This window comes from Castanea sativa, chromosome 12 (assembly GCF_040712315.1).
Source record: "Castanea sativa cultivar Marrone di Chiusa Pesio chromosome 12, ASM4071231v1".
In the NCBI taxonomy this organism is placed as follows: domain Eukaryota; kingdom Viridiplantae; phylum Streptophyta; class Magnoliopsida; order Fagales; family Fagaceae; genus Castanea; species Castanea sativa.
This window is the reverse complement of record NC_134024.1, coordinates 19,784,505-19,856,593: the sequence shown is the minus strand read 5'-3', so window position 1 is coordinate 19,856,593 and position 72,089 is coordinate 19,784,505. Positions and strand designations below refer to the sequence as shown.

At 36.5% G+C, this 72,089-nt stretch overlaps 3 protein-coding genes and 4 pseudogenes across 8 annotated transcripts; all 7 read right to left on the bottom strand.

Annotated features, from left to right (window-relative positions):
* Positions 1-20,616: 20,616 nt before the first annotated feature.
* On the bottom strand, positions 20,617-21,298 carry LOC142620330 (F-box/kelch-repeat protein At3g06240-like; annotated as a pseudogene).
* A 1,723-nt stretch (positions 21,299-23,021) lies between these two features.
* Positions 23,022-26,916, bottom strand: LOC142618457 (F-box/kelch-repeat protein At3g23880-like). Of its 6 annotated transcripts, none has more exons than XR_012841293.1 (3): positions 25,339-26,916; positions 25,019-25,177; positions 23,022-24,901 (listed from the first exon to the last, which is right to left on the bottom strand). XR_012841293.1 is itself a non-coding variant. In XM_075791395.1 (2 exons), exon 1 carries the CDS (start codon positions 26,558-26,560, stop codon positions 25,379-25,381), a length of 1,182 nt encoding a protein of 393 aa, XP_075647510.1. In that variant the 5' UTR covers positions 26,561-26,916; the 3' UTR covers positions 23,022-25,177; positions 25,339-25,378. The 6 variants fall into 6 exon arrangements, 4 of the variants coding, with proteins under 4 accessions (XP_075647510.1, XP_075647511.1, XP_075647512.1 ...); XR_012841294.1 differs by lacking the exon at positions 25,019-25,177 and having other exon boundaries at positions 23,022-23,603; positions 24,826-24,901; XM_075791395.1 differs by having other exon boundaries at positions 23,022-25,177.
* Positions 26,917-36,017: 9,101 nt separating this feature from the next.
* Positions 36,018-39,355, bottom strand: LOC142619607 (F-box/kelch-repeat protein At3g23880-like; annotated as a pseudogene).
* Positions 39,356-41,480: 2,125 nt separating this feature from the next.
* On the bottom strand, positions 41,481-44,395 carry LOC142619606 (F-box/kelch-repeat protein At3g23880-like; annotated as a pseudogene).
* Positions 44,396-58,186: 13,791 nt separating this feature from the next.
* LOC142619603 (F-box/kelch-repeat protein At3g23880-like) lies at positions 58,187-59,498 on the bottom strand. Its single transcript, XM_075792763.1, has one exon. It carries the CDS (start codon positions 59,451-59,453, stop codon positions 58,191-58,193), a length of 1,263 nt encoding a protein of 420 aa, XP_075648878.1. The 5' UTR covers positions 59,454-59,498; the 3' UTR covers positions 58,187-58,190.
* A 1,096-nt stretch (positions 59,499-60,594) lies between these two features.
* LOC142619604 (F-box/kelch-repeat protein At3g23880-like) lies at positions 60,595-64,745 on the bottom strand (annotated as a pseudogene).
* Positions 64,746-64,996: 251 nt separating this feature from the next.
* Positions 64,997-69,356, bottom strand: LOC142619605 (F-box/kelch-repeat protein At3g23880-like). Its single transcript, XM_075792764.1, has 2 exons — positions 68,013-69,356; positions 64,997-65,198 (listed from the first exon to the last, which is right to left on the bottom strand). The coding sequence occupies exon 1, from the start codon at positions 69,293-69,295 to the stop codon at positions 68,054-68,056; it is 1,242 nt and encodes a 413-aa protein (XP_075648879.1). The 5' UTR covers positions 69,296-69,356; the 3' UTR covers positions 64,997-65,198; positions 68,013-68,053.
* Positions 69,357-72,089: the final 2,733 nt, after the last annotated feature.

The window sequence follows — 72,089 nt, the reverse complement described above, 5'->3', positions numbered from 1 at the left end:
GGGACCCTGCGAGAAGAAATCAAAATCTCTTTTGTCAGTACCATCAGGATGTGGGCCACGCTACCGAGAACTGTCGGACCCTGTGGAACCATCTAGAGCAGTTCGTCAGTGAGGGAAAGTTAAAGCAGCACTTGTGTCAGCCCACTGGGCAGGTTGGTCAAGTTGGTTCAAACAACCAGAGGAACAATTCATCCCGGCCAGCATTGGGAACAATTAATGTTATCTTCGCTGCACCTGGTAGGACCGGCTCAGGTCCCACTAGGGTGATGGCGGTTTCCCATCCTCAGGCCGAGGATGTGGGTAGCAGGCCGAAGAGATTAAAGGGCACTTTACCCGTCTTAGGTTTCTCCGAGGAGGATAAAGTAGGGACTATCCAGCCCCATGATGATGCTCTTGTGGTTACCCTCAGGATAGGGAATTATGATGTGAGAAGGGTGATGATAGATCAGGGCAGTGGTGCAGATATCATATACCCTGATCTATTTAAAGGGCTAAGGTTGGAATTGAAAGATCTAACTCCTTACGACTCCCCACTTATAAGCTTTGAAGGGAGAGCCGTTGTGCCGAAGGGACAGATCCGTTTACCCGTTCAATCCGGCATCGAAACGGTTGAGGTGGATTTCATTGTGGTTGACGCGTATTCTCCATATACAGCCATCCTCGCTAGGCCATGGCTGCACGCTCTGGGAGCCGTCTCCTCTACCTTACATGTTAAGGTGAAATTCCCCTCGGGGGAGCATGTTGAGGAAATCTCCGTTTTCCAGGTGGTGGCTAGGCAATGCATATCGGCTGCGGTGCTTCGTCAGTCAGAAATTGAGTCATCAACTTTGCCCATCCAGGAGTCATAGCAATTAACAGCTCCGGAGGCACCTGGAGCGATGACAGGAGATGAGGCTGTTTGTGAGGAGTTAGAGAAGTTTGTAATAACAGATGATCCAGAGAGGTTCTTCCAAGTTGGCATACGTTTGCCACACCAAGAGAAGATGGAGTTGTTGAAATTCCTAAAGGATAATTTAGATGTCTTTGCGTGGGACCCCTACGAGGCTCCAGGTGTAGATCCGAACTTCATTTGTCATCGTTTAAACGTCAATCCTGCCATTGTTCCGAGGAGGCAGCCACCTCGGCGATCTTCCCGAGAACATTCTGAGGCTGTGAAGGAAGAGGTTCTTAAACTCAAAAGGGCGGGGGCTATCAAAGAAGTTTTCTACCCTGAATGGTTGGCTCACACCGTTGTTTTTAAAAAGAAGAACGGCAAGTGGAGAGTATGTGTGGACTTTACTGATCTGAACAAGGCCTGTCCGAAAGATTCGTTCCCAATGCCACGGATTGATCAACTGGTAGATGCTACTGTCGGACATCCTCGGATGAGTTTCTTGGACGCCTTCCAGGGTTACCACCAAATTCCCTTGGCATTAGAGGATCAGGAGAAGACTGCTTTCATTACTCCAACAGGGAACTATCATTATAAGGTCATGCCATTTGGGTTAAAAAATGCTGGGGCTACTTACCAAAGAATGATGACCCGAATGTTTGAACAGCAACTGGGGAAAACCATAGAAGTATACGTGGATGATATGGTGGTGAAGAGTAAGACAGTACCTTCGCACATGACAGATTTGGCCGACACCTTCCAGATGCTAAGGAAGTATAAGTTGCGCCTTAACGCCTCCAAGTGTTCTTTTGGCGTGGGATCTGGAAAATTCTTGGGATATATGATTACTCATAGGGGCATAGAGGTAAACCCAGTGCAGGTTAAGACTATTCAGAATTTGCAGCCGCCTAGGAACCCAAAAGAGATTCAGAAATTGACTGGAATGATTGCTGCGTTGAATAGATTTATTTCTCGGTCAGCTGACCGGTGCCGTCCTTTCTTTCAGTTGTTGAACAAGTGGAAAGGGTTTCAATGGACCGAGGACTGCGAGTTAGCTTTCCAACAGCTTAAGCAATATCTTTCTCGGCCACCCATTTTATCTCGCCCTGAGGTGGACGAGGTTTTATTCGCTTATCTGGCCGTGGCTATTCACGCAGTGAGCTTAGTCCTTATAAGGAATGAAAGCGGAGTGCAGAGACCGATCTACTACGTTAGTAAGTCCTTGAATGAGGCCGAGGTGCGCTATCTGCCCTTGGAAAAAGCGCTTCTGGCTGTAGTCCACGCCACGCGCAAACTTCCTCATTATTTCCAATCTCATACCGTGGTTGTTTTGACCCAGTTGCCTCTCAAGGCTGTGTTGCGTAGTGCTGATTATTCTGGCAGGGTGGCAAAATGGGGAACCATTTTGGGAGCCTTTGATGTTAAGTACAATCCTCGCACTTCGGTAAAGGGACAGGTCCTCGCTGATTTGGTGGCAGAGTTTACTGAACCATTGTTAGAAGAAACTTCAAAAGAAGTACACATGGGTGAAAAATCAGTTGGTGTGATCACCGCCGTATCGCCCTCGGCTTGGAGAGTTTATGTGGATGGGGCTGCGAATCAAAAAGGGTCTGGTGTTGGACTTGTTTTAATGTCCCCTGAAGGAATTGTCTTCGAAAAATCTTTGAGATTGGCCTTCTCGGCTACTAACAATGAGGCCGAGTATGAAGCAGTCTTAGTGGGCATGCAGATGGTACATAAGATGGGTGGCAAGGAAATCCATGTGTTCTCAGACTCTCAATTAGTGGTCGGCCAGGTCATGGGGACCATGGAGGCTAGAGACCCCTGCACGTGTGAATATTTGGCCTGTGTCAAACGCCAAGAGCTAAGTTCGACTTCTTTGCCCTAGCTCACGTTTCTAGGAGTGGAAACACTCATGCAGATTCCTTGGCTACGTTGGCAACATCCTCGGCTCAAGGTTTACCAAGGGTTATCCTCGTTCAGGATTTGGTAGAACCTTCTCTTGTAACTGCTAACGCGCCTCGCATCCATCTAATAAGGCCTGGTCCTAGCTGGATGGATTCGATTATATCTTTTCTTAAAAATGACATTCTTCCCGAAGACAGGGCTGAAGCAGAAAAGGTACGTTGAAAGGCGCCGCGTTTCTGGTTGTCCGAGGACCAGAAGCTATACAAACGATCCTTTTCAGGACCGTATTTGTTGTGTGTGCACCCTGAATCAACAGAAATATTATTGGAGGAACTGCATGAGGGAATTTGTGGGAGCCATACTGGGGGAAGATCCTTAGCCCATAGAGCCCTGACTCAGGGTTATTGGTGGCCTAATATGCAGAGGGAGGCTCAGGATTATGCCAGAAAATGCGATCAATGCCAGAGGTTCGCCCCTAATATCCACCAACCTAGAGGGGTTCTTAACCCTCTCTCCAGCCCTTGGCCTTTCGCACAATGGGGCTTGGACATTGTAGGGCCATTTCTGAGAGCTGCTGGCAACAAAAGATGGTTGCTCGTGGGAACAGACTACTTTACTAAATGGGTTGAGGCTGAGCCCTTAGCTAATATCCGAGATGTTGATTCTAAGAAATTTGTATGGAAAAATATTGTTACTAGATTTGGTATACCGCATACACTTATCTCAGACAATGGCGTTCAATTTGACAGCAACGCCTTTAGGCAATATTGTGGTGACATGGGTATCACAAATAGATATTCTACCCCAGCTTATCCTCGAGGAAATGGGCAAGCCGAGGCCGTTAACAAGGTCATAGTCAACGGGCTCAAGAAGAGGTTGGATGATGCGAAAGGCAGATGGGTAGAAGAGCTCCCTCATGTCCTGTGGACGTATCGGACCACTCCACGCAGGTCCACTGGAGAAACGCCATTCTCTATGACTTATGGAGCCGAGGCGGTGATACCACTGGAATCTGGTTTTCCTACTCTAAAGACAAGTTCTTTTAGTCCAGAGAATAACAAGGGACTTCTAGAGAAAGATCTTGATTTACTTGAGGAACGGCGTGAGGCAGCTATGGTCCAAATGGCTTATTATCAGCAGAAGCTAAAACGAGGATATGACGCCCACGTGAAGCTAAGGCCACTTGCGCTTGGTGACCTTGTATTAAGGAAAGTTGTAGGCACATCTAAGAACCCAGCTTGGGGTAAGCTGGGACCTAACTGGGAAGGCCCCTATCGCATTGTTTCAATAGCAGGCATAGGGTCCTATAGGCTAGCTGACCTAGACGAACGAATTGTACCACGTCCATGGAATGTAAATAATCTTAGAAGATATTATTATTAATGAAATGAGCTTTTGTCAATTAATATTTCAAAGTTATGGGTAGCTCTGATGCTCGCAGTTATTATTTTTAAAGAATCAAACAGAAACTTGGTTAAGTGTTGTCCTCGGACCATAAACCTTGTGGAAATTGATGTCTTGTCACTTGTTAAACAGAACCTTAGTTATGCCGGGTCTTCGGACCTCCTACTTTGGGAAAATTAACATTTGAAGTTACAAGTTTTAAGAATCAAACAGAAACTTGGTTAAGTGTTGTCCTCGGACCATAAACTTTGTGGAAATTGATGTCTTGTCACTTGTTAAACAGAACCTTAGTTATGCCGGGTCTTCGGACCTCCTACTTTGGGAAAATTAACATTTGAAGTTACCAGTTTTAAGAATCAAACAGAAACTTGGTTAAGTGTTGTCCTCGGACCATAAACCTTGTGGAAATTGATGTCTTGTCACTTGTTAAACAGAACCTTAGTTATGCCGGGTCTTCGAACCTCCTACTTTGGGAAAATTAACATTTGAAGTTACAAGTTTTAAGAATCAAACAGAAACTTGGTTAAGTGTTGTCCTCAGACCATAAACCTTGTGGAAATTGATGTCTTGTCACTTGTTAAACAGAACCTTAGTTATGCCGGGTCTTCGGACCTCCTACTTTGGGAAAATTAACATTTGAAGTTACAAGTTTTAAGAATCAAACAGAAACTTGGTTAAGTGTTGTCCTCGGACCATAAACCTTGTGGAAATTGATGTCTTGTCACTTGTTAAACAGAACCTTAGTTATGCCGGGTCTTCGGACCTCCTACTTTGGGAAAATTAACATTTGAAGTTACCAGTTTTAAGAATCAAACAGAAACTTGGTTAAGTGTTGTCCTCGGACCATAAACCTTGTGAAAATTGATGTCTTGTCACTTGTTAAACAGAACCTTAGTTATGCCGGGTCTTCGGACCTCCTTCTTTGGGAAAATTAACATTTGAAGTTACAAGTTTTAAGAATCAAACAGAAACTTGGTTAAGTGTTGTCCTCGGACCATAAACCTTGTGGAAATTGATGTCTTGTCACTTGTTAAACAGAACCTTAGTTATGCTGGGTCTTCGGACCTCCTACTTTGGGAAAATTAACATTTGAAGTTACAAGTTTTAAGAATCAAACAGAAACTTGGTTAAGTGCAGTCCTCGGACCACAAACCTTGTGGAAATTGATGTATTGTCACTTGTTAAACAGAACCTTAGTTATGCCGGGTTTTCGGACCTCCTACTTTGGGGAAATTAACATTTGAAGTTACAATTTTTAAGAATTAAACGAAAGATTGGTTAAGACTTATCTTCGGACCACGACTTTGATTAAAGTTAACTTCTGATTATGCCTGGGTGTTAATGCGTTGCTGTTTATTAACTTGGATCTTAAGTCTTATATCCTTAAATGTCAAGCAAATTTGTATAAGGAATGGCCCTCGGACCTTACATCCTACTAGAAAGGATGCTGTACATTACAAGGGTTTAATCGTTTTACAGGATCTTCTCTCCTTTTTTAATCAAAGGCACTGTTTAAATATCTCAACCATACCACCTTTTGTTAAACCTTAATAATGTGCATATGATTATGTGGAAGTTATGATTGTGTAATCCTTGGAGTTAGATTTGTTTACTCTAAGAAATTTTTGTTATGTGCTAATGGCAATCTTTATAACAAATACAAAAAAAAAAAGGAGTAAAGTAAAACAGATACAACCCAAGTGAAAAGCAAAATGAAATTGTTCTTCATTAATTAGTCAAATATACATTACATATATATAATTCAAACATAGAAAAAGAGAAGTCCTAAAGATAGGTCCTAAGCTTCAGTAGGGGGGTCTTGCTGAGAGGTACTAGTGCCCTCGGTCTCCTTCAACTCCAGCTCAAAGGGGGTCAAAACTTCCTTTCCCTTATCTGCTTTCTTTGGTGGAAGGACGTTGGGTTCCACTGTCTGGTTCAGGTCCTTCTCTGCATCCCCTCTTTCTTCCTTCTCTTTGTTGGAACCAGAAGGTTCTGTAGGATCAGGAATTTGCTGTGGGACCACCGGAGGTAGAGCAGGAAGAGTTGTCTCAGGGGTAGGAGTGGTAGCAAGAGCCTCTTCAATCTCCTGTATTTCCAGGGGAAGCCAAACGTTCTCAGACTTCCTCAGATCCGAAGATAGAGGAACTCCTGCCACGTTTAAAGCTTCCCCCCATACTTTTTGACAGTATTCGCGGCATAAAGCCGCGAACTCCTCTGTCAGCTGCTCCTCTGTGGTTGCTACCCCTTCCTCGAAACTCGCCTGCTTGGCAGCTTGAAGAGAGAGTTGGAAGGAGCTGGCTTCTTTCTTCATCAACGCCAGTTCCTTCTTCAGATCCGAGCACTCCCTTTGAGCTTGGGAGAGCTCTTCATCTCTTTCGCGAAGGAGCTTGCGCTGTCCTTCTATCTGGGTCTTCATGGTCTTCAAGTTTGACTCGACCCCATTTTTCTCTCTCCTCAGATCAGCTACCTCGGAGGTCAACTTCTCATTCTCAACAAGGGCTATGCCCAAGGACTTCTCAGTTTCCAGCCTGATTTCGAGCTCAGTTCTGGCTACCTTCCGAGTGTCTTCTATAAACTTCTCGGCTACAAAGACCTCCTGAATAGCCTGTAACAAAGGATGATGGAGTTAAGAATATTAAAAAACAAACTTACTTATAAGTATTGTTAAAAGTGGAATCTTCCTAAAAAAGGGAAAAACTTACCAGCGCTAAGTCTCTTTTTAGTGAGAGAAATAATTGTGGTTGGCCCATTTTTTCCAAGGTCTCCATGTCCTTGGGCAGCAGGAGAGGGCGTTCTAAAACCTCAGCCAGGTGGTGGGCATGACCTTGTTGAACCGCCCTTATACTGGATTGGCAGGAGATGGGTGCGCCGTCCAGTCTTAGATCGGGGGACCAGGTGGTCGGTGCTCGGCGCACTTCAGCCTCGTCCCTGAATTCCCCGATTTCAACCGAGCGGGCCCTGCCCTTGCCTTTGTCCAGCTTCTGCTGCTGGGCCGGTGGGAGTTGTTGTCGTGGTTTCTTGGGGTCCTTATTAGTCGTCCCCTCGTTATCCCCCTTCCTCTTCTTCTTGGGATCCTCGGCTGGAAGTTTTGGCTCAGCTGGAGGAGGGGGAGGTGGTAAAGATGGGGGAACTTGAGACGTCCCCCTCTTTTTCTCTACAACCTTAGCAGCCCTATTGGTGAGGAGACCCTCCATTCTTCCCATGTCTTCTTCAGATTCGTCCTCGGGAAGGGCAACCACAAACCCTGCAATTCCAGAGGCCTCGGTGGCTTCTTCCTCCTCGTCGGAAAGTACCACAAACTGGTTCCCGCGAGGTCTCTCGGTGTCTTTGAGATGGAATTGATCTATCTCGTCGTCAAGTGTGTGCGAAGAAGACACCTGCTCTTCTGGAACGACAGTTGCTTATGAGTGCACAGCAAGGGGAATTGCTGCTATAGGCTGGTTGTATAAAAAGGTGTTAGGAGCGTCCGGGAGGTCGCGGTCGTCCAGAAAGTGAGGCCGAGCTACGTTTATCCTCCTTCATCTTCGGTCACCCGCAATTATGGCGTTTTCTATCTCCTGGAAGTCCGAGGAAAGGGGAGTGTACCCTAGAATGAGATGAGCAGCCCGGAGTTGTAAGTCTTCGCTAACGAACACCTCGGAGCGAAGTACTCGGTTTAGGTTTGCGACGTTACAGTGACTTAGACAAGGACGTACGTGCTGCTTATCTGCAAAAAAGACATCAAAACAAACAAACCTGGTCAGATTCACACAGATATTTAACAAGTTTAAGTAAGTATGAATACGCATTTCTGTGTGTGTTAGAAGAAGTTGTGTTGTGGGGAGATTAATCCTACGGCATCGCACCTGGATCCCCCCACTCAACTAGGCAGTGGAGGCCGTCATGCCAGTTCCCAGACACGATCAAGTAGTCGTCCTTCATGCCTTTGTTGGATTTGGGCAGACAGGAGATTAGCCTAACGGTGCTGGACCGAGACTTAATATAATAACCTACTTTAGAAAGTTTATGGGACTCATATAGGAACACGACATCGTGCCATGTGAGGTTTAAATCCATCTGCTCGTTTAGAGCATCTACACTACCCAAAACTCTAAAAACGTTTGGGAGGCATTGATCGGGACACAACCGGTGGTTGCGAAGGTACTCCCTAGTTACAGGTTTCATTGGAAGGGTCATCCCACCCTCTATAAAGGCTATCATAGGGATGATAACCTCTCCCTCTTTCCTAGAACCGGCCACGGCTTCTACCGGGCAATATTTTAATCCTACATCGCTGGGAATATGATATTTGGCCCTAAAGCCTTCCATCCTAGCGGCGGTATCAACTAGACACTTAAACCTACCCATTATAAAAGAACGAAAGGCTAAACTCTAAAAGGGAGAATATTTACGAAGACAGCCGAGGACTGTATCCGAGGAGAAAAGGTTAAGAATAGAGAGAGCAAGAACTTACAAAGTTGAAGGTACAGGTTTCCACGGTTTTCTGCTGGTAAAGAATGATTATTGGTGTTTTGATGGGATTGATCCCTGATGAATTAAATGAAGGCGCAGGTTCCCGAAGCGTCACGACGTGCGAAAAAGGCGGCCTCGAAATTATATTTGTCCCGCCTAAAATTTCGTGGAGTAACGAGGATCGTTGGATGCCCATCTCACCGTTGAACATGGGAGACAAAGAGTAACTTACAGTAATAAATGCGCGCGTTTTTGAAAATAAAACCGCCAAATGGCATCTTCTGGGACGCGAAACGATTTCCACACGTGCCATCACTTATAAAGTGTGTGGAGTGGATCCTCTTCAAATCAAAACCCTATTTTTCTCCTCGGATGTCGAAAATTAGAGTTTTGAGGGGCTATTGTGGGGAGTAAAAAGACCTTGATGGGAATATGGGCCGTTGGGTCTTGCTAAGGAGGGCCGACCTGCTCTTGGGTTTAGGGTTTGTTGGTACTACGGGTCGGCCCATACGCCGAGGATCCGAAGATCCAGCCGAGGATGTTTTTCCCCTCAGAATGACGCCGGAGAACCCAGGACTTCATGGTAAAGGTTAGGGAATGACACGGTCAAGACCAGTGGTTAAAGGGAGTGAACCCTTGAATGTCCTAGAAGCACCGATGTTGGAAAAATGTCAAAGATAAAGGCTGCTACCTCCACATTAAAGACCCTGCACCTACCACTCTGGCCGCATTAATGGGGAAGTGACACTTGAACAGTGGAAGGGAAACTTCTGGTTACTATTCAAAGGCACTAAGAAAAGAAATATCTAGGCTAAGGGGGCGTTGGGGCAACACGTGTACAAAGTATTAAAAAGAGGAGTATTTAAGGAGAAATAGAAAACAGAAAAGGGGATGGACTTTTTGTAACCTAAAAAGAAAAAAGACAAAGAGAAAAACATAATACAAGAACAGCTCTCGGCTTACATCCGAGGAGGCCGATTTACAATATTCCTTGTCGTTTCCAAGCACTTGTAATCTTTAATTTGTCATTCAATCCCCACACACTTCTAACCTGGGTTTCAAGCCCACACTCTACAAATTCATATTGTTTAAGGCTCATTGGGCCTGGGCCCATAACTGTTCTTGGGGCCAGGAGCACTTGTGCACTTACAGGTGTAATATTGATTTGAGTTACATCAGGTGTAATTTGATTATATTGCAATATATAACTTTAGTGTTAACCCTGAAACAGTGCACTTGAATAGACCCGTGCTTAAATATTTGTTTCAATGGATAAACAAAGAATGACCATCAAAATGGAATTGACAACTTTACCCTCAAAATAATGCGTTGAAAATTATGGAATAGACCAATACCGAAATATTTTGTTTCAATGGATAAGTCAGAATGACAATCAAAATGGAATTGACAACTTTAGTCCCAACTTTTGGCTAGACTATTCAACTCCTTACCCATGAGACACTTTGAAAACCACATGGAATGATAATATGGTGGATTGTATCTAGAAATTCAAGATTTACTTCATGTTCCTAACCAATGATCCCACCACCCAGATACCCACGTAAACATCTAAAATATGCTTTTAGTACTTAACATAGGGTTTTTTCTTGTTATATAAAAAATAAAGATAAATAAAGAAGAATAGAAAAGAGTGAAGAAAAAAGAGAGGGAGGTTGAAAAGGAAAGGAAAGAAAATTTATAATTGATTTATTTTTTTGATATTTGATCTCATCTTGAATTTCTTTCAAACTATTTGGTTATCAAGACTCAAGGGAATGGAGATTTTATTTTTTGAGTAAATCTTTTTTAGTTGACGTGGTTTTTATTTTCCAAACACATGAAATTGTTTATTGTAATTAAGCTAACAAATAAATATTTTATTAGCTACACCAACATTTTTTATTAGTAGATAACGGTAATGTTATAATTGAAACATGTTAGTAGGTGCCAAATTGACATAATTTAAAAAAAAAAAAATTTAATTTAAGATGAAAAAGAATATGTTTTTCTCTATTTAAGGTAGAATGTAAACCTTTCTGCCTGACACTTTTATCTAGCTTACTTTTAAATAGAAAAATAAAAATAAAAACATTGAAACAAACCCCATTAATCCAAACTTGTATTGTTCATGGAATTGTTCCACGGCAAATCACGTCCACCATGTCCACTAATCCCACAAAAATTGTTTTGACATCATATATTAATCAAGAAATCAACAATCTAATAACCCAATTAATCTTTGATAATACCATTAGCTCCCAAAGAATCATGGATTTCTTTGGAGCTGCAATCTATTTTCAACTTACAACTTACAATAGCCAATAGGTAAGGGAACCATGAAATCTAGCTTGGTTGTTTAGCGAGTGAAACTATTGTGTTATAAGCATAAATGCATAATAGTAAAATTCTTTTCAAGAACGAGTTTAGAGATTGAGTTTTCTTATTGCTGGAAAATCAATTATTGTGAACAACCCAAATGTTCCAAAAAGCCAAAATAAATGATAAGAGTTCAGGAAGAGCATATATGATGCATAATCATGTTAAAATGACATCAGACAAAAATGTACCTTTATTTCATACCAAATGAACTAGTCACTACTCATCTTCTTCTTTTTTCCTATTTACAATGTAAAGAGCAAAATAGTAATTTTTTTTTCCCATTTACAATGTAAAGAGCAATATAGTAAAGAGGATGACTTGACAATGTCCTCTTCTATCATTAATATATTTCACATATTTTTTTTAACTCCTATTTTTTTCCTTCCATAAAACAAGTGAGACAGGGAGATCACACCCAGATTTTTTGTTATGAGAGAATTAGATAGCATCATTGAACCACAAGATTCTTGCACCTAATATTCTTGTTAAAAATTGTCTGCCCTAGTGTACATTTGAAAATGTATTTCACCTTACCTGGCCTCTTCATTTTATTTTCTTAACTGAAAAGACTACAAGAAAAAGAAAAAAAAAAAAAAAAAACAAACAAACCACCACAAACAAAAAAATAAAATAAAAACAAACAAACAAACCACCACAAACAATAGTCAAGTAGGCCTACAGTCATATTCATATGATATACAGGCTTCCAAATTTAATTGTGCTTCAACAATTTCTGAGACAATCAAATGTTTGAAGAGCACCTGGCAAACTTGTGTATGTTTGGGACGAACGGAAAAGCAGGGATTTCCCTCCATCCAAACATTGGATTAATTGTGATGCACCAGTTAAGGAAAAACAAACCTGCATAATTGCAGTGTTAGAGAATGCAGATGAGCAGCTAAATGAAGCATGTAATAGGATTCTTTCCCATTTGCAAACCAGAAGAACAGCCAAGGCCCTCTTTTTGACCCCAGGTACTTCTATACACTTGGGATTGTTCAAAGCTTAAAAGCTTCTTTCAATTTAACCATTAGTCAATTTTAAACAAGCCCCACAACTAAATTTCGCCTACCATTTAACAACAAACTGAGGCATCTGATCCATGTAACAACAAACTGTAAATGCATTGAGGCATGTAACAAGAAACGGCTACAAATATGCATTGAGGCATCCGATCCATGTAACAACAAACTATAAATGCAACATTCACAAGGTTGCAAGCTCTTGGAATCACCACAATTTATGAAATAAGCCGTTTGATACACCAATACATAGGCAATCAGCAATTTCAATACATGGAAATGCTGACACAAGACTAAGTCCGAGGATTATCTCATACAAGTTGGGAACAAAGGAAGCACTTATGGTAGTTTCGTGCTCAACAACTAACAGAGAGATTCTCTTCAAATTTCTATTAAAAGAAATCCTTTCCATATGTGCAAAACAGAAGAACAAATGAAGTTTCCTTGCATTTGGGTCTGACATGCAACTAGGCTATCATCTAAACTCAAGTCAGTCCTGATCTTAATATTTCACTTGCAAGGTAAGTGGGTGTTCCCTACCATGTGATAATATTAACCAGTTGCATATGGAGGCAGCTATTTCCCTACGATTTAAGGTATGCATGGCACATCAGAACTTGGAAACATAAAAAAACATGAAATGGTAAAGTTGGCTAGATTTATAAGACTGTTTCCAAATCAGATGAAATTCAATTCCAGCAGAAGACATCAACTTGTGTGGTTCCCTTTGCAAACAGTTTTCCCAGGCAATAATGATGTTTAAACTCTACAACAATTGACAGTGATGTGTATATATCCATTTAATAGACTACTACACATCAAGATAGAATTTTGCAGCCCTTTGCAACAACTAACATATCCATTTAGAATAGAGAATGGGAAGCAGCACAACAAAATACAAATGGAAATTACCACTCTTTTTCATAAAATTTAAGATAAGAAGAGCAACAAACACAAAATGAAAATTGTACATTTTTAGACCCCTCAAAGCAACAGATTAACCTAGTTATTTAGCCAAGTTATTAACTTAGGTAAATTATGCAGATCTAGGTTAACACAAAACAATCATATTATAAAGCAGCGGAAATATAAAGAACACAATGATATGATGACCTAGGAAAACCAAACTGGTAAAAAACCTAGGGAGGATTTAACCTAACTATTTTCAAGGTAAAACTGAATCCACTATGAAGAAATTGAAGTTTACACAATAGCGACTTAGACCACTAACATTTTATTACTATCTCGAGTAGGAAACTTACTACCACGACCACGTGACAGCTCCGAGTCCACAGACTACTTCCTTCTTGGATTCCCAGCAAGCACAAGCACTCTCGCTTGTATATTGTTAAGCTCTTAATGCAGCAACTGAATGATCACCAAGTTCTTGACATAATCTCGATCCTTGATAACCCTAAGTATGTGTGAAGGCAAACACCTCTAGATCTCATAGAAGATTCACACACACAACATCAACAATTTCTAAAAACGTGGCTAGGGTTTTCCCTTTTATACCTAGGGCAAAACATATAACCCTACACGCAAAACGGGCTTAGGTTGAGTTGGAAATTTCTGCAGAAAAATAATATGCACGACTTTCGATCAGTCGAGTCTAATTCTCGATCAATCGAGCCAAGCAGAATTGCACAATAAATTCTGCAGCAACTCGATTCCAACTTTACATTAAAGACACATACTTTGAGCAATCTAAACAAGACTAAAACATTTTGATCATGGTTTGCCAACATTACAAATTAGAGTTCTAATATATTTAAACCTAAAGGTCTTAGAATCTAACAAACTCCCCCTTTGGCAATCCGTGACAAAACACAAACATAACAAAATGCTCAAAGTTTACATATAAATAGCCCATTACAAAAACAAAGCCCATCATAATAAATTTAACTTAACTACTATCCATCAATTGCAAGTGTAGACAGCAGCACGACTGAATCAACCTATATATTCCTGTAACACTTAACAAACACATAAACGCATGTGTGGAAAATACAAGTAAAACAAAATAACTTCTTGATTTCACATAAACATAAACTACAAGACATATATCATGAATAAACTCATCAATATAAATCAAAGACAATGTAGCACAATGTGAAACAAGAAACAGATAAGCAAAACAAAATATCTCCCTCTATCATGGATAACCCAACATAAACATCATGAGCCAAAAAGATACATACAAAGTGAAGCACCTAGATACAATATAAAAACTCCAAGAGCTTCCTGCTTAGTTGGTTTAGAAGCACCTAGTTATTTAGCTAAGTTATTAACTTAGGTAAATTATGCAGATCTAGGTTAACACAAAACAATCATATCATGCAAAGCAGCGGAAATATAAAGAACACAATGATTTGATGACCTAGGAAAACCAAACCGGTAAAAAACTTGGGGAGAATTTAACTTAGTTATTCTCAAGGTAAAACTGAATCCACTATGAAGAAATTGAAGTTTATATAATAGCGACTTAGACCACTAACATCCTATTGCTATCTCGAGTAGGAAACTTACTACCACGACCACGTGACAGCTCCGAGTCTACGGACTACTTTCTTCTTGAATTCCCAGCAAGCACAAGCACTCCCGCTTGTATATTGTTAAGCTCTTAATGTAGCAACTGAATGATCACCAAGTTCTTGACATAATCTCGATCCTTGATAACCCTAAGTATGTGTGAAGGCAAACACCTCTAAATCTCACAAAAGATTCACACACACACACACACACAGCATCAACAACTTATAAAAACGTGGCTAGGGTTTTCCCTTTTATACCTAGGGAAAAACATAAAATCCTGCACACAAAACGGGCTTGGGCTGAGTTGGAAATTTCTGTAGAAAAAAAATCTACACGACTTTCGATCGGTTGAGTCTAATTCTCGATCGATCGAGCTAGGCAGAATTGCACAGTAAATTCTGCAGCAACTCGATTCCAACTTTACATTAAAGACACATACTTTGAGCAGTCTAAACAAGACTAAAACATTTTGATCATGGTTTGCCAACATTACAAATTAGAGTTCTAATACATTTAAACCTAAAGGTCTTAGAACCTAACAAAAATGAAGGCAAAAAAAAAAAAAAATCCATCACATACAAGATACTGTCCCACATGAGAAATCACATTAAAAAAAAAACAAAAAACAAAGGTGATAGAAGGAAAAACTAAAAAAATAATACAATCCTCTTTACTTCTTTAGCCTATTCTGCTTTCAGGAAGCATAAACAATATAGCAAACACATTTAGGTGCAAATTAATACCATATATACCTTTCTGCTAGTAGGAAACAAGTTAAGCCAAATAGGTCTATTTCTCTACTTATGGTTGCTAGTGACCATCATCTTGAGTAGGCTTCCAAACTTTCTGAGCAAAGGCTTCTCCTTCTAATGTTTCTGCTGCTTTCATTGTGGGCTTCCACCATCGTCAATGTCTTCTGTAGAAAATACCCCATTCATCTTTTTAAAGTTCTCACCACCTTCCATCTTTGTCCACTTCCTCTTCAATGCATTCCTGCTCTGCTTTTGTCTCTAGCAAAAATTCTTTCTTTTCAATTGTGCTGCTCTCCTACATTTTAAATTGAATTTCTACCCCCTGTCTTCATCTTTTTCTTTGAAATCATCTTCCTTCAAAAAAAAAAAAAAATACGGCAACAAACATTTTATTATTTATTTTACATTATTTTAATAGGCTTATTTTACATATTATTTTATTAGTACACAACCAAATTAATTATTTATCAATTATGGTTGTAACACGGGCGATGCAATAAAGTTCCAATTCATATAATAAATTTTAGCAGCTCACATTTAATTTTTCTTTTCAAGTTTGAAAAAATAATGGAGATTCTTATTTTAAGCTCTATGAAGGTTTTCCTTAGTGAGAGCCTTACAGTAGGACCTAACTTCAAAAATACTGCTCCTAGCAGAAATCCAACAAATTTGGTCATTCCTAGCCCTTACAATTTTATGGGATTAGCGAAAAGTCCAAGAAAATATTGTAAAATCTCCATCTCCTAATCATGGACTGATTTGGTAAAGAGAATGTCCCAACGAATAACTCCATTAGTCCAACACATAGTGTGCCACATGTGTCCTTATTTAGGGCAATTCAGAAAGCCCCCCCCCCCCCCTGAACGATCACCTCCCCACAGGCCCACACCATTGATAAAGCCGAAAGCAAATACGACAAACACACCCCACCTCAAACTTTATGAGTTTACCTCTCATATTCATTCTGATTATGTTTCCTCAAAGACACACCATAGGTATCAGTTTTGAGTTTCTCTTATTCTCTCTCTCTCTCTCTCTCTCTCTCTCTCTCTCTCTCTCTCTCTCTCTCTCTCTCACATATATATATACACACACACACACACACACTAGCTATCAAAAACTTCTCCAAATCTTCATACATGGTCTCCTCCGACGTCACCTCTTCGGCCGCATCCGGAGTCGTTAATTGCTATAAGTCATCTCGGCCTAGGACTGATGCAGTACTGCAGTAGATATGCATTGCCTTGCCACTGATTGGCTACCAAGAATTTCTTCGATGAATTCCCCCGAAGGGAACTTTACCTTAACATGCAAGGTGGAGGAAACAGCACCCAAAGCGTGCAACCAAGGCCTGGAGAGGATGGCCGTGTATGGGGAATACGCATCAACCACGATAAAATACACCTCGACCGTTTCCGAGCCAGACTGCACAGGCAATCGAATCTGTCCCTTTGGTATGACAGCTTTACCTTCAAAGCTTATCAGTGGCGAGTCATAAGGAGTGAGATCCTCCAGTTTCAACCTCAGCCCCTTGAACAAGTTAGGGTACATGATATCCGCGCCGCTGCCTTGATCGATCATCACCCTTTTTACATCATAATTCCCTATCCTCAGAGGGACCACCAGGGCGTCATCATGGGGTTGGATGGTCCCCACGTTATCCTCCTCCGAGAACCCCAGGACTGGCACATTCCCTTTAATCCTTTTCGGCTTCGAGCCCGACTCCTCGGCTTGGGAGTGTGAAACTGCCATCACCTTGGTAGGACAAGAACCGGTCCTGCCAAGTGCTGTGAAGATAACGTTAATCGTTCCCAAGGACGGCCGAGATGAGTTGTTCTTCTAATTATTCGAGCCAGACTGACTGCCTTGCCCGTTAGGCTGGTACAGATGCTGTTTCAATTTTCCCTCACCAACAAGCTGTTCTAGATGGTTCTAGAGGGTCCGGCAGTTCTCCGTAGTATGACCCACATCTTGATGGTATTGACAAAAAAGCTTCTGATTTCGCTTCGTAGAGTCCCCCGCCATCTTACTAGGCCATCTAAAGTAGGGTTCCTTACGGACTTTCTCCAGTAGTTGGTGCACCGGCTCTCGGAATACCGTATTAACTGTTTGAGGAGTGGCTAAGCCAGACTGCCCAGAGTAATTTCTCCTCGGCTTATTGTTGTGATACCGGTCCGACCTGAAATCCCTTCTCTCCTGAGGGATAACCTTCATCTTACCCTTACCCTGCTGTTGATCTTCCTTAACCCTTTTGTACTCGTCTACACGGTCCATGAGGCGATGTACACTCCGTACAGGCTTTTTGGTCAAAGATTTCCTCAAGTCATGATCAGTGGGAAGGCCCACCTTAAAAGTATTGATCGCCACCTCGTCAAAATCTCCATCTATCTCGTTAAACATCTCCCAATATCTATCGGAGTATGCTTTTAGCGTCTCCCCCTCCCTCATGGCCATAGACAACAGCGAGTCCAACGGTCGAGGAACTCTGTTGCATGTAATGAACCGAGATGCGAATGCCCTAGTAAGTTCCCCGAACAAACTGACAGAACCGGACTTTAGCCCATTGAACCATCTCATAGCGACAGGTCCCAAGCTAGAAGGGAAGACTTTGCACATCAAGGTTTCGTTATGAGAATGCACCGCCATCCTCTGATTAAAGTGGCTCACGTGCTCTACCGGGTCTGTGCGGCCGTTATAAATGGTGAAGGTGGGCTACGTGAACCGCCTGGGGAGCCTTCCATTCTCAATCCTGCGTGAGAATGGCGACTTGGAGAGTTGGTGCAACGCTCGGCTCATAGCGTCATTCCCCAAGCCCCTGGAGGGGAGCTTCCTACGCCTGCGATCCGGTAGGTCATCCTCTTCGTAAGAGGAGGCTTTGCTGGGGGACATCCAGGATCTTGAACTGTAACTGCTTCCCCGGGATTCATCTGAAGAAGGATTGGATGGAGGTGAAGTCCGCCTTCGTCTGACATGGCGCAGCTTCTTTTTGAGGTGATTAATCTCCCTCTGCATGGCCTTGGCATCATCCTCATGGGTGGGACTGCCTCCGCCGCGCGTGTGACTTGCGCCATAGTATACAGTATGAACACTTCCCTCTCGATCTCTCCGGCGCTCAAAAAGATCTTCGGGCTGTGAACCCTGAGATTCTGCATGGTGTGAACCTAAACCTGCCATGATGTTCCAACTCCTTCAACGCTGGATTTCCCATAGACGGCACCAATTGTAAGTGCACAATTGTACCCGAACCCAAAAACGAATGTTAGGCTCAAGCCCAATGAGCCTTATACAATAAAATTTGTAGAGTATGGGTTTGAAATCTAGGTTTGGGATGTTGGAAGTTCGACTAACAGGTTGGAATGTTACAATTCATACAAATGATGAATGAATATAGCAAATAGATCTCCTCAGACGTAATTGTGTATTGATGAACCTATTTTTAAGTTGCTAGGTTCTAAATCTACAGATTTGTTGTGATTCAAGGGAGGTTGATTTCCTTTATTTTTGCAATTAAGATGTAAGTGGTGTTTACTAATTTTGGGGGTTTTCCCAAACAATGTTGATTAATTAAACTATTTTATATCAAGAAAATATGTCGTTATTCTATATATATAAATGGATATTTTATAATTGTTTGATGTGCACATTAATTATTCACTTTATGAAAAACTTGTGGGAAAACCTAAATTTATTTAAATTTGTATGTGTGAATATATCCTTATATTTTTTAGAATTATGAATGGGATATTTTTATGTGAGCATCTTGAATGGATCACTTATGTGAGCATCTTGAATATGTTTTGAAAACCTATGGCAATTCGTGATTAAAAAGCTTAGTATTGTGTTAGTGCTTAGCAAGGGACAATTATACTGCAGCTAGTCCTTAGTAAGGGACGGTCCCAGAAAAGGGGACAGTGCACATTTGGTAGCTCCTTAGCAAGGGAGTATACTATTGAGGATCCAAAAAGGAAGCTCCTTAGCAAGGGAGTGCACATTTAGGTTCCAAATGAACCATTCTTAAGAAAGGGGATGAAAATGAGGTTTCAGTCCCAGAAAAGGGATAGCACAACTCTGTCAACGGGGCGTAAACGTTGACCACAAGTACAGCCTAGGAAATTGTGTTGGTGATGGTATTTATATATATATACACTATGATGGCTCACTATATAAATATTATTATATCTTTTATATGAAATATTTTATGATAAAATATTGATGAGGTATGAGTAATGAACTGTTTGTAAGAATTATTTTTTTAAAGGTTGTTCCCACACCCCAATATTAGTGAATTACACTTATTGAGTTATCTCACCCTCCCCCCCCCCCTTTATTTCCCCTTACAGATACATTAGATGGATTATTGGAATAGAGATTCTTAGAAGTCAACAGTTACAAATTATTTTGTGGGACTGAAGATTTTTTTTTTTTTATGGTATTAAACATTGTACTGGAGAATTATTTTGAGGATGTTTTAATTTTTGGTGGACTAGAGTTCTGACATTTGTGATGAAATTTTTAAGTTGCTGAATTCTTTTATTTAATATTTTTATGAATTTTTCAGATTAAATAGAATTTTATTTCTAAGGATTTTGGGGCGTTACAGAAATGCTGACACAAGACAAAGTCCAGATTATAACATACATGTTGGGAAAAAAGGAAGCACTTATGCTAGTTTCATGCTCAACAACTAACAGAAAGATTCTCTTCAAATTTCTATTAAAAAAAATAATTTCCATCTGTGCAAAACAGAAGAACAAATGAAGTTTCCTTGCATTTGAGTCTGACGTGCAACTAGGCAATCATCTAAACTCAAGTCAGTCCTAGTCGTAATATTGCACTTGCAAGGTAAGTGGGTGTTTTGTGCAATGTGATACAACAATGGGAATGCCTCCTTGTTTCCTAAACCATTTCTTTTCTTTTTCCATTTTTTTATTATTGAATTTCGCTCTATCTATTTTGTCATTTCTTTTTCTGTTTTCTTTTTTGGCCAGGAAAAAAAAAAGCTGCAGAGCTTTAATGAGTTCTTTTTATCACCACAACAGAGACACAAAAGCAAAAAAAAGGTTATTTTGACCAATTACGGTTTTATTTGTTGACTGAGTGCAACAATCATAGACAAACAATATCAAATTCTAATATATAACAGCCCCAACCACAAAAGGATGATATAGTCCAGGGGAAAAAATATGGTTTCAACAATGTTACCATGCCTACTACAATAAGTAAAAGCAAAAGGGGTTTCAATTCATCCATACCTGTAATGACATCACTACTTATACCACATAGCAGCATCTTCTTAGTAAGATACCACATTTGCGCCATCAAGTAAAGCAAGGCTCTCCATGTAAATGTAAGTAGTTACATCTAAATGATATTTAACTTGAATACTAATCTCATTCTCATGTAAAGTTTCGGGGTCAATTAAAACAGACTTATATTTACTCTCTAATTCACAGTTGGTGGAGAACAGCCAGGGCATGTTTTGAATTAGAAGTACACCATAGTTGGTGAAACCAGCGAAACCAATAAAATCATCAACCAGTACAACATAGAGTTTATTCCAAGAATCAAGCACACCATACTCCTTCATCACCCAAATGGAGGATAGCATGCTATGTGGTTGTACACCATCTCCATATTTAATCAAAGCCAGTTTCCCCTTGAATGATGAAACACATTTCGTCACAATAAAACTTCCTTCATCATCAGGCAGTGGTAGCTGTTTGAATTTCTCACTATTGACATCAGATGACAAAAGCATATCAGCAGAATGCCTCTCCTGTCCACCTACATGTTCTACGATTATTAACATCCAATGTAAATGTCCACTAACAAGATTGTAGTAAAAAAACATTGGGTCTAAACGAGATTCCAAGTTCAACTCTTTTCCATGAATCCGAATTTAATGAGTACATCCCAACCTCAGGGGGAGGCTTAGACTTGGCAAAAGTCCATGTTATCAGGAATGTGTATGACATAACCGTTATGATGATTGTGATTAAGGAGGTGGGTAGGGATGAAATTGGGGAGGCTTAGACTTGGCAAAAGTCCATGTTATCAGGAATGTGTATGACATAACCGTTATGATGATTGTGATTAAGGAGGTGGGTAGATATGAAATTGGGGTTTTCAAACGCACCTGAATCTAAGGAGAGATTTCACAGGTAGCTTGGTTAAAATGTCCAACACGATTTTGTCTGGGAGATCCTCATCGTCGCAAGATTGTTCCTCGTTCTTCTTTCCTTTGGGACATTTTCCAACGGAAGAAGAGACACAGGAGTGTGTGTGTTTTAAATAGTGAGCAACACTAATTTTGGGTTTAATATATATTGTTGAAATTGGATGAATCAAATAAATACAAAGATTATTGTACTTATCTCAAGACATATATACGGTAAATGTTTTCACTTTTCATACGAATTTTTATAAAATAATGTTTTGTGCCAGTGTTTTTGTATTTTTATGCCGAAAATTTTAAACATACTTTATTAAAAGATACCGAATTGTCATATACAATGAGAACAAATTAGACACTCAATAAGAAAATTAGACAGTGTCTTTTAAGGCACAAAATTCTTAACTCCAAATCTTCTTGTTAAAATTTTTTAGCCCTAGGTATTAATATGTTTTAGGCCTCTTGTCTGTTTGAAACGAATTGGTGATGGCAACATTCTTTATTCATTAAAGAGTTTGGTACTTACTAGTAAGAGTTTATCAACTCATCCCGAGGGGAATTTCCAAAACATTTCCCATTCTTTTTGACCCCCAGGTATTTCAATACTTTTGGGATTGTTCAAAGCAAAGCTTTATTTCAAAATTAAACATTAGTTAAAAATTTGACCTTCGAGGTGCCTCATGTTACAAATGATAATTGTGTTGGGTAAATGAAACTGGCTCAGCACCTATAATATGTCTGCCAAATTAAGCTTCAACTGCCTACAAGTATGCATGCATATAAAATTATATATGCTAACACATAACACTTACTGTGAGTATACATTTTATACAGCTGACCACAATAACAACAATCTGTATATATAACATTAGCAATGAAGCAGAACGCTGAGATTCACCACAACTTATGAAATAAGCCATCTGATACACAAATACTTAGGCAATCAGCATTTCCAATACATGACACAAGACAGTTTGTGGATTATCTCATATACAATGAGAACAAATTAAGGAAGCACTCATGCAGTCTTTCTTGTTTCATGGTCAACTAACAGAGAAATTCTCTTCAAATTTCCAAAAAAAAAAAAAAAACTCTTCCATATGTGGATAACAGAAAATTCCTGACTTACCCAAATAAACAAATAACTTCCCTTGCATTTTGAGTCTGACATGCAACTAGGCTACCATTGCACTTGCAAGTGCAAGCTAAGGGGGTGTTCCCTACCATGTGATAATGTTAGTCAGTTGGAGATGGAGGCAATTTCCCAACTATTAAACATATGCATTATACATATCAGAACTTGGCGACATAGAAAAATTCACTTCCTAAATCAGTTGGCATACTTCAATCAAATACAAAATTGCAAAGTTGGCTAGATTCATAAGACTAGATTCTTGCGTGATTCCCTTTGCAAACAGCAATTCTATATGCAGTAATAATGCTTAAGCTCTGCAACAATTAACAGTGATACTGATAACTGATATGTGATTTATCCATTTAATAGACTACTGCACATCAAGATAAAATTATGCAGCTCTTTGCAACAACTAACAAATCCATTTAGAATAAACAATGGGCAGCAGTACATCAATACAAATTCAAATTACCACTCCTATTCATACAATCTAGATAAGAAGGGCAATGTAAACAATAAAAATGAAGGGAAAAAAAATACATCACATACAAGATACTGTCCCACACGAGGAATCACATTTCAAAAATCAAAAGAGACAGAAGGAACAACTAAATAGATAATACAAGCCTCTCATTTCTATAACCTATTCTGCTTTCTGGAAGCATAAACAATGAAGCAAACACATTTAGGTGCAAATTGATACCAAATATAACTGCCTGCTATTAAGGAACAAATTAGGCCAAACTGGTCAATCTCTATCCTTGTGGTTGCTAGTGCCATCTTTCTTATGTTGCTGCTGCTTTGAAGGTGGGCTTCCACCATCATCAATGTTTTTGGTAAAAGATACCCTAATTATCTGATCAGAGCTCTCACCACCATTCTTCTTTGAGTCCACTTCCTCTTTGAAGCATTCCTTCTCTACTTCTCTGTCTGGAAAAAATTCTCTCTCTTCAACCTTGCAGCTCTCCTACATCTTAAATTCAACTTCTACCAATTAAATTCAACTTCTACCAAGTCCTCTCCCTTTCCTTACTCCCATCTTCCATCAGAAAAGTATACGACAAAAATCATTTTATTATTTATTTTATATAATAATAATAGGATAATGTTTTTATTATACAACCAAGAGTTTCTAGAAATTTAAAAGTTTTATCATGTATTCTATATTATAATAACTACCATATTTTTCAAATATTACTAATTTGAAATTTATATTATTATATTAAAATTTATTAAATTAATTTTTTTTTTTTGATAAGTAAAATTAATAAAATTTTATATTATTTTGAATTTCTTTTAATAGGTTTCCTTTTCTTCTTTTTCCAGGTTTAAACTGATTGTGAGCAAAATATACTTAGGACTAGCACATACAGAATTGTATATATTATTTATATTAATCAGACATTTATAAAATTATAATAACTATATATAGTTACTTATCCTAACAATTATTTCAAAGAGAGAGAGAGAGAGTAAAAATGGTTTTTATTTTTTGGCTCCCTAATCACAAAAAATCCCCTCTTGCATACTATGTGGTTGACAACAACTATGAACAACGGCATCTGGCGATGAGCCAATGAAGTAAGGCACATAATCCACCCCTTGGAAATATCCCACCAAGGCAATTGCACAAGTAAACCTTCCTCACACTTTTTCGACTTTCCCTTCATGCTATTCCCAAATTCTCCAAATTCTTCTAAGTTCTCTCATTGTCACCAACTACATCAAACTCTAAAAGAGCAACTTATTTGTCAATTATGGTTGTAACACACATGCGATGTGCAGAAATGTTTCAATTCAGATAATAAATTTTAGCAACTCACATTTATTTATTTTTTCTTTTTCAAGTTTGAAAAAATAATGCAGATTCTCATTTGAAGCTATATGAAGGTTTTCATTAGTGAGGGCCTTATAGTAGGACTTAACTTCAAAAATACTACTCCTAGCAGGAATCCAACAAATCTAGTCATTCCTAGCACTACCAATTTTATGGGAAAAAGAAGGCCAAGAAAATATTGTAAAATCTCCATCTCTCAATCATGGACTGATCTGGTAAAGAGAACATCCCAATGATAGCTCCATTAAATAAATGTCCTTATTTAGGGCAATTTGAAATGGTGCCAGAAAGGTCCCCTTAAGGATGACCTCCCCACACCATGGATCAAGCCAAAAGCAATTACGAAAAAAAAACCCACCTCAAACTTGATAAGTTTAGAAAACCTCTTACATTCATTCCAATTATGTTTCCACGAAGACACACATAGGGCATAGCTACAAAATGAAAAACGAAAGATTTTAGAAAAATAGGAAATAAAGACTATTACAAACGATTAATGTAGACTTAGAGAATTTAACAATAAATATTTCAACTTCACCACTGACTCCTACCCCTCAAAACAACGACCATTCTTTTCTCTCCATAAACACACATGAGACAGCAGGGGATTGTGTTCCAAGTCACCTGCTGCTTGTCCCACCAAACCTCCCCCTCAAAGAACACAACATTTCATGCACCGTTTCTCTCCATTATTTTTATTGGTTCACAATCTGTGCAACAATTATTCACAAACATTATCAAATACTAAAATATAACAGCCACAACCACAAAAGGATCATATAAATCCATGGCGCAAAATAATGGTTTTAACAATACTAGCATGTCTACCACAACCAGTAAGCGCATGACAAAAGTTTCAATTCATCCATACCTGTGATGACATCAGTTGTTATACACATAGCACCATCTTCTCAGTAAGATAGTACATTTGCTCCATCAAGTAAAGCAAGGTTTTCCATGTAAGCAGCTACATCTAAACGATAATCAACTTGAATCTCCTTCTCATGTAGAGTTTCAGGGTCAATTAAAACAGACTTATTCCTCTTTAATTCACTGTTGCTAGAGACCAGCGGAGACCTTTTTTGAACTAGAAGTAAACCACAGTTGGTGAAACCAATGAAATCAGTAAGATTTTCAATTGGGAGAACACGAAGTTTATTCCAGGAATCACCCATCACCCAAATTGAGCATAGCAAGCTATGTGGTTGTACACCATATCCAAATTTAATCAAAGCCAGTTTTTCCTTGAATGACGTAAGACATTTCGTAATACAACTTCCTTCATCATCAGGCAGTGGTAGCTCTTCGAATTTCTCACTATTGACATCAAATGACAAAATCATAGAAGTAAAGAGCCTCTCTTGCCCGCCTCCTTCTATCATTTCTATCATCCAATGCAAACGCCCACTCACAAACGGGAATGTCAAAGTACAATTAAATTTGTGGAACACAATATTGGGTCTCCAGGAGATTCCAAGTCCAACTCTTTTCCATGAGTCCGAACTTAAGGAGTACACCTCAACGTCAGGGGGAGGCATGGGTTTGGCAGTAGACACTGAAATCCTGACAACCTTGTAGTTATTATTCTGGGAATCAAACCCAAATCCTAGACTCACATTAAATAACTTGGACAAGCAAGTATCGGGCAATCTCTTAAATTTTCTAATACTGGGGTTCCACAAGTATACATCCTTAAACTCAAAAGACGTATAATCAGAGAAACACAATATGCCATTACATGAACCCACAAAATGGGGATACCCAGATTGAAAAGTGAAGGGAATTCTTAGCTCGGATATAGCTTCAAACGTGTGCTGGGAAGCTACCGTACAGATTTGACCGTGAGGACGACTAGAAGAAACCATGGAACCAGTAGTCTTGGGCATGTGTATGAAAAAACCACGACTGTGGTCATTGCAGTACGGTAAGCTATTATTGATGAAATTGGGGGTGGCTACGTAACAGAACCAAGATTTGCAAACGCACCTGAATCTTAGGAGTGATTTCACGGGTAGCCTTACTAGGATTTCCGACACGATTTCTTCTGGGAGACGATTGTTCGTCCTACGTAGGAGAATCGTTGGTTCTGACATTTTTCTAATGGAAGAGAAGAGAAAGAGACTGTGGGCGTGTTTTGAAGGTTTAAGCAATGTTTGGGTCAATGACACTGCGTGTGTTTCTCTTAAATATGCTTTTAGGAATTAGCTGAACCAAAATTGAAATAGAAGTCTTAAAACAGGAAATATCTGAATCGTATCTTTTAAATGGGGAGATAAGAGTGAAATAGTGTTTGGGTTGCAGCGGCGGGTTTTTCACTCTGTAGGATTGTTCGTCCGTCCTACGTAGGAGAATCGTTGGTTGTGACATTTTCTAATGGAAGAGAAGAGAAGAGAAGACAAGAGAAAGATACTGTGGGCGTGTTTTTGAGGTTTGAGCCCAATGGTTTGGGTCAATGACGCGGCGTGTGTTTTTCTGTTAAATATCCTTTTTTACTCTTAAATATCCTTTTAGGAATTAGCTGAAACAAAATTGAAATAGAAGACTTATTCAACTAAATCACTAAAACAGTAATTATCTAAACGCATATTTAAACAAAATTGAAATACAAGTCTTATTTAACTAAATCACTAAAACAGTAAATATCTAAACGCGTATTTAAACAAAATTGATATAGATGTCTTATTTAACTAAATCACTAAAACAATAAATATCTAAAACGCATATTTAAATTGAGAGATAGGAGTAAAATAGTGTCTGAATTGCAGGGGATTTTTCACTCTGTAGGATTTTTGTGTGGTTATCTTATTTAAAGATTTCAAGTGGGATATCTAAAGATTCACAAAATTTGCCAACGTTCATTTCAGTTCCTACAAATTAGGACATGAATATTAAAATTTCTAACGTTTATTTAAATGTCAAAATCAAATCTCTTATCCATCTCATTGCCCTCACTTACAACTAATTATCCCTGATAAATCTCAACTACATATTTGACCATGTCAAACCCTACACAGCCAATCATGGCCAAAACATGCAATTCCATTATTCAAACAATTTTATTAATAATAATCATCTCATATACAATATTATGTAAGGTAATTTATTTTGAGAATTACACACATATAATTCAAAAAAGAAAAGAAAAAAGAATTAAACACATACACATTGTGGGGCTATTTAACCACACAGTTCAACATCCATATTGTGGGCTATTTGGCTACACAATCCAACATCTCCCACTTGGCCAAATAATTTAAAATGTACAATAATTATTCAATAACTCCCATAGTAAGGACATGTCCCTTGAAACTTTCTGTAGCAGCTACCTTTGTCAATGGATCCACCACCATCTCCTTTGATGATACATATTCTACAAGAATTTCATTTTTCAATACCACATCAAAAATATAATAATAATGACTTTCAATATGTTAACCTCTTGTACTAAGCTCACCACTTTTTAAGGTGCATATTGCAGCTTGGTTATCACACATAACTTTTATAGGCTCATCTAGTATTAATTCTTTTATATTTAAACTTTTAAGAAAGCCTTTTATCCAAACAACTTCTGATATAGCACTACTACATGCTATATATTCGGCTTCCATAGTGCTTTTAGCTACACAACTTTGTTTTTTACTACACTAAGAAATAGCTCCTCCTCCAAGGAGGAATATGTAACCTGATGTGCGTTTCCCATCATCTGTGTCACTAGAGAAATCAGAATCTAAATATCCAATAACTTTCAAATGTTTCCCACTATAAGTCATTTTATGACTTTTTGTACCTTTAATATATCTTAAAATTCTTTTAACAGCTTCCCAATGGGCCTCACCTGGATTACTTTGAAATCTACTCACAAGGCTTATAGCAAAGCTTAGGTCAGGTCTAATACATAACATAGCATACATTATGCTACCAACAAATTGAGCATAAGGTCTATGCTCTATTTTTCTTTTCTCTTCATCATTTATAGGACACATTTTCTTAGACAATTTGGTTTGTTTATAGATAGGAGTATCAATTGGATTTGAACTATCCATATAAAATCCTTTTAAAATTTTATCAATGTATTGTTCTTGAGATAATTGAAGTATTCTTGATTTTCTATCTCTAATAATTTGAATTCCTAACACATAGGAAGCTTCACCCAAATCTCTCATTTCAAATTGAGATGATAGAAAATCTTTAACTTCACATATAGATTCAACATGATTACCTGCAATCAAAATATCATCAACATGCAAAGATAAAATTATAAAATCGCTCCCACTATTCCAATGATACACACAATGATCATAATCATTAGCTCTAAAACCAAATTTAACAATTGCATTATGAAAAGTGTAATACCATTGTCTTGATGCTTGTTTCAAACCATACAATGATTTCTTAAGCTTATACACTTTATTTTCTTGACCCTTAACTTTATAACCATCAGGTTGTTGCATAAAAATTTCTTTCTTTAGGTCTCCATTTAGAAATGCAGTTTTAACATCCATTTGATATAATTCTAAATCTAAGGCAGCAACAATGGACATTAAAATTCTAATGGAAGTGAATTTAGCAACAGGAGAATATGTTTCCTCATAGTCTATACCAGGTTTTTGTGTGAATCTTTTTGCCACTAATCTAGCTTTATATTTTTCAATACTACCATCACACTTAAACTTTCTCTTTAATATCCATTTACTACCAATTGCTTTCCTATTTTTAGGCAATTCCACTAATTCCCACACATCATTTTTAATTATTGAATCTAATTCTTCCTTAATAGCTTCTTTTCATTTCAATGAATCTAGGGCAGACAAAGCTTCTTCAATAGTTAAAGGGTCTTCAACATCCCCTTCACTTATAAAAGTGAAATAATATTTTAATTTAGTAGGGGGATTTCTTTCTCTTTGAATCCTACTAAGTGTATCGTGAGGATTTTCACTATTAGGAACAATAACATATTCATTATTAACCACTTCCTTCTCCTTAGAAATTTCAAATAATTCTACTAATTTATTGGGATCTCTTGTATCAATTTCTTCTTCTAAGAATCTTGCATCTCTACTTTCAGTTACACTAATAGTTTCATCACTATGGTGAATAACAAATCTATACCCCTTAGAATTTTCAAGATATCCAATAAATGTACCTTTGATAGTTTTACTATCTAACTTACTTCTTAAATGTGATGAAATTAATATATGAGCTAAAGAACCCCAAACCTTTAAATTTTGTAGATTGGGTTTTCTTCCGGTCTATAATTCATGTAGTGATCTACTATGAATTTTTGTAGGAACTAGATTAAGCAAGAACATAGCAGTTACAATAGCTTCTCTCCGAAAAACAGATCCTAATGAAGAATGGCTTAACATAGATCTTACCATGTCCAACAAGGTTCTATTACGTCTTTTAGCAACACCATTTTGTTGTGGTGTATAACTCATATTAAGTTGATGTATTATTCCATTTTCTTTCAAAAAATCACTAAATGGATCTGACATATACTCTCCCCCATGATCTGATCTTAGTATATTAATATTCCTTCCTAATTGATTTTCAACTTCCTTTTTGTACTCTTGAAATTTTTCAAAAACTTCAGGTTTTTTATGCATCAAGTATATGTGTCCATATCGAGAAGAATCATCTATGAATGTGTTAAAATATAACATACCCCTATGAGTTTTAATATTTAATGGACCACATACATCAGAATGTACAATAGCTAATAATTCATTGGATCTTTGTCCCTTAGGAAAAAGAAGTCTAGCCATTTTACTAGATATGCACGGTTCACAAGTAGGAAAAACAATGTTCATGTTTGGAATTAATCCCATACTAATCATCCATTTAATTTTATTTTTATTAATGTGCCCTAATCTCATATGCCATATATAAGGATCATCCATGCATAGACAAGCATCATCATAAGCATAAGAATGATTAATAGACATATCAAAGTAAGCAAAAGAACCAACTATTGCATTATTATTAGCAAAAGAAATGTCATTAAGACGATACAAACCATCCATCTTAATACCCCACATTAAGATTCTACCATGTTTTCCAATTGACACTTTTCCAGAACGAAAATAAACCTCAAAACCTTTTTCATCCAAGCAAGCGATAGAAATGAGATTACGTCTCATGGTGGGTGCAAAAAGTACATCTGACAGATAGAGGTTTCTTTCTCCAGGTATCATGATCCTCACAGTTCCAATGCCTAACACATCACAGTATGTGTTATTGCCCATGTATACATGATGATCACCGGCTTTAACCTCTTTCACGCCATCAAAGAAATCTCTCGTCTTTGCCACATGGTGTGACGATGCAGAGTCTACCCACCATGCTCCGGAGTCAACATCAGTTAACAGAGATTTAGATACCACACAAATTATATCCTTGGAACCTCCATAATTAGGTTTGTTATTTTCTTTATTTTCACGACAATCAGCTTGATAATGGCCAATTTTTCCACACTTAAAACACTTTCCCTTACCCCTTTTATTCTTATCATTGTTCTTGAAATTCTTTCCTTTGCCTTTGAAATTTTTAGAAAAGTTTTTCTTGTCATTTTTAGGAGTTTCATTCTTTGGGGGTTGACTAGTGGAAGCATTTGTCAAGAGGAATTTAGATGTATTCTTTTTATTTCTTCTTTCCGCTTCTATCCCCAAAAGAGTTGGTAAGTTTTTCATGTTCACCGGGGTCGCAAAATAGTTTAGAGCTACCACTACAGAATCCCATGAGTCAGGCAAACTATGCAAAATAGTAGACACTTGCATCTTATCAGGAATTGGATTTCCTAAGACAACTAACTCTTTTGCAATCACTGACATTTTATTGACATGTTCAATGACATTATCACTTTCATTCATCATGGTTCCATTAAATCTCTCAATTAAAAGTTGAATGTATGTTTTAGAAGATGCACGATATGCTTCAGTAATAGCATCAAACGTGGTTTTAGCATATGTATATTCTTCAAAAATAATTTCAATGTCAGGTTTCATGAATGTAAGCAAAATATTTCTTCTAAAAGTTTATCATCTTCTAAATGTTTTTCATACATTCTTTTTGCAACAGCATTAGAATTTTCAAGTGGTGGAGTTGGAATGCCAATATCATTAACATACTCAACCTTGTCTTGAAAGAGTATGTGATGGATACGATGTTTCCAAACCGAATGATTAGCCCTATTCAATTTTTCAGCTTTGCTTAATTCTTGACTTACAACTTTACTAGTCATGATCAATCAATAAGAATTAAAAGGATTTTAGTTTAGAAAGCTGACCGTGATGGAGAAACCCAAAAAAAAAAAAAAAAAAAAATTAGTGTGTACCAATTCTGTACTGATGTCTGCTCCAACACTCCCCTTTTAGCCCAGCCAAGCTTTCACGTTTAAATGAAGAAATCTTTGGTACTATGGAGTAATTTGAATAGCCTTCCACCACGTAGCAAGAGTCCCACCCAATAAAAAAAAGTTGCACGGCTTTACTAGGAAAGTAGACTTTGCTTCAAAACTCTGATACCAATGAAGCAAAATTGAAATAGAAGTTTTATACAGCTAAAACACTAAAATAGTAAATATCTGAAACGTATATTTAAATGAAGAGATAAGAGTGAAATAGTGTTTGGGTTGCAGTGGGTTTTTCACTCTATAGGATTTTTGTGTGGTTATCTTATCTAGAGATTTCAAGTGGGATATTTAAAGACCTATAAAAGTTGTCAACGTTCATTTCAGTTCCTACAAATTAGGACATGAATATTAAAGTCTCTAACGTTTATTTAAATGTTAAAATCAGATCTCTTACCCACCTCACTGCCCCTACTCACAACTCATTATCCCTGAGATATCTCAACTGCCTATTTGACCATGTCAAACCCCACACAGCCAATCTTGGCAAAACATGCAATTCTATTATTCAAACAATTTTATTAATGATAATCATCTCATATATGATATTGTGTAAGGTAATTTCTTTTGAGAATTACACACATACACATTGTGGGCTATTTGGCCACACAATCCAACATTAGCTCAAATTGAAAATGTAAGGAAAAAAAAAAGTGAAGAAAAATAAACAAAGGTTGAAAATGTAAAGAAAGAAAAATATATAATTGAATTTTTGGATCTTTGATCTCATCTTAAATTACTTTCAAAATTCACGTTGTTTGGTTATCAAGACTCAAGAAAATGGAAGAAAAAAAAGGAGATCAGTTTTTTTTTTTTTGGTTACAAGATAAAACTTTTATTCTAATCTACTAATCTAAATGTATGTATGTATGAAACTCAGCCCTTGTGGAGTGACCACCACGCCGAAGGTGCACGGAGATCAACTTTTGTAAATGTTTGATTTTAGTTTTGTTGAGTGAATGTTTTAGTTGATGTGGTTTTATTTTCCAAGCTGCTGACATGGGATTGTTTACTGTAACTAAGCTAACAAATAAATGTTAATAATGTTTTTATGACCACCGCGCACCTTTGGCACGATGGTCACTCTATGAGTATAAGTTTTTGTAGGGTGTGGGGGGTAAGGGCCGAAATTCAAGTTTCTATGAGGTAACTTCACACACATATATACTTAAATTAGACTAGAGTAAAATTTCTATCTTATATTAAAAAAAAAATGTTTAATGAAAAATACTAGAGTTACAAACTATTTTATAAATTTTTGATGTGATGAGTAATTATTAGTAAATAAAAAAGTCATGCTAGTAGTGGTTCCATATGAGAATCAGTAATAATTGGGCAAAGCAATAGTTTGTAAAATGTTGTAAAATTGTCTAGAAGCATTACTCGTGTTTTATTAGCTACACCAATATTTTTTTTATTAGTAGATAACAATAATGATATCATTGAAATATGTTTGAAAATAGTAACTAGCAAATTGACACACACACACACAAAATAATAATTAATTAATAAATATTGATGTGAAAAAAAAGCATATTTAAGAATATGTTTTTCCCATCTAAGGGGGAATGTACACCTTTCTACCACATACTTTTACCTAGCTTACTTTTAAATAAGCAAAAAAAAGCCTATACCAAATAGACCATGAAAATTACTAGATGAAGATTTTTTATTTTATTTTAATAATACCAAATTATTCCATATTATCAATCTATTAAGATATTGAAATAAACCCCATTAATCCACACTAGTATTGTTCATGGTATTGTTCATTGTATTGTTCCACGGTTAATCACCTCCTCTATGTCCAACAATCCAACAAAAATTGTTGGTTTGACATCCTATGTTAATCAAGAAATCAACGATCTAATAACTTGATTAATCTCTAATAATACCATTAGCTCCCAATGAATCATGGTTTTCTTTGGAGCACCCATCTATATTCAACTTATGACTTCAAATAGCCAAGAGGGGGAGGGAACCATGAACTTAGTTGTTTATTAAGTGAAACTTTTGTGTTGTAAGTATAATAGTAAAATTCGCAAGTATAATGGATAGTTTCAAGAATGAGTTGAGAGATTGAGTTGCTTAATTGTTGGAAAATCAATTTATTGTGAACCACCAAAATGTTCCAAGGAACCCAAATGAATGATAAGGGACAAGGAAGAGCATATAAGATGCATAATCATGTTAAAATAACACCGGACAAAAATGCTGTCCGTACAAAATGAATCAGGAGAAGTCTAGAGGAAATGGATTTCTTAACTCCAAATCTTCCTGTTTAACATTTTTGTACTAGTGTAGATTTGGAAATGGATTTCAACTTACCTGGCTTTAAAAAAAAAAATATTGTTTTTGAACCAGAAAACTTCACTAACAAACGAAAAATACATGTCAAATAGGCAAACAGTTGGTGTTAAGATTCTTAACCCACCAAATAGAATCTTGTTTGGTTTATTGGCAAGTATTAAGAAACAATATGTTTAACTTGTTACACCCTCGGGTTTGAAATTTAATTTAGAGAATGCCATTGAACCACAAGATTCTTAACTTTAAATCTTTTTGTTTTAAAGTTTTTGCACTATTGTATATTAGGAAACGTTTTTCAACCACATGGCTTTCCTTTTATTTTATTTTATTTTGAACCGGAAAACTTCACTAACAAATGAAAAATACATGTCAAGTAGGCATACAGTCATATGATATTCATATTAGGGCTTTTAGAAAGCTTTTTGGGAGGAAAAACATTCAGAAAATCCAACAGATGTTATTTTTTGAAGAACATCTGTTGAACTTAATTGTGATGCAAAAACTGCAGAAATACGAACGTGCATTTGTGTTAGAACCTCATTCCATCTCCCTTAAGTGTGTGTGTGTGTTTTTCGTTCTAAAACAAACTGTTGTTCAATTGACCATGCTCAGCACATTTTAGTATGGGATCTGATTGAAGAATGTGTACAAGCCGGAAGAAGCAGAACTTGCCTTTGTGTTAGAACCTCATTCCATCTCCCTTGTGTGTGTGTGTGTGTGTGTGTTTCGTTCTAAAAAAACTTTTGTTCAATTGACCATGCTCAGCACAAATAAAACATGTCTCCCACCTAAGCTTCACCTACCTACGGCTACAAGTATGCATTGGGGTCACTTAGACACTTATATATGCTATCACATAACACTTACTTTCAGTATAGTTTTTATACGGCTGACCACAATAAAAACAACAAACTGTACATGTAACACTCAATCCAATAGAAAAAAAAAAAACCGTCAATGTAACATTAGCAATGTTGCAAAACTCTTCGATTCAACTTATGAAATAAGCCATCTGACACTCCAATACTTAGGCAATCAATACACGGAAAGGCTGACACAAGGCAAAGTTTGTGGATTATCTCATATATGTTGGGAACAAAGGAAGCACTCATGCTTGTTTCACACTCAACAACTAACAGAGAAATTCTCTTTGGATTTCTAAAAAAACCACTCCCATATGTGCAAAACAGAAAATTTTTGACTTACCCAAATAAAAAAACAGTTAAATAAATAACTTTCCTAGCTTTTTGAGTTAGATGCAACTAGGCTTCCAAGTAGTTTCAAGCCAGTACTGATCTTAAGATACTGCACTTGCAAGGTAAGTGGGTGTTCCCTACCAGGTGATAATGTCAATCAGTTGGAGGTGGAGGAGCTTAGTTCCATATGATCAAACCTATGCATGGCACATCAGAACTTGGCAACATGAAAATTCACTTCCTAAATCAATTGGTATACTTCAATTAACTAACGTGAAATGGTCAAATTCGCTAGATTCATAAGACTTTCCAAATCAGATGAACTTCAATTGCAGCAAAAGACACTAAATTGCGTGGTTCCCTTTCTAAACAGTAATTTTTCTTCCTTTAATGATGTTTAAACTCTGCAACAACGAAAAGTGATAACTGATATGTGATTTATCCATTTAATAGACTACTGCACACCAAGATAAAATTTTGCAGCTCTTTGCTACAACATATCCAGTTAGAATAGACAACGGGCAGCAGCACATCAAAATTACCACTTCTTTTCACAAAATCTAGACAAGCACAATTAACACAATGAAAATGAAGGTAAAAAAAAATCTCCAATCACATACAAGATACTGTCCCACGTGAGGAATCACATTAGAAGCAAAAGAAATAGAAGGAAAAACTAAAAACATAATACAAGCCTCTTCATTTCTTTAACCTATCTGCTTTCTAGGAACATAATCAATGAAGTAAAAACATTTAGGTGCAATAATACCAAATATACCTGCCTGCTAGTAGGGCAGAAGTTATGCCAAACTGGCCTATTTCTCTACTTATGGCTGCTAGTACCCTTCTTCTTGAGTAAGCGTCCAAAATTTCTGAGCAGTGCATAGGCTTCTTCTTCTTATGTTGCTGCTGCTTTGGTGGTGGGCTTCCACCATGATCAATGTTTTCTGTAGAAGATATCCCATTTATCTGATCAAAGTTCTCACCTCCTTTCATCTTTGAGTCCACTTCCTCTTTGTTGCATTCTTGTTCTGCTTCTCTCTCCGGAAAACATTCTTTCTATTCAATCTAGCAACTCTCCCACATCTGAAATTAAACTTCTACCCAGCCCTCTTCCATTTCTTTGCTTCATCCTCCTTCACCAAAATATACAACAAAAAGCACTTTATTATTTATTTTATATTAATAGGCTTATTTTATTTTCATATCATTATTTTATTAGTATACAACCAAGAGTTTCTAGAAAGTTAAAAGAAGTTTTATTATTTATTCTATATCAATAACCTTTAAATAAAAATAAAAATTTTAAATTTATATAATAATAAAAATTTGAATTAATATAACAAAATATAATATATTTTATACTAATTTGAATTACTTTTAACAGGTCTCTGTTTGTTCTTATCCTTGGTTTAAGACCAATTGTGTACGACTAAGCATTGACACATATGAAATTGTATATACCAATTATTTAAATTAATTAGACATTTATAAAATTATAACAAATATATAGTTATCCTAGCAATTATTTCAGAGAGAAAAGAAAGAAAAAAAAAAACCAAAAAGAATTTTATTTTTGGCTCCCAACTCGTAAAAAATCCCCTGGTGCTTACTATTTTTTTTTTTCTTTTCCAAGTCTGAAAAAATAGTGGATAACTCTGTTATTTCAACAGATATAGTCTGCCATTTAAGTCTCCTTATTTCAGGTCATTCAAAATGGCGCCGGAATGGCCTCCTTAAGGATCACCCACAACAACATGGATCAAGCCAAAAGAAAATACGAGAACCACAACCAGCTCAAACTAGATGAATTTAGAAAACCTTTAAACCCATTCTGAATATGTTTCCCCAAAGACACACCATAGGTTTCAACTTTGAGTTTCTTTCATTCTCTTTTTGTTTCTTTTTCTTTTTTGGGATAAATAAGTACTTCATTAAAAATAACATAAGTGAAACCACCCTAGTACATGGGATGACGGGAAGTGTACATGGGGCATAGCTACAAACAGGAAAAAAAAAGGACCAATTATAGAAAAATAAGAAATAAAAACTACTACAAAGGATTAATGTAGACCAAGAGAATCCAGAAAATCTAGAAGCCTTGTTAGAGAGGACAACGGAGACATTGAATCCACTCGTATAAGGATTTCAACAATAAATATTTCAACTTTGCCACACTTAACCCCTGCTCATCAAAGCAATGAGCATTCCTTTCTTCCCATAAAAAACCACATGAGAGAACAGAGAATCTTATTCCAAGTCCCTCCACTACTACTCCCACCAACCCCCCCCCCCCCCCCCCCCTCCCCTCTCCAAGAAGACAACATTTCTTGCGCCATCTCCTTTCTTCTTCTTCTTCTTCTTCTTCTTCTTCTTCTTCTTAAATTTATTTTGATTCTTTCTCTATCTATTTTGCCATTTCTTTTTCTTTTTTTTTTTAGAAGAAAAATAATAGTTGGATAGCTCAACTGAGTTCTTTTTATCACTACAACAAAGACATGCAAGCAAACAAGGTTATGTTGGCCAATTATTTTTATTGGTTCACTATGCTAGCAAAAATCATCCACAAACAATATCAAATACTAATATAAAACAGCCCCAACTACAAAAGGATAATATAAATCTGGGGAAAAAATTATGGTTTTAACAATGCTACCTAGCCCACTGCAACAAAGAAAAGCAGGAGAAGGGTTTCAATTCATCCATACCTGTAATGACATTACTTCTTATACAACATAGCACCATCATCTTAGTAAGATACCACATTTTCTCTATCAAGTAAAGCAAGGCTCTCCATGTGAGTAGCTAAATCTAAACGGTTATCAACTGGAATATTAATTTCATTCTCATGTAGAGTTTCGGGATCAATTAAAACAGACTTAACTTCCCTCTCTAATTTATTGTTGGTGGAGACCAGCCGGGGCCTCTTTCGAATTAGAAGTAAATCATACTTGGTAAAACCAATGATATTACTAGTGCTTTCAACTGGTACAACACAGAGTTTATTCCAGGAATCAAACACACCATACTCCCTCATCACCCAAATGGAGCATAGTGTGTCACATGATTGTACACCATGTCTAAATTTAATCAAAGCCAATTTCCCCTTGAATGATGTGAGACTTATCACAATACAACTTCCTTCATCATCAGGCAGTGGTAGCTCTTTGAATTTCTCACTATTGACATCAAATGACAAAATCGTATGAGTAAAACGCCTCTCGTGTCCACCTCTATCTTCTACATATAGAAACATCCAATGCAAATGTCCACTAACAAAAGGGGATGACAAAAAACAATTTATTTTCCAGAACACAACATTGGGTCTCCACGGAATTCCAAGTCCAATACTTTTCCATGAATCCAAACTTAATGTGTACACCTCAACCTCAAGGGGAGGCATCATATCTTTGACACGGAACCGTGAAAACCTGACAACCTTGTAGTCATTATTCAGGGAATCATACCCAAACCCGAGTTTAGCATGATGTAAGCAGCTCAAGCAAGTATCGGGCAACTTCTTAAATTTTCTAATACTGGGGTTCCACAAGTATACAAGAGCATTAAATTTTGATACATTAAAATCAGTGAGACACAATATTCCATTACATGAACCCACTAATTTGGGACGCGCAGGTTGAAAAGTGAAGGAAGTCTAAACTCGGATACCCTTTCAAACGTGCGGTCGCAAGAGACCGTACAGACTTGACTGTGAGGAGAAGAATGATACCAAGGAAAAGTCCTGCGCATGTATATTACATAACCATGATTGTGGTTGTGGTTGTGGGACAACAAGCTATTAAGGTGGGTGGAGATGAAATTGGGGTTGGTGATGTAAGAGTACCAGGTTTTGCAAATGCATCTAAATCTTAGGAGTGATTTCACTGGTAGCCTTGTTAGAATTTCCAACACGATTTCTTCTGGGAGATCAAGGTTTTTCCTACGTCGGAAAACCGTTGGCTGTGACATTTTCCTACGGAGAGGATTTCGTGAGTGTGTGGGCAACTAAGGGATTCCTTTAATAGGTTTTTTAGTGGTTTATTAATTTGGGGCAATGGGAAAAGAATAGCGCCAGAGTTACTAAAATTTGAAGACTAATTATTAGTAAATAAAAAAATAATATTAATAGTGAATTTAGATTAAAAAAATGTTGTAAAATAATTTTTGAATGTAATACATTGGAAAAAGTGGAGAAAAAGAAATGAAAGAAAATATACATATTGGCTGAATTTTTGAATCTTTGATCTCATCTTAATTCTTAAATGTTTTTCATATTGTTTGGTTGTCAAAAAAATAAAGGAAAATAAATGAGATTAGTTTTATTTTTAATATATGATTTATAATTTGAACATGGAAAATTACTTAAAAAGAGTAGGAACTATATGACACAAAAATTTTTGAGGGACTAAGATTAAACTAACCCTAAGTCGAGGACCAAAAGCATAATTAAGCCTTTTTTTTTTTTTTTTTAAACGTTAGAATGCCTTATTGCCTACCACAGATATTATACTTATAAGTTTTATGTAGCTTATTTTTTTTAAAAAAATAAATCAATAAAAATAATCTATATCAAATAAACCCTTTATAATTACATGAATTCCAGTTTACTCAATGAGTAAAAATTTTTATAATTAGACAAAGATTATTCCATAATTATCAATACACTTGTGTATCAAAATAACCCCATTAATCCAAAGGTGCGTGTCACACATGGCATTGTTCCACAGCCAATCATCTTCACCATGTCCTCTGCTAATCTCTCTATAAATTGTTGGGCTAACAATAACGCTCGTTGAATATCCTATGTTAATCGGAAAAACGACAATTTAATGACCTAAATGATCTCTAATGATACTGTCAACTCCCAAAGAATCATGGTTTCTTTGGAGCTGTCATATATATTCAACTTAACACTTCCGATGGCCATACATAAGAAGGCGACCATGAAATCCAACTTGATTGTTTCTATGTAGAACATTTGTGTTATAAGCATAATAGTAAAATTCCCAAGTATAATCGATAATGCCGAGAACAAGTTGAGATATTGAGGTGCTTAATTATTGGAAAATCAGTTTATTGCGATCTAGCCAAATGTTCCAAAGAGCAAAAACAAATAATGAATTTTGGAAATGTTTAACTTTCAGCTCTTTTACATTTTAAAGAATCATCGTTTCATTTGAAGTTGTCATTGACCTATAAGATTCTTAACTCCAAATCTTTGTTGTTTAAAATTTTTTGCGCTAGTGTATATATTAGGGAATTTTTTTTCAACTTACGTGGCTTTTTCTTTTTGTATTTTATATTTTAGCTGAACCGGAAAACTTCACTAAAACAAACGAAAAATACATGTCAAGTAGGAATATACTCCTATGATATTAGGACTTTCAAAAAGCTATTTGGGAGAAAAGCATTAAGCAAATTCCCTAAGATGCAGCAATTGGGGAAAACGAACCTGCCTAGCTTTGGGAGTAACTGGGTAAGGAACTGATTGAAGCATTTGTACTAGTATTAGGCTCTTTCCTGTTTGCAAGACGGAAGAAGTAGAAACAAATGCAGTTCAATGGGCCATGCTGAGAACCTATGAGGTGGGCTTAGAATTTGACCATAGAACAAAACAACTGTACAAATGCACACACAAACCAAGACCATTACCCAGTTGGGAGTTCTTCAAGATGTTAAAATTAAATGCTTAAAGTCAAAGATATTAAGTTGTAACTTCTGCTAGGTTAAGTGCCGATGTTGCAGAACTCTTAGATTCTCAACTTATGAAATAAGCCATTTGATACACCAATACTTAAGCAATCAGCATTTCCAATACATGGAAAGCCTTACAAAAGACAAGGTTGTGGAATATCTCATACATGTTGGGAACAAAGGAAAACCTCATGCTTGTTTCATGCCCAACAACTGACAGAGATATTCTCTTCAAATTTCATAAAAAAATAAAAAGCTTTCCTTGCATTTTGAGTCTGACATGCAACTAGGCTACCATATATATTCGAGTCAGTCCTGATCTTAAGATGTTGCAACTGCAAGGTAAGTGGGCGAACCCTACCATATGATAATGTTAATTAATTGGAGATGAAGGCAATTTCCCTACAATTAAACGTATGCATGACACATCAGAACTTGGCAACACAGAAATTCACTTCCTAAATCAGTTGGCATACTTCAATCAAATACAAAATGGCAAAGTTGGAGATTCATAAGACTGTTTCCATATCAGATGAAATTCAATTCCAGCAATACAAATGAAGCAAATTCTGTGATTCCCTTTGCAAACAGCCTCTATGCAGTAATGATATTTAAACTCTGCAACAATTAACAGAGATAACTGATACGATATGTGATTTATCCATTAAATAGACTACTGCACATCAAGATAAAATTTTGCAGCTCTTTGCAACAACTAAGATATCCATTTAGAATAGACAATAAGCAGCAGTACATCAAAGATAGAAATTCAAATTGTCACGCCTATTCATACAATCTAGATAAGAAGGGCAATGAACATAATAAAAATGAAGGAAAAAAAAACAATCTCCATCAAATACAAGATACTGTCCCACATGAGGAATCACATTTCAAAAATCAAAAGAGATAGAAGGAAAAAGTAAAATGATACTACAAGCCTCATCATTCCTTTATCCTATTCTGCTTTCTGGAAGCATAAAAAATGAAGCAAACACATTTAGGAGAAAACTGATACCAATTATACCTGCCTGCTATTAAGGAACAAGTTAGGCCAAACTGGTCAATCTTTATACTTATGGTTGCTAGTGCCATCCTTCTTGAGTAGGCTTCCAAACTTTCCGAGCAAAGGCTTCTTCTACTTCTTATGGTGCTGCTGCTACATCTTATCAAAGCTCTCACCACCTTCCATCTTTGAGTCCACTTCCTCTTCAAAGCATTCCAGCTCTTCTTCTCCCTCCGGCAAAAAAAATTCTTTTCAATCTTGCAGCTCTCCTACATCTTAAATTCACCTTCAACAGAGTGCTCTTCTCTTTCTCATCTCATCTTCCATCAGCAAAATATACAACAAAAATCACTTCATTATTTATTTTATATAATTTAAATAGCATTATTTTATTATTATACAACCAAGAGTTTATACAAATTTAAAAGAAGTTTTATTATGTATTCTATATTATTTAATAACCTTCCATATTTTTTATAATATAAAAATATTATTATATCAAAATTAAAAAATATATATATATTTTATAGTATTTTGAATTTCTTTTAATAGGTTTCCTTTCTCTCGATAAATAACACATGAGACACCAGGGGATCGCATTCCAAGTCCCCTGCTACTTCCCCCACCAGACCTCCCCCTCCAAGAAGACAACATTTCCTCTACCATCTTTTTCCTTTTTATTCCTCCTCTACTCTTTTGCCATTTCTTTTTTAACTATTAAGAAAAAAAATATAAAAAGAACAAGATAACTCTAATGAGTTCTTTTTAGCACTACATCACGGACACACAAGCAAAAGGTTATGCTAGCTCAATATTTTTATTTGATCACTATGTGTACAACAATCAATCACAAACAATATCAAATACTTATGATCACACCAAAAAAAACGAAAAACAACAACAATATCAAATACAAATATATAATAGCCACAACCATAAAAGGATCATATAAATCTGGAGCAAAAATTTGGTCAACCAGTAAAAGCATGACAAGGGTTTCAATTCATCCATACCTGTGAAGAAGTTGCTTGTTATACCCAGCACCATCCTCTCAGTAAGATACCACGTTTTCTCCATCAAGTAAGGCAAGGTTCTCCATGTAAGTAGCTACATCTAAAAGATAATCAATTTGATTACTAATCTCCTTCTCATGTAGAGCTTCAGGGTCAATTAGAACAGAGTTAACTTTCCTCTCTAATTCACTGTTGGTAGAGACCAAGCGAGACCTATTTCGAACTAGAAGTAAACCATACTTGGTGAAACCAATGAAAGCAGTAGGATTTTCAATTGGTAGAACGCAAAGTTTATTCCAGGAATCAAGCACACCATACTCCTTCATCACCCATATGGAGCATAGCTCGCTAAATGCATGTTCAAATTTAATCAAAGCCAGTTTCCCCTTGAACGATGTAACACATTTCGGCACAATACCACTTTCTTCATCATCAGGCAGTGGTAGCTCTTTGAATTTCTCACTATTGACATCAAATGACAAAATCATAGAAGTATAACGCCTCTCTTGCCCACCTCCTTCTTTTATCATTCCTATCATCCAATGCAAATGTCCACTAACAAATGGGAATGCCAAAATACCATTAAAACCGTAGAGCATAACATTGGGTCTCCAGGAGATTCCAAGTTCAACTCTTTTCCATGAATCCGAACTTAAGAGTACACCTCAACCTTAGGGGGAGGCACCCATTTGGTACAAGTCCAAGATAACCTGACAACCTTGTAGTCATTATTCAGGGAATCATACCCAAATCCGAGTACCACAGTATAACTTAACTGGGTCAAGCAAGTATTAGGCAACCTCTTAAATTTTCTAATGCTAGGGTTCCACAAATATACATCGTTAGACTTTATTGCGACAAAATCAGTGATACATAATATGCCATTACAAGAACCCACTAAATTGGGATACCCAGATTGAAAAGTGAAGGGAATTCTAAACTCGGATATGGTTTCAAAGGTGCGGTCCAAAGCGAGCGTACAGATTTGACTGTGAGGACGATGAATATGAGCCATGTGAACAGTAGTCTTGGGCATGTGTATGACATAACCAGCATCATGATTGTTGTAGCACAGCAAGTGGGTGGAGATGAAGTTGGGGTTGGTGATGTAAGAGTACCAGGTTTTGCAAACGCACCTGAATCTTAGTAGGGATTTGACTGGTAGTCTTGCTAGGATTTCCAACACGATTTCCTCTGGGAGATCATGCTTCGTCCTACGTCGGAGGATCATCCGTGGTCGTGCTTCTTTCCTTTGGGACATTTTCTAATGGAAGAGAAAGAGATTGTGTGTTTTTGATCCAACCCTTTCACTGTTTGTTTTCTTTTTTCTTTTTACACTCACTTCCTTTCATTTATTAAACTACGTAAATTATTAAAAAGTGGTTAGGTTAATAAATGACTTTTAAGGTAATTTTTTTTTGTTGTAAATTTTAAGATAATTGTCAATAAGTCGTAATAAGAAAGTTTTGACAAAATTTTTATAGAAAATATTTAAAAATATTAAAAACATTCTTTTAATAAAATGTTTTTAAAAATGATTTTTTTAGGACATTAGTTAACATTTCCCTTTAAATTATATCTCTTTTTTACCTCAAGTGTGATTATTGGTCTAAAATAATAGATAACATCCGATTGACATAAAACTTGACATGTGTTTTAAGAATATAAAGAACATGCAATTTAACAATTAAATTTTCAAAATATATAGCTACGTTATATACCTTGTACTTACAAACAAAAAGAAAAATTCCAATAAATTTTTTATCTAACTAAATTTTGAAAGAGATGTAATTGCAACATTAATAATGAGACTATCATGCAAAGATTTCCCATAAGAAATTTGTCAAACTGTGTGTGTGTGTGTGTTTTGGTCAATATACGAAGTTCCCTTTTTATTAAATTTTGGTCAATAATGACCACCTTGAAAAATATTTTTAAAGCCGCCACTGTTTCTTGCAATCTCCTATTCTTCGCCTTTCCTCATAATCTCATAAGAGAATAGAATATAAGGCTATCTCCTCTGAGGTGCTTTTCTCCCTCGTGATTTGGTTTCCGTCCTTGCATCCTTGTAAATATGAAGAAATAGAAACAAAAGTTGAAAAATGAGAAGAAAGAAAATTTTATAATTGGTTGATTTTTTTGATATTTGATCTTATTTTAAATTGCTTTCATACTGTTTGGTTATTAATACCGAAGAGGATGGAGATTTTAGTTCTTGTTGAGTAAATCTTTTTTAGTTGAAGTGGTTTTTATTTTCCAAGCTAACATGGAATTGTTTATTATAATGAAGCTAACAAATATAGAGTAAATGTTTTATTAGCTACACCAACATTTTTTATTAGTAGATGACAGTAATAATATCATTGAAACATGTTTGAAAATAGTAATTACCAAATTGACAACCAATTACTAGATGAAGAGTTGTTTTTTTTAATAAAACCAAATTATTTCACATCATCAATCTATTAAAATATTGAAATAAACCCCATTAATCCACACTTGTATTGTTCATGGTATTGTTCCACGGTTAATCTCCTCCACCATGTCCACCAATCTCACAAAAATGGTTTTGACATAGTATGTTAATCAAGAAATCAAAAATCAAATATCCAAATTAATCTTTGATAATACCATTAGCTCCCAAAGAATCATGGATTTCTTTGGATCTGCAATCTGTATTTAACTTATGACTTGCAATAGCCAATCAGGGGAGGGAACCATGCAATCCAACTTAGTTGTCTAGTGAGTGAAACTTTTGTGTTATAAGCATTATAGTAAAATTCTCTTCGAGAATGAGTTGAGAGATTGAGTTGTCTAATTTTTGGAAAATCAATTGGTTGTGAACTACCCAAATGTTCCAAAGAGCCAAAATAAATTATAAGGATCAAGGAAGAACATATAAGATGCATAATCATGTTAGAATGACATCAGACAAAAATGTTGTCAACACAAAAGAATCATAGAAGTCTAGAAGTAATTATTTCATGCCAAATGAACTAGTCACTATTCATCTTCTTTTCCCTATTTACCCTGTAAAGAGCGAAAGAGTAAAGAGGATGACTTGAAAATGTCTTCTTCTATCGTTAATATATTTCAAATTATAGTTTTAACTTTTTTTTTTGCCCTTCCATATAACAAGTGAGAGTGTGAAATGCAAACCCAAATTTTCTATGCTAGAGTATATTTAGAAATTTATTTCAACTTACAAGCCTTTTCATTTTTATCTTTTTCTAAACAAAAGATAAAATAAAATAATTATATTAAAAAAAATCAACAACAGCCAAGTAGACCTACAGTCATATTCATATGATATAAAAGTTTACAAACTTAATTGTGCTTCAACAGCTTCTATGACGATCAAATGTTTGAAGAGCACCTAGGTTGTGGCATTTCCATCAGAAGAGAGGAGAGTGTTTGTGCTGTGAGCAACACTGGAATTCCTTAAATAGGCTTTTTAGTTTCTAGTAATTAATTGGCTGAATTTTTGGAGCTTTTATCTCATCTTAAATAGTTTTCATATTGTTTCGTTGTCAAGAAAATGAAGGAAAATATTTTTTATATATGTTTTAAAATTTTAACATTGAAATCTACTTAAAAAGAGTAGGAACTATACGAGGAAATTTTTTTTGAGGGACTAAGATTAAACTGACCCTAAGTCGAGGACCAAAAGCATAGTTAAGCCTAGTTAGTTATTTTATTTTATTTTTATTTTAAGGTTAGAACGTCTATTTGCCTACCATAGTTATTCATCTTATAAGTTTTATCTAACTTATTTTTTAATAAAATAAATCAATAAAAATAATCTATACCAAATACACCCTTTATAATTACGTGAGATACAGTTAACCTAATTGGTAAAATGTTTCTTCTAAAAAAAATGATAAAATGTTTTATCTCTTGAATAAGAGTAATCATTATGGAGTAGACATTATAAATTGAAAACTTATCGTAACAATTACTAGATGAAGAGTTCCTTTATAATTAGACAAAGATTATTCCATAATTATCAATACACTTACGTATCAAAAATAAACTCCATTAATCCAAAGGTGTGTGCTACTCATGGCATTGTTCCACAACCAATCACCTCTACCATGTCCTCTGCCAATCTCTCTAAAATTGTTGGGCTAACAATACTGCTTGTTGAATATTCTATGTTAATCCAACAAATGAGAATCTAATGACCTAAATAATCTCTAATTATACTGCCAGCTCCCAAAGAATTATGGTTGCCTTTAGAGCTGTCATGTATATCCAACTTAACACTTCTGATGGCCATATATGGGAAGGAGACCATGAAATCCAGCTTGATTGTTTCTACATAGAAGATTTGTGTTATAAGAATAATAGTAAAATTCACAAGTATAATGGATAATGTCGTGAACAATTTGAGATATTGAGGTACTTAATTATTGGAAAATTAATTTATTGCGATCTAGCCAAATGTTCCAATTTCTAAAAAGAAAAAATAAATAATGAACTTTGGAAATGTTTAAATTTCAACTTTTTTTTTTTAACATTTTAAAGAATCTTCGTTTCATTTGAAGTTATCATTGACCTATAAGATTTTTAACTCCAAATCTTTGTTGTTTAAAGTTTTTTGCGCTAGTTTATATTAGGGCATTTTTTTCAACTTACCTGGCTTTTTCTTTTTTTATTTTAGGTGAACCGCAAAACTTTACTAACAAACGAAAAATATGTCAAGTAGGAATATACTCAAATGATATTAGGACTTTCAATAGGCTTTTTGGGAGACAAGCATTAAGCAAATTCCCTATGATGCAGCAATTGGGGAAAACAAACCTGCATAGCTTTGGGGGTAAGGAGCTGATTGAAGCATTTGCACTAGTATTATGCTCTTTCCTGTTTCCAAGACAAAAGAAGTAGAAACAAATATTGTTCAATGGGCTATGTTGAGAACCTATGAGATGGGCTTGGATAATTTGACCATAAATAGAACAAAAAAACTGCATGGATGCACACGCAAACCAAAAAACCATTACCCAGTTGGGAATTGGACACAATTCTTCAAGATGTTAAAATTTAATGCTTAAAGTCAAACCTATCAAGTTATAACTTCTGCTACGTTAAGTGCTTGCAGAACTCTTAGTTTTACAACTTATGAAATACAGCCATTTGAGACGCCAATACTTAGGCAATCAGCATTCCAATACATGGAAAGGCGTACAAAAGACAAGGTTTGTGGAATATCACATATATGTTGGGAACAAAGGAAGCCCTCATGCTTGTTTCACGCTCAACAACTCACGGAGATATTCTCATCAAATTTCAACAACAAAAAGTTGGCAACATTTTGAGTCTGACATGCAACTAGGCCACCATCCTGATCTTAAGATGTTACAATTGCAAGGTAAGTGGAGTTCCCTACCATATGATAGTGTTAATCAATTGGAGATGACGGCAATTTCCCTACAATTAAACGTATGCATGACACATCAGAATTTGGCAATATAGAAATTCACTTCCTAAATCTGTTGGCATACTTCAATCAAATACAAAATGGCAAAGTTGGCTAGATTCATAAGACTGTTTCCATATCAGATGAAATTCAATTCCAGCAAAAGAAGCAAATTGTGTGATTCCCTTTGCAAACAGCAAATCTCTATGCAGTAATGAAGTCTAGACTCTGCAACAATTAACAGTGATAGCTGATATGATATGTGATTTATCCATTTAATAAACTACCACGCATCAAAATAAAATTTTCCAGCTATTGGCAACAACATATCCATTTAGAAAAGACAATGAGCAGCAGTACATAAAAGATAGAAATTCAAATTACCACTCCTATTCATACAATCTAGATAACAAGGGCAGTGAACACAATAAAAATGAAGGAAAAAAAATCTCCATCACATACAAGATACTGTCCCACATGAGGAATCGCATATCAAAAATCAAAAGAGATAGAAGGAAAAACAAAATTGATAATACAAACCTCATCATTTCTTTATCCTATTCTGCTTTCTGGAAGCATAAACAATGAAGCAAACACGTTTAGGTGCAAATTGATACCAATTATACTTGCCTGCTATTAAGGCACAAGTTAGGCCAAACTGGTCAACCGCTATACCTATGGTTGCTAGTCCCATCCTTCTTGAATAGGCTTCCAAACTTTCCGAGCAAAGGCTTCTTCTACTTCTTATGTTGCTGCTGCTTTGATGGTAACCACTGTCAATATCTTCGGTAGAAATACCCTATTCATCTAATCAAAGCTCTAACCACCTTCCATCTTTGAGTCCACTTCCTCTTCAAAGCAGTCCAGCTCTTCTTCTCTCTGTGGAAAAAAAAAAAAAAAAAAAAAATCTTTTCAATAATGCAGCTCTCCTACATCTTAAATTCAACTTCAACAGAGTGCTCTTCTCTTTCTTACTCTCATCTTCCATCAGCAAAATATACAACAAAAATCACTTTATTATTTATTTTATATAATTTATGTAAGGACATGTTTTGCACCCAAGCCCAAAATAGGAAGGGAATAGACTCAAAAAGCCCAATACAATGAATTTGTAGAGAGTGTGTTAGAAATCTAGATTCTAATGAGTTTAGATCACAATGACAATGGGCCATGATTACAGTATGATGAAGATGGAATAGTTTGTATAGTGAAAATTGTCATTGGACTCAAATCGAGGAGATCGATTCTTATATTTCCTTCTCTTAAAGTCAGATTACAGATATTCTTATAAAGTCTATAGTGTTTTTCCTTCCTTTTTTTCTCTGATCCCCCTCTTCTAGGGTTTCTTCTACCTTTTATATCATTCTTTCTTCTCTCTCTAACCTCCACGTATGGATCAGTTTGTTTGTTCGGATTCTTGTCACATCAATCCCTTCCTGAAGCCTTTGGAAACAGCTGTAAGGCTGAGTCATACTACTCAGACATCACTTCTTCATTAATGCGGCCAGAAAGTTAGTTGTAGGACATTTAATGCAGTGGTAGCAGCTTTCCCTTTAGATATTTCGTAGTTTCTATTCCGACCTCCACTTAGCTGAGCCGAGGAAGTATTCCTCCTCGGACCACCTTCTCGGATGATCATGATCAGACTTTACCTCCCTATATACCAACACGGATCCTTAGTAAGATATTTATCAGTCCTTGGACTGCTTAACATCCTCGGATTGGGCCTCCGGCCCAATATGTATATATATACGTAGTCCTGGACCTATCTTGCTCACAATTTAAATAGGATTATTTTATTATTATACAACCAAGAGTTCCTACAAATTTAAAAGAAGTTTTATTATGTATTCTATATTAGTATTTAATAACCTAACAAATTTTTTTTTAATTATACTAATTTAAGAATATTATTATATTAATTTTTTTTAAATAATTATATTTTATATTATTTTGAATCTCTTTTAATAGGTTTCTTTTTCTTCTTTTTCCAGGTTTACACTGATTACGAGCAAAATATACAACTAAGCGCTAGCACATACAGATTTGTATATACCAATTATTTAAAATAATAGGAGATTTATTAAATTATAATAAATTTATATAGTCACTTATCCTAACAATTATTTTGAAAAGAGAGAGAGAGAGAGAGAGAGAGAGAGAGAAAAGGATTTTATTTTTTGGCTTTCTAATCACAAAAAATCCCGTCCTGCAAAAAAGGATTTTATTTTTTGTCTGTGCTTCCTAGACTTCCTCTCTCTTTTTCAACTTTCCCTTCATCCTTTTCCCAAATTCCCCAAATTCTTCTAAGTTCTCTCATTTTCACCAACTACGTCAAGCTCTAAAAGAGCAAATGAGTAGTCAATTATACTTAAAAAGCTACTAAAACTAACTTTTTTCAAATAGAACAAAAACTGGGGCCAAATTAATTATTTGTCAATTATGGTTGTAACATGTGTGATGCGAAAAGTTTCAATTCAGACAATAAATTTTAGCAACTCACATTTATTATTTTTTACTTTTTCAAGTTGAAAAAATAACGAACATTCTCATTCTAGGCTCTATGAAGGTTTTCATCGGTGAAGGCCTTGCAGTAGGACTTAAGTTCAAAAATACTCCTAGCAGGAATCCAACAAATCTGGTCATTCCTAGCTCTATCAATTTTATGGGAATAGAGAAGGCCAAGAAAATATTGTAAAATCTCCATCTACCAATCATGGACCGATCTGGTGAAGAGAATGTCCCAGTAAATAACTCCATTAGTGTACCTCATAAGTGTCCTTATTTAGGGCAATTCAAAACGGTGCCAGAAAGGCCCTCTTAAGGATCACCCAGGGATCAAGCCAAAAGCGAATATGAGAAACACAACCCACCTCAAACTTGATGAGTTTAGAAAACCTCTAACATTCATTCTAAATTTTTTTTTTTTTTGATAAGTAAGATGTTTATTGATATCAAAAAATGAAACACCCTAGTACACAGGGAGTGTACAAGGGTTAAACAATCAAGAACAAAAATTACAAGAATCTAAGAAATCAAGAAAAGATAAAAATGATTGGTTCCGCAAAGCAGTCAACCAATCTCTAAGGGTTCTAAAGAAAAATAGCTTCAAGTCTGAAATTGATCTCTCTTTATCTTCAAAGCACCTGCTATTTCTCTCTCTCCAAAGACACCACAATAAGCAATGTGGAACAATCATCCATATATGCCCATTTCGATGACAACCAAATCTGCCTTGCCAACATGCTAATAGCCCCACTACAGATTGTGGCATCACCCAGCTAACTCCAAACAATCCAAACACCATTGCCCACATATCCATTGCAACCGAACAATGGAGAAAAAGATTATCAACCGATTCATCATTGCACTTGCACATGTAACACCAATCCAATATCCAAATCTTCCTTTTTCGTAAATTGTCAATCGTTAAGCACTTCCCAAAAGCAACAGTCCAAACAAAGAATGCAACTCGAGAAGGAATTTTCTGTTTCCAAATACACTTCCAAGGAAAGCAACAATCATTAGAGCCCACTAAGAGACTATAATAATCCTTAACCAGAAAACCCTTCTCTCTATCAAGTTTCCAGCACATCTTATCCTCACCAAATCCTTTCACCGAAGCACCATAAATGGTATCCATAAAACCAGCCAATGCCTCTGATTCTCGAGCATGCACACCCCTAAAGAAACTTACATTCCAAAAGAGGACTCCATTATCAAGCTTCATAAGCTCAGCCACACTAGCCTCCTTGTCTCTGCAAAATCTATACAATTCCAGATAACTGACTGCAAGGGAAGTCTCACCACACCAATGGTCTTGCCAGAATTTCACTCTTGACCCATCCCCAACACCATATAGAATGTGGCAAGAAAAAGAAGGTCATCCCTGACGAATATTTTTCCACAAACTCACACCATATGGACCATTAACAGGCCTAGTACACCAGCCACCCCCTTCACAGCCATATTTCACCTTTATCACTTGCCTCCAAAAGGCAGTCCTCTCCATCCCAAATCTCCATAGCCACTTTCCAAGCAAAGCTTCATTAAAAAGTCTTATCTTCCTTATCCCAAGGCCCCCCGAAGCAATGGGACTGCATACAGTAGCCCAATTAACTAAATGGAATTTTGGTTCATCTCCAATGCCAGCCCATAAGAAATTTCTCTGTAGTTTCTCAATTCGGTTAGCCACAGCAACAGGAATAGGGAATAGAGATAGGAAATAAGTAGGTAAATTAGATAGAGTGCTTTTAATTAAAGTGACTCTACCTCCCTTGGATAAGTATAGACGTTTCCATCCTGCTAATCTCCGTTCTATCTTTTCCAGAATTGGGTTCTAGATTGCCTTATCCTTGCATTTAGCTCCTAAAGGAAGACCCAAATACTTCATTGAAAGAGTACCTTGTTTACAGCCAAGAACAGTCAACAATAAGTCCAAATTATGCACCATACCAACAGGAACCAACTCTGACTTGCCCAAATTAATCTTTAGGCTAGAAACCACCTCGAACCAAATGAGGATCATACGGAGAAACAGAACCTGGTCCAACTTAGCACCACAAAAAATCAAAGTATCGTCTGCAAAGAGAAGGTGAGACACCACCAATGATCTTCCCTCTACACAACTCACACTAAAGCCTGACATGTGACCATCATAGGCAGCCTTTTCCAACATCCTCCCAAGGGCTTCCATGACCAATACAAATAACAAAGGGGATAATGGGTCACCTTGTCGTAACCCCCTGGAACTCTCAAAAAACCCACAAGGAGAGCCATTTATCAAAATAGAGAAACGAACTGTAGATATACAAAAGAAAATCCACTGGCGCCATTTAGCAGAGAAACCACCCTTTTCTAACAACTGCATAAGAAATCTCTGGTTTACATGATCAAAGGCCTTCTCAACGTCTAATTTGCAAAGTAGTCCTGGAAAATCAGATTTCAATCTACTGTCAAGGCTCTCATTAGCAATAAGTACAGGGTCAAGAATCTGCCTATTTCTCACAAAAGCATTTTGTGAGGTTGAAATTATATCTTCCATGACTGTACGAAGCCTATTGGCTAAGACCTTAGCAATGGTTTTATAAACCCCCCCCCCCCCAACAAGACTAATGGGGCAAAAATCCTTAACTTCAATTGCTGCATTTTTTTTAGGGATGAGAGTGATGAATGTTGCATTCAAACTCTTCTCGAACTGACCTTTAACATAAAAATGATTAAAAACAGCCATAAGATCAGGTTTGAGAATTCCCCAACAAGCTTGAAAGAAAGCTATAGGAAACCCATCTGGACCAGGCAATTTGTCACCATTAAAATTCTTTATGACCTCAAAAATTTCTGCCTCATCAAAGGGTCTATCTAACCAATCTACATTATCACCGGATATCCTTGGAAATACCAATACTTCTGGAAGAGGTCTATCAACTTGCTCCTCAGAGTATAGTTTCTTATAGAATTGAGTAATACAATTAGCAATCATGCCTTGATCAGAAGACAAATTTCCATCTACCATAAGGCTCTCAATGCCATTATTTCTTCTATGGGAATTAGCCATTCTATGGAAAAATTTGGTATTTGCGTCCCCCTCCCTCAAGTGCAACATCCTAGACTTCTGCCTCCAACTAATCTCTTCTAAGAGAGTGAGCTTTTCAATATCCGTACGGAGATTAGTTTGTTCTAACTTTTCCTCAACTGTTAAAGGTTGAATCTCTTCTCTAACTTCCAAATCATTCAATTTGTTCCATAGATGCTGTTTCTTAATAGTGACATTACCAAACTCCTCTTCGTTCCACTTTTTTAGATCCAATTTCAAAGCTGCCAACTTCTTAGCTAGTATAAAACTTGGATTGCCTTGGAACAAGTAAGATGCCCACCAAGCCTTCACTTTGTCAACAAAATTCTCCAGCTTCAACCACATATTCTCAAAATGAAAAGGGGTTTTACCTCTCCGATGACTTCCCCCCTCCAACAAAATTGGAAAATGATCTGAAAGTACTCTTGAAAGCCTTTTTTGGGAGAACAAAGTGAAGTGATCTGCCAAAAGTGGAGAGAAAAGTAATCGGTCTATTCTAGAAGCGGAGGAAGTATTGGACCAAGTATGAAGGCCCCCATCCATAGCTATATCCATCAACCCATGGAGAGAGATAAAATCTAAAAACTCATACATAGCCCGAGTACAGCTTGCAGCCCCTAATCTTTCCGAAGGGAAGCGGATTATATTGAAGTCGCCTCCTAGACACCATGGCACATCCCACCAACTAATTAGCCCTGCCAACTCCTCCCACATTTTCATCCGCCTCTTATTTAAATTAGGCCCATAGACACCTGTAAACGCCCACTCAAATTGATCCCCAACATTTTAAATTTACACGAAACAGAAAAATGCCCCACTGCTTCCTCTACTTTTTCCACGACCCTTCGATCCCACATCAAAACAATACCCCCAGAAGCACCTTCAGAACCCAGGTAAAGCCAATCTACATATGGGCAACCCCATATACTTCAAACAATTCCTCTAGTGATCCACTCAAGTTTGGTCTCCTGCAAACATACTATATCAGCCCTCCATGAACGCAATAAATTACGAATCTAAAGCCTCTTCTCAACCCCATTCAATCCTCTGACATTCCAAGAAATTATCTTCAACTTCATTTAGAAACAGATAGTGCCCGCACCCTACTAGTACCATTCCGCCTAGAAGAAGTAGAACCATAATTAATTGAACTGAATAGACCTTTTAGCTCTCTGATACCTCTCACTCCTGAACTCTTCAATTCACGTGCTTTAATCTCCAAAGCAGCCCTACGTTGCAATTCAGCCTCAACAGCTAGCAAGAAATTTGTTGCTTGATTTTCTAAACCTTTTAATGATACGCCCAGGATGTTATCAAACCCATTGAATTTACTTTGAAACCAGTCAGAGTAAGATTCCTTCTTTACTGGACTCTCCAGACCCACAATTTCCTATCCTTCCATGCCCAATGGTAGAGAAAAGGCCAACGGTTCCACCGCTATAGGTGACAAACCCCTTTCGTTAGGTAACTCAGCAACCTCCGAATATGTGTCCGAAACCCAGTCCTCCACAAGTACTTCATCCCCTTCACACTGAGCTGATGACACCTCCAAAGAGTCAGAACACTTCAATGGAACCAAAGCCAACTGTTTTTGCACTTCTAGAACCTTTGTGACTTCACTCGGTGGCAGAGAAATTTGTATCGGAACCGCCACTCTCCTTCCGTCTCTCAATTCAAGCACCCACTGGTCTGAATTCCCCCATTTCTTGATAACATTGCCGGAATGCTCCTAAAGTAACAATCGGATGTCTCGCTGCAAATTATCTTCGCCATCAGAGGTGGTTGCTTGCTCATCGGCCTCATCGGAGCCAAGAGACTCAGTATCGGCCCCGTCGGAGCCAAGAATCCCAATATCGGCATCAATATCGGCGTCATCGGTGAGCTTCAATGACTGGGCTATTGTCGGAGAGCTACAAGGATCGACTTGAGGGTGAGTCGGCTTCGCAACCACTGCGTTACTACTTCGGGGATCTTGCTCATAATTTACCGAGACCGATGGTAAAGAACTCCCACAGTTTTGAGTCTCGCCAGTTGATAAAGAACGAAAATGGGTTTGTATCGGTTTGGGCCGCCAAACTAGTATGGGTTTGGGCTTGGGCTTTGGTTTGAAGGGAGCTATAGGCTTAATTAAAGGTTTGGGCTTTACAACCTCCTGAACATTGGACCACTGAACCTTCCATCTACCATCCGGCCCACACTCCAATCTCATGGAAATCTCCAGCGATACAGCTCTGCCAGCGATATCTTGAATTTCAAACGAAAATTTAGCCTCAGACCTCGCATGTTCTTTTTCGGCATTCAATTCACGAGTATCATGGGTAAGATTGCGCAAGTTTTTTGTGTTTGAATTTTGAAAATTTGACATTAATGACTTTCCTTTCTTGCTACCACCATCCCCTCTCCGATCAGTCTCTGCCGTTGCCATCAAGAGAGACTTGGACTTCTCCACTGTCTGTTTCAAGTTCCGAGATCATAAAAAATCTGCCATGGGAATTGGAACCTAATTGCAAGATAAATACTTTGTCACCCTCTCTAAAGGTTCGTGCAAAATTTCCAGTAGTTACATTAGACATGAGATCCTCCACAATAGTTAGCAAACGTTTTGCACCCTCTTTGCCCATGAAAACTGATCGGAGAGAATCTCGATTTCTCTCAAAATGCGTAACATATAATAAGTTCCTCCCTCCTCAACAGAGAACTCAAAGGTCTTGGACTCAACAAAAAAGAAAATGGAACCTCCCATATCAACAGAGTAAAAACCACAATTTTGTGACTAATCCGAGGTAGCCAGGCCTCAAATCATTGACAGTTTACCATACCTCTCATAGTTAACAAACTGATTTATTGACCTATAGAAACATACAATAGTATCTCCAATGAGGAGGATTTTCAAAAACAAAGTTTTCCTCTAAAGTATATCAAGTTGATTAAGGATATGTGTTGTGGAGCTATAACTAGTGTGTGAAAAAATGGAGGCATTACAAATGAGTTTCCTATGACTATAGGTTTGTATTAAGGATCAACATTAAGTCTTCTAATTATGTTTCCGCAAAGACAGACCACAGGGTTCAGCTTTGACTCTCTCTCTCTCTCTCTCTCTCTCTCTCTCTCTCTCTCTATATATATATATATATATAGTAAATACTTTTTTTTTATTGATATCAAAAAATGGACACCCTAGTACACATGGAGTGTACAAGGAGTCAACAAAAATTACAAGAATCAAGAAAATCAAGAAAGGAGGAGAATGATTGGTTTCAAAGTAGTCAACGAATCTAAAAAAGTTCTAAAGAAAAAAAGCTTGAGGTAAAGTTCTAAAGTAAATACTTGATTAAGAGTAGCATAAATATAACTACCCAAGTACACGGGATGACAGGAAGTGTACATAGGGCATACGTACAGTACCAACTGAATGAAGATTTTAGAAAAACAGGAAATAAAAACTATTACGTGAGTGTTTGGATTGCATTGAAATTTCAGTGTGTCTGCATTTTGCGTTTTACCCAGTGAGTCCTGTGCACTGTCCACGGGACTTGCAAGTACGGAATTTGGCAAAATCAACTTTAAAGCTGGGTCCCATGACACTATTCACACATTTAAAATTTATTTTACTATAATATTTTCAATTTTCAGCAATAAACGGTATCCAAACAGACCCTATAAATGATAAATGTAGACCTAGAGAATTTAGCAATAAATCTTTCAACTTCGCCACTCTTGACTCCTACCCATAAACTCCTTTCTCTCGATAAACACCACATGAGACACCAGGAAATCGCATTCTAAGCCCCTTGCTACTTCTCCCACCAAACCTCCCCCTCCAAGAAGACAACATTTCATGTACCATTTTTTTCCCTTTTTTTTGGTTCACTATGTGTGCAACAATCAATCACAAACAATATCAAATACTTCTGGTCACACCAAAATAATAATAAAAATAAGGACAACAACAACAATAATATCAAATACTAATGTATAACAGCCACAACCACAAAAGGATCACATAAATCTGGAGCGAAAATTATGGTTTTAACAATACTAACAGGCCAACTGCAACCAGTAAAAGCATGACAAGGGTTTCAATTCATCCATACTTGTGATGACATCACTTATTATACACAGCACCATCCTCTAAGTAAGATACCACATTTGCTCCATCAAGTAAAGCGAGGCTCTCCATGTAAGCAGCTAAATCTAAACGAAAATCAACTTGATTACTAATCTCCTTCTCATGTAGAGTTTCAGGGTCAATTAAAACAGACTTATGGTTCCTCCCTAATTCACTGTTGGTAGAGACCAGCCAAGACAATTTTTGAACTAAAAGTAAACCATAGTTGGTGAAAGTACGAATGAAATTGGAAGGATTTTCTATTGGAAGAACACAGAGTTTATTCCAGGAATCAAGCACACCATACTCCGTCATCACCCAAATGGAGCATAGTGTGCTATATGGTTGTGCACCAATTCCATATTTAATCAAAGCCAGTTTCCCCTTGAATGATGCAAGACCTTCCTTAATACATTTTCCTTCTTCATCAGGCAGATCTAACTCTTTGAATTTCTCACTATTGACATCAAGCGACAAAATCATATCAGTACAACGCCTCTTTGTCTTTTGCCCTCCTTCTCCTCCTTCTATCTTTGTTATCATCCAATGCAAATGTCCACTCACAAATGGGAATGTCAAAGTAAAATTAAATTTGGGCATCCATGAGATTCCAAGTTCAACTCTTTTCCATGAATCCGAACTTAATGAGTACACCTGAACCTCAGAGGGAGACATAGGTTTGGGATCAATCCATGAAATCCTGACAACCTTGTAATCATTATTTTGGGAATCATGCCCAAACCCGAGTGCGACAGTAGGTAACTGGGGCAAGCAAGCATCGGGCAACCTCTTAAATTTTCTAATATTGGGGTTCCACAAGTACACATCCATAGTTGCAAATGTCCAATAATCAGCGACACACAATATGCCATTACATGAACCCCCTAATTGCAAATATCCATATTGCAAAGTGAATGGAATTCTAAACTCTGATATTGTTTCAAACGTGCGGTCGGAAGCGACAGTACAGATTTGACTTAAAGAAGGAGAACGAGGCATGTGTATGACATAACCATGACCATCATGGTTGTTGTTGTTGTTGTTGTTGTTGTTGTAGCACAACAAGTGGGTGGAGATGAAATTGGGGTTAGTGATAAAAGAGTACCAGGTTTGGCAAACGCACCTGAATCTTAGGAGGGATTTCATTGGCAATCTTGTTAATATTTCCAACACGATTTCGTCTGGGAGTGGGAAATCATCATCTTGCTTCGTCCTACGTCGGAGAATCATCGGTGGTCGGGCTTCTTTCCTTTGGGACATTTTCTAGAGAGTGGGAGAGATACCGCGTTTGTGTGTTGTGTTGGCTTGTTTTGTGAGCAATGTTTGGGTTAACGACTTAACGTTGGTCTATTGATGAAGCTTATTGAAATATGTTTGAAAAAAAAAGTAGGTATCAAATTGACGGGAAAAATGGGCATTTCTTACTAATTTACAAATTATGCAACAAAAAATTTATGTTTTGAAACTATTTAGCAAAAATGCTCTTATTTTTTAAATTCGATTTTAACAAAATCGAGTTACAGGTGAAACTCGATATTAGCAATGTCAAGTTTTATACATATTTTGCCATTTAATTTTTTTTTTTTTGAAAATTTAAGTGAAACTTGGCATTACAAATGTTGAGTTCCACTTAAAAATATTCATATAACTCATATAACTTAATTTTGAGGATATTGAATTTTACACATAATTTGATTTCAAAAATAAAGACATTTTGCTAAATAGTTCCAAAACAGGGTATTTTGCAGCATAGTTTGTAAATTAGGGCAAATCCCTATTTTCTCCCAAATTGACACCCAAAAAAGAAAAAAAAAATTTTGAGGTGCAAAAACATATTCAAGCATCCCCACCTAAGGGAGAATCTACACCTTTCAACCAACCTACTTTTAAATAGAAAAAACAATTAATAAAAATAATCTATACAAAATAAACCATTACAATTACTAGTTGAAGAGTTTTTAATTTTTTATAATAAGACCAAACTATTCCATAACATCAATCTATTAAGATATTGAAATCAACCACATTAATCCATACTTGTATTGTTCATAGTCTTGTTCCACGGTTAATCACCTCCAGTCCTCCACCATGTCCACCAATCCCACAAAAATTGTTGGTTTGACATCCTATGTTAATCAAGAAATCAACAATCTAATTAATCTCTAATAAATACCATTAAAAGTATTAGCATTAGACATTCTAAAAAAATAATATTTTAACATTCAAAAAGTTGGTTTATTTATTTTAAGATATCACTTTACAATTCACCCTATATCACATATTCTATTCTTTTATCATTTTATTTAAATATTTTTTTTCTATTCTTTCCTTCTTTTTTTATTATTTCTTTTTGGTTCCCAAGTCCTAACGTCACACAAGAGAGAGCAAAAAAAAATTTTCTTACCAATAAAGGTCAGAAATAGTTACAAAATATCTGGATGAATCCAGCCGTGATGTCCTGAAATATTGGCTGCTAGATAAGCTATACAATAAACCGAGCTCAAAATGGCTCTGGGAACACAAAAAGCTTTACAGACAAGACCCTGCTGTTGTAAAGCTATAAGATCTGCAATCATAGTCTTTTCCTGCCATCTAGTAGAACATTTTGAGTTACAAGCCTGAAGCCCTGAACTATACGACTGTTTCTGCACAGAAACAAAATTTTGAAGTATCCCAAACTCTTAGCTTTTAAGGCTGCCTCAACAAGTGCTTCCTGTGTTGCTGCACTAGTAGTTGCTGCTTCACAATTGGCACCACCTGAGAAAGTGGCAAGTCCTTGAAGGTTGATGGCTTCGTAGGCAAGGGCAATTCTTCAGTCCTTTTCCTAAATCCAGCTACTTTGATGATCACAAGGTCCTCCAAGATCCTGGTTAGCAGAATGAGGTTGTACAGATTTAAGAGAGAACAAATTGAATGTAGAAAAATTTAAATACTAATAACATACTTATCTGTACATGCTATTGCTGGAATATTCCTGTAGCTAATGCCAAATTTATTTGGCATTTGACACATCTCATGAAAGTGATTTTTTGTGTTTAGTGTGCTAAATGCTAAAAATTTAGCATTTAGCACATTTAATAAGGAAAAATACATGTCTAGTAGGCATACAGTTAGTGTTAAGATTCTTAACCCCACCAACCAAAGTCTTGCTTGGTTTAGGCAAGTACTAAGAAACAATATGTTTAAATTGTTACAACTTTAATTATAGGTTTTGAAATGTAATTTACAGAGTGTCATTGAACCACAAGATTCTTAACTCCAAATCTTCATGTTTTAAATTTTTTGCACTAGTGTATATTAGGAACTGTTTTTGAACAAATGAAAAATGCATGTCAAGTAGGCATACAATCATATGATATTCATATTAGGGATTTTAGAAAGCTTTTTGGGAGGAAAAACATTCACCAAATCCTCTATATGATGGCTAAATGTTTGAAGAACATCTGTTGAATTTAATTGTGATGCAGCAATTGTAGAAAAACGAATGTGCATAATTTTTTTTAGCATGGGAGTTGATTGATGAATGTGTACTAGCCAGAATTAGCAGAACCTGATTGTCTTAGAACTTCATTCCATTTCCCTTGTGCGTGTGTTCTTTTCTTTCTCAAAAAGCAAAAAATGTTGTTAAATTGGCCATACTCAGCACCTACAAGTATGCATTGGGTCACCTTTTTTTTGTTTTTGTTTGAGCCGAGCATTGGGGTCACTTTGATACATATATGCTAACACAACACTTACTCTCAGTAGACTTCTTATATGGTTGACCACAGTAACACTCAATCCAAAAACAAAACTGTCTTCGTAACATTAGCAATGTTGCAGAACTCTTGGATTCACCACAACTTATGAAATAAGCCATCTGATACTGTAATACATGTAAAGGCTGACACAAGACAAAGTGTGTGGAATATCTCATATATGTTGGGAACAAAGGAAGCACTCATGCATGTTTCACGCTCAACAACTGACGCTGATATTCTCTTCAAATTTCTATAATAAAAAAATACCTTCCATATGTGCAAAACAGAAAATTCCTGACTTACCCAAAACAAAAGAAAAAACAAAAATCTTTCCTTGCATTTTGAGTCTGATATGCAACTAGGCTTCCATCTAAAGTCAATTCAGTCCTGATCTTAAGATATTGCACTTGCAAGGTATGTGGGTGTTCCCTACCATCTGATAATGTTAACCACTTGGAGATGGAGGCAATTTCCCTATGATTTAACCAATGCATGGCACATCAGAACTTGGTAGCATAAAAATTCACTTCCTAAATTAGTTGGCAATTTGGCATATATCAATCAAAAACAAAATGGCAAAGGTAGCTAGATTCATAAGACTGTTCCCATATCAGATGAAATTTAATTCCAGCAAAAGAAATCAAATTGTGTGATTCCCTTTGCAAACAGCAATTCTCTATGCAGTAATGACGTTTAAAGTTTGCAATAATTAACAGTGATAATTGATATGTGATTTATCCATTTAATAGACTACTGCACATCAAGATGAAATTTTGCAGCTCTCTCCAAGAACCAACATATCAATTTAAAATAGACAATGGATGGCAGCACATCAAGATACAAATTCAGATTACCGCTCCTAAAATCCAGATAAGAAGGGCAATGAACGCATTGAAAAAAAAAAAAAAAAAAGACAAAAAAACAAAAAACTCCATCACAGACAATATATTGTCCCACATGAGGAATCACATTAAAAAAGAGAGGAAAAAAAAACAAAACAAAAACAAAAGAGATAGATGGGAAAACTAAAAAGACAATACAAGCCTCTTCATTTCTTTAACCTATTCTGCTTTCTAGAAGCATAAAGAATGAAGCAAACACATTTAGGTGCAATCATACCAAAAATACCTGCCAGCTAGTAGAGCACAGGCATGAAAAATCCCTTGTTGCTTATTATTTTTGTCATTTTCAACATATCCAGTCATCCCATAACCCAACCAATTTTATTCTCCCCCTATCTCTCCTGCCATTACTTTTTTATTATTAAGTTGTAGAGATATTACTTAGTTCTTTTTACCACTACAACACAGACACACAAGTTGGGAAGGTCATGTTGGCCAATTATGGTTTTATTTGTCCACTGTGTGCAACAACCATCCACAAACAAACATCAAAAATAAATATAATATATAACAGCCATAACCATAAAAGGATCATATAAATCCAGGCCACAAGTATGGTTTTAACAATCCTAACATGCCTATTGCTTCAAGTAAAAGCATGACAAGGATTTCAATTCATCCATACCTGTAATGACATCACTTCTTATACACATAGCACCATCCTTTTAGTAAGATGCAACGTTTGTTCCATCTAGAAAAGCAAGGCTCTCCATGTAAGTAGCTTCATCAAAACCATATTTAGCTTGAGTGCTAATCTCCTTCTCATGTAGAGTTTCGAGGTCAATTAAAACAGACTTATCTTTGCTCTCTAATTCACTGTTGGTGGATACCGGCCTGGAGCTGTTTCGAATAAGTAAACCATCCTTGGTGAAACCAATTAAATCAGTTAGATTTTCAATTGATAGAACACAAAGTTTATTCCAGGAATCAATCACACCATACTCCCTCATCACCCAAATGGAGCATAGCGTAATATGTGGTTGGGTACCACTTCCAAATTTAATCAAAGCCAGTTTCCCCTTGTATGATATAACGCATTTCGTAATACAAATTCCTTCATCATCAAGAAGTGGTAGCTCTTTGAATTTCTCACTATTGACATCAAATGACAAAATCGTAGAAGTATCATGCTTCTCTTGCCCACCTGCTTCTTCTATCATTTCTATCATCCAATGCAAATGTCCACTCACAAATGGGAATGTCAAAGCACAATTAAATTTGTGGGACACAACGTTGGGTCTCCAGGAGATTCCAAGTTCAACTCTTTTCCATGAATCCGAACTTAATGAGTACACCTCAACCTCAGGGGGAGGCTTAGACTTGGCAAAAGTCTGCGGAATCCCGACAACCTTGAAATCATTATTCTAGGAATCAAACCCAATTCCGAGTGTCATAATAAATAACTGGCCATTGGGCAACCTCTTAAATTTTCTAATACTGGGGTTCCACAAGTAAACAACATTAGACCACGATCTAGAACTAGTGAAACACAGCATGCCATTACATGAACCCACAAAATGGGGAAACCCAGATTGAAAAGTGAAGGGAACTCTAAACTCGGATATGGTTTCAAAGGTGCGGTCGCATATGAGAGTACAGACTTGATCGCTAGAATGTGAAGAACCAGGTAAAGAAGAAGGTAGGAGTACGGGAATATGCCTAGGAATGTGTATGACATAACCATGATGGTGATGGTGATGGTGATGATGATTTTGATTAAGGAGGTGGGTAGTGATGAATTTGGGGTTGGCAATGGAAGAGTACCAGGGTTTGCAAACGCACCTGAATCTTAGGAGAGATTTCACGGGTAGATTTGCTAAAATGTCCAACACGATTTCTTCGGGGAGATCATCATCATGCTTCTTCCTACGTCGCAAGATCGCTCCTCGTTCTTCTTTCCTTTGGGACATTTTCCAAAGGAATAGACGGAGAGTGTGTGTTTTAAACAGTGAGCAAACACACCTGTCTTTTTCTTTTTTTTTTTGGAAATCGAATGAATCAAATAAATACAAGGTTTATTGTGTTTATCTCAAAAAATATATATGGAAGATGTTTATACTGGTACCCTTTTTGTATTTTTATGCCGAATTTTATAAACATACTTTTATTAAAAGATATTAGGAGTCATTTTGAACTATTTGCTTTATTAGTTTTTTTTTTTGGGGGGGGGGGGGGGTAAATTGAAGATTATATTAAATCTAAGGAATAAAAGGTTCAAAACAACACCTAGTTAAGTACATTCCAGCAAAATCAAAATCAACAAAGATTGTCGTCCTCCCATCCTGACAAGCCCATCGGCACATCTGTTAGGTTTTCTATAGCAGTGCTTAAATCTGACTTGGGGAATCCTCTTGGCCAGCTGCCTGCAATCATCAACAATAGGCGAAATAATCTTGTTAGTTTGTGTGGGGTTACTCAGAACATCACAAACAGCTTTAGCATCCAATTTAATCTCTACAGCCTGGAAATTTCTCTCTACACACAACGCCAGTCCATCCCAAATAGCCCATAACTCAGCCATGAAACTAGCGGCGATGCCAATGTGTCTGGAGAAGCCAAGAATCTATGCTCCCTCATCATTACAGAAAATACCACCACCTCCTGCCAACCCCAGATTACCCAAGGAAAAACCATCCGTGTTAAGCTTTATCCATCCCTTGGAGGTAGAAGAATTCCCTAGCTCTTTGGAATATCTCAACGCGAAGATCTTGGGGAAAAAGTTTGTTGTGAAAAACAACTGCATTTCTTTTTAACCAAATGCTCCAAACAGCAAATAAAAATATGGAATTCCAAAATGGTTGGTTCCCTGTTTTACCAGCCATTGTTTTAGCATTAGCAGTAAGCCAGCTTGACAGATCACCAGCAAAGAAGGCATTATCATTGCTATTGATGCCTAAATTTCGCCACACCAGCTTGATCACCTCACAGTCACGAAGGATATGGATTACTGTCTCTGTTTCTTGTTTACAAATTGGGCAAGCTTTATTAGATTTTGAATTTTAATAAACTGTTTTTCGTTTTACGCAATTCGTAGAAGAATGAATCGAATTGTATCCATCCATATATTTTCCATATTATATGTGTGCTATATTTTACTAAATGTTTACTATATCATGCGTGACACATTAGTTTTTATGAATTGAACGAAGTCATTTCCTAGATATGCTTAATTCCTCCTATGTGTGTGCCATATTTTACTAACTATGGTGCCATTTAAGAATTTAAATAAATGTCATGCGTGACACATTAGTTTTTATGAGTTGTCTAATTGTTTTAAAATCAATTTATTGTGAACTACCCACATGTTCCAAAGAGCCAAAATAAATGAAAAGAGCCAAGGAAGAGCATATATGATGCGTAATTATGTTAGAATGACATCAGACAAAAGAATTGAGAGAAGCTTGGAGGTAATTACTTCATACCAAATGAGCTAGTCATTATTCATCTTTTTTCCCCCGTATTTACCATGTAAAGAGGATGGCTCGATAATGTCTTCTTCTATCATTTATATATTTCACATATTATTTTTAACCCCTATTTTTTTCCTTCCATATAACAAGTGAGATAGGGAGATTGCACCCATATTTTTCGTTATGCGAGAATCAATAGGATCATTTTTTTTGAGAAATAATTACAATATGCTGCTAATCCCGCAGCTCAAACCCTTTCCCCCCTAAACTCCCAAGCACTTTGTGCATGAGGAGGTGCCAATTCAGCTACAAGGCCTTTGACAGAATCAATAGGATCATTGAATCACAAGATTCTTGCACCTAATATTCTTGTTAAAAATTGTCTGCCCTAGACTCCTAGTGTACATTTGGAAATGTATTTCAACTTACTTGGGCTCTTCATTTTTGTTTTTCTTTTTTCCTTAACTGAAAAGGCTACCAAAAAAAACACACCACCACCAACAACAATTAAGTAGGCCTACAGTCATATTCATATGATATGAAGGCTTTCAAATTTAACTGTGCTTCAACAGTTTCTATGACAATCAAATGTTTGAAGAGCACCTGTCACACTTATGTATGTTTGGGATGGACAGAGATGCAGGGATCTCCCTGATCCGTGCATACCCCTCCATCCAAACATAGTATTAATTGTGACGCAGCAGTTGGGGAAAAACAAACCTGCATAACTGTGGTGGTCAAGAATGCAGATGAGCAGCTGAATGAAGCATGTGATAGGATTCTTTCCTATTTCCAAACCAGAAGAACAGCCAAGACCCTCTTTTTGACCCCAGGTACTTCATACACTTGGATTATTCAAAGCTAAAAAGATTCTTTCAAATTATTAACAATTAGTTAATTTTAAAACGAGCCCCCCAACTAAGCTTCACCTGCCAACGGCTACAAGTATGCATTGAGGCAATTGATCCATGTAACAACAAAATATAAATGCAACATTCACAAATCACAACGTTGCAAACTCTAGGAATCACCACAACAATTTTAGGCCATTTGATACACCAATACGTAGGCAATCAGCAATTTCAATACATTGAAATGCTGACACAAGACAAAGTCTGGATTATAACATACATGTAGGGAACAAAGGAAGCACTTATGCTAGTTTCATGCTCAACAATTAACAGAGAGATTCTCTTCAAATTACTATTAAAAAAAATCCTTTCCATATGTGCAAAACAGAAGAACAAATGAAGTTTCCATGCATTTAAGTCTGACATGCCACTAGGCAATCATCTAAACTCAAGTCAGTCCTGATCTTAATACTGCACTTGCAAGGTAAGTGGGTGTTTAGTGCAATGCAATACAACAATGGGAATGCCTCCTTGTTTCCTAAACCATTTCCTTTTTTCTTTTCTTTTCTTTTTTTTCCCATTTTTTTATTATTTAATTTCGCTCTATCTCTTTTGTCATTTCTTTTTCTTTTTTCTATTTTGGCGGGAAAAAGAAGAAGAAGAAGCTGCAGAGCTCTACTGAGTTCTTTTTATCACTACAACAGAGACACACAAGCAAAAAAAGGTTATGTTGACCAATTACGGTTTCATTTGTTGATTGAGTGCAACAATCATTGACAAACAATATCAAATTCTAATATACAACAGCCCCAACCACATAAGGATAATATAGTCCAGGGAAAAAAATATGGTTTCAACAATGTTACCATGCCTACTGCAATAAGTAAAAGCAAGAGGGGTTTCAATTCATCCATACCTGTAATGACATCACTTCTTATACCACATAGCACCATCTTCTTAGTGAAATACCACATTTGCGCCATCAAGTAAAGCAAGGCTCTCCATGTAAGTAGCTACATCGAAACGATAATTAACTTGAATACTAATCTCATTCTCATGTAGAGTTTCGGGGTCAATTAAAACAGACTTATATTTCCTCTCTAATTCATAGTTGGTGGAGACCAGCCGGGGCATGTTTTGAATTAGAAGTATGCCATAGTTGGTGAAACCAGTGAAATCAATAAAATCATCTACTGGTAGAACACAAAGTTTATTCCAGGAATCAAGCACACCATACTCCTTCATCACCCAAATGGAGCATAGCATGCTATGTGGCTGTACACCATATCCAAATTTAATCAAAGCCAGTTTCCCCTTGAATGATGTAACACATTTCGTCACAATAAAACTTCCTTCATCATCAGGCAGTGGTAGCTCTACCACTTTGAATTTCTCACTATTGACATCAAATGACAAAATCATAGAAGTAAAGCGCCCCTCTTGCGCACCTCCTTCTTCTATCATTTCTATCATCCAATGCAAATGTCCACTAACAAATGGGAATGCCAAAATACCATTAAAACTGAAGGAAAAAGCATTGGGTGTCCACGAGTTTCCAAGTCCAACTCTTTTCCATGAATCCGAACTTAATGAGTAGACCTCAACCTCACGGGCAAGCACATCTTTGACACGAGTCTGTGAAATCCTGACAACCTTGTAGTCATTATTCAGGGAATCATACCCAAATCCGAGTACCAATGTACGTAACTGGGTCAAGCAAGTATCTGGCAACCTCTTAAATTTTCTAATACTGGGGTTCCACAAGTATACATCTTTAGACTTTGAAGTGATGAAATCAGTGAAACATAATATGCCATTACAAGAACCCACTAAACCGGGATACCCAGATTGAAAAGTGAAGGGAATTCTAAACTCGGATATGGTTTCAAAGGTGCGGTCCAAAGCGAGCGTACAGACTTGAAGGTTAGAACGAGGAGGAGGATGATAAAATGGAAATGGAATAATCTTGGGCTTGTGTATGACATAATGATGATGATGATGATTGTGATTAAGGTGGGTGGAGATGAAATTTGGGTCAGAGATAAAAGAGTACCAGGATTTGCAAACGCACCTGAATCTTAGGACTGATTTCACTGGTAACCTTGCTAGGATTTCCAACACGATTTCGTCTGGGAGATGATTGTTCGTTCTACATAGGAGGATCGTCGCTGATTGTGCTTCTTTACCTCGGGACATCATCTTGTAACGGAAGAGAGCCTGTGTGTTCTGTTTTTTTTAGCAAACCCTTTCACTCTTTCGTTTACACTGTTTCATTTATCAAAGGAAAAGTTTAGGAACACATGGGGCATATTTAATAGGCTAACTCTTACTTACATCTTTACGTTTTAAACAACATTATATATATTTTTACATATTTTTTTATTTACATATATTTTAAAAAACTACAAACAACATTACTTAAATTTTTCTACCAAACACTCTTATAATTTTTCATGACTTCTTGTCATAACTGTGATGTAACAGAGTGCGGTTGGTAAAGAAAAAATAGTAGATCGATATGTAACTGATAGTTAACCACTCACAATCTATCACGTTAGAATTGTGGAATAATTTGTGGTCCTAGAACTACTCTTTATTAAAATGTGTACATTTTTAAAATATAATTTTTTTTATGTCAATTGTGGTTTTTTTTTTTTTTTTGATAACTTCAAAAATAATAGAAGTAAATGAGTATAAGAGGATATTTTACTTTTCTTTTTCCATGCTTAGTGTAAAGAAAAAAAAAAGTGAAGGAAAAGAAAGATATAAAAGTTGAAAAATGAAAAGAAAGAAAAATTTATAATTGGTTGATATTTTTGATATTTGATATTTGAGTAAATCTTTTTTAGTTGATGTGGTTTTTTTTTTTTTTTCTTTTCCCAAGCTGTTTACATGAAATTGTTTGTTATAATTAAGCTAATAAATAAATGTTTCATTAGCTACACCAACGTTTTTTATTAGTTGATGACAGTAATAATATCATTGAAACATGTTTAAAAACAATAGCTACCAAATTGACAACCAACAAAAAAAAAATATTTAGGCGAAATAGCATATGCTTTATCCCCTTTAAGAGAGAATGTACACCTTTCTATTCATACATTTTATTTAGCTTACTTTTAAATAATAATAAAAAAATCAATAAAAACAATCTATACCAAAAAAAAGCCGTTACAATTACTAGATGAAGAGTTTATTTTATTGTTGGTTTGATATCCTATGTTAATCAAGAAATTGACAATCTAATAACCTAATTAATCTTTAATAACACCATTAGCTCCCAAAGAATCATGGTTTTCTTTGGAGCTGCCATCTATGTTCAACTTATGACTTCAAATAGCTGATAGGGGGAAGGAGCCATGAAATCCAACTTAGTTGTTTAGTAAGTGAAACTCTTGTGTTATAAGCATAATAGTAAAATTCACAGGTATAATAGATAGTTTCGAGAACGAGTTGAGAGATAGAGTTGCTTAATTGTTGGAAAATCAATTTATTGTGATAAATTATTCCAAAGGGCCAAAATAAATGATAAGGGTCAAGGAAGAGTATATAAGATGCATAATCATGTTAGAATGTTGTCCGCACAAAATGAATCAAGAGAAGTCTGGAGGAAATGGATTTCTGAACTCCAAATCTTCTTGTTTAAAATTTTTTGCAACAATGTACATTTTAAAATAGATTTCAACTTACTGGCTTTTTATTTTATTTTATTTTTATTGTTTCTGAACCAGAAAACTTCACTAACAAACGAAAAATACATGTCAAATAGGCAAACAGTTAGTGTTAAGATTCTTAACCCCACCAACCAGAATCTAGCTTGGTTTATTGGCAAGTATTGAGAAACAACATGTTTAACTGAAATGTAATTTAGAGAATGTCAATGAACCAAAAGATTCTTTAACTCCAAATCTTCTTGTTTTAAATTTTTTGCACTAGGAAACGTTTTTCAACTACCTGGCTTTTCTTTTCTTTTCTTTTTTTCTTTTTTTTTTTCTGAACCGGAAAACTTCACTAAGAAATTTAAAAAAAAACACATGTCAAGTAGGCATACAGTCGTATGATATTCAAATTGAGGCTTATGGAAAATCCTATATGATGGCTAAATGTTTGAAGAACACCTGTCAAACTTAATTGTGATGCAAGAATTGCAGAAAACAAACGTGCATAGGTTTTTTAGTATGCGTACTTGACAGAAGAAGCAGAACCTGCCTTTGTGTTAGATCCTCTTCCATCTCCCTTGTGTATGTGTATGTGTGTGTTTCATTCTAAAATAAAAATGTTGTTCAATTGGCCATGCTCAGCACCAATAAAACACGTCTCCCACCTACGCTTCACCTGCCTATGGCTACAAGTATGCATTGGGATCACTTTTCTTTTCTTTTCTTTTTTTGAGAAGAGCATTGGGGTCACTTAGATACATATATATGCTATCGCATAACACTCACTTTCAGTATACTTTTTATACAGCTGACCACAATAACAACAACAAACAGTACATGCAAAACTCCATCCAAAAATAAACGTCCATGTAACATTTGCAATGTTGCAGAACTCTTTGATTCAACTTATGAAATAAGCCATCTGATACTCCAATACTTAGGCAATCAGCATTTCCAACACATGGAAAGGCTGACACAAGACAAAGTTTGTGTATTATCTCATATATGTTGGGAACAAAGGAAGTACTTGTGCTTGTTTCACGCTCAACAACTAAAAGAAAATTTCTCTTCAGATTTCTAAAAGAAATACTTCCATATGTGCAAAACAGAAAATTTCTGTCTTACCCAAATAAGCAAACAGTTAAATAAATAACTTTCCTAGCTTTTTGATTGACATGCAACTAGGCTACCAAGTAATTTCATGTTAGTCATGATCTTAAGATACTGCACTTGCAAGCTAAGTGGGCGTTCCCTACCATGTGATAATGTCAATCAGTTGGAGCTGGAGAAGGCTATTTCCCTATTATTAAACCTATGCATGGCACATCAGAACT

What these genes read in the sequence shown, in the direction of transcription:
- LOC142619603 (XM_075792763.1), bottom strand. Translation starts at nt 59,453, where the DNA reads ATGTCCCAAAGGAAAGAAGCCCGACCACCGATGATTCTCCGACGTAGG.
- LOC142619605 (XM_075792764.1), bottom strand. Translation starts at nt 69,295, where the DNA reads ATGATGTCCCGAGGTAAAGAAGCACAATCAGCGACGATCCTCCTATGT.
- LOC142618457 (XM_075791395.1), bottom strand. Translation starts at nt 26,560, where the DNA reads ATGTCAGAACCAACGATTCTCCTACGTAGGACGAACAATCGTCTCCCA.